We start from the raw sequence: 63,032 nt of genomic DNA, 5'->3' as shown, positions 1-63,032 counted from the left end.
GAGATATTCCAGAATCTAGCACAACGACACATCGCGTTGGTACAGTAAGATCACTCAAGCCATACTATAAAGCCTATAACCCAGTATGTCACTATTGCAGGTTACGGGGTCACACCAGACCGGAATGCTACTACTTCTACAAGGATCAAAGAATCGAGAAGTTCAAACACAAGAACATTCAACCCTTTACAAGACAAATCTGGGTGAAAAAGACAGATTATATCTCATTCGTATCTTTCCACTCTAAAAGTACAGGCCGAGAAGAAAAATGGTACTTCGATAGCGGGTGTTCACGTCACATGACGGGAAATGCTAAATTTCGGAGTAACGTTAACACAAGCAAAGGTGAAGTTACCTTTGGCGACGGTATAAAAGGACAAGTCACTGGTATAGGCACGCTAAACGTAGTTGGTCTGCCAAAACTGGAGAAAGTTCTACTAGTCAAAGGACTTCATGCAAATCTTATAAGTATAAGTCAACTATGTGACCAGAACTGGAACGTGAGCTTCAACAAAAATAGTTGCAGTGTCCTAGACAAAGCAAATCAATGTGTTATGGAAGGTACAAGGTCAACTGATAATTGCTATATTCTCACTAACAATGTTTTGTGTTGCAGGATCAATGTAGATGAAACTGAGCTTTGGCACCAAAAGCTAGGACATCTAAGTTACAGACTTCTAGACAAACTTGTGAAAATCGAAGGTGTTCGTGGATTACCCAAGCTGAAAGTCAAACCAACCATATGTGGTGCATGTCAAGCAGGAAAGCAAACCAAATCCTCTCATCCAGCGCAGCACACTATAAACACAAGTCACTGCATGGAACTGATCCACATGGATCTCATTGGTCCAACTCAAACAGAAAGTGTTGGAGGTAAGAAATACATACTAGTTTGTGTAGATGATTATTCTCGTTTTTCTTGGGTTATCTTTCTCAGGGACAAGTCTGAGACCCTTGAAGCCTTCAAAACTCTGGCATTAAAACTCCAAAAAGAAAGAAATGAGCCCATCATTCGAATCCGAAGTGATCACGGACGAGAATTCGACAACAATCTGTTCGATATCTTCTGCAACCAAACAGGAATCACACATGAATACTCAGCACCGAAAACACCTCAACAAAACGGAGTTGTAGAACGGAAGAACCGCACAATTCAAGAAATGGGACGAGTTCTGCTCAATGCCAAAGGACTACCTCAAAAATTTTGGGCAGAAGCTGTGAACACTGCATGTCACATCATCAATCGGGTCTATCTACGCCCAGGCACGAATCAGACTCCGTATACACTATGGAAAGGTAAGAAACCAAACATTAAATATTTTCATGGTTTCGGATCACACTGCTTTATCTTGAAGGATCGAAACCCTGTCGCAAAGTTTGAAACAAAAAGCGATGAAGGCATCTTCCTCGGCTATTCAACGAACAGCAGGGCATATCGTGTATACAACAAAGTTACCAAAGCCATCATGGAGTCCACAAATGTTGTAATCGATGATCAACCAAGCGATATTATCACAACGTCTCAACCTGGACCAGTGACAGAACCTGACACAAGTCGTCCTGAAACTTCTGATTCCAGAACTCCTGAACCTAATCTAGAGTCCCCTATTCCATCTCCCACATCAACTCAATCTGAGCAAGGAACTGAGTCTAAGTCTCAATCTGACACTGATCTCTGTAACATTGATATCCCTACTCGTATTCAGAAAGCTCATCCAATACAAAATGTAATTGGAGATCCAAATTCAGGCGTAAAAACCAGAGGTAAACTGAAACGTGATTACCTTCAACTAGCAGGATATTCTTGTTATACTTCGCAGATCGAACCGAAGAATATCAAAGGAGCTCTAACAGACGAACACTGGATTAAGGCCATGCAAGAAGAATTGGGGCAGTTCGAACAAAATAAGGTATGGTCTCTCATTCCTAAACCTAACAATGTTAATGTTGTAGGTACCAAATGGATCTTTCGCAAAAAAAAAAAAACCAATGCAGCTGGCAACATCGCTAAAAATAAAGCGCGGCTTGTAGCTCAAGGCTACTCCCAAATTGAAGGAATCGACTACGACGAAACGTTTGCCTCAGTTGCACAATCTACCAAACCAGGTATTACAAATAAATTCTAATTAATCTTTTTACGTTAACATGGCTGTTTGTTTAACTGTGTTGCAGAAGGAATCTTTCGATTTTTTTTAATCCATAAAGTTTTCTTTTCCCATATTTAATACCAGTTAAAACCAAACCATATAGTTCAATTTTTCCCTAAACCTCTATCTAAAAATTATCATCTCACGCCTCACGCCTTCTTGTTACCTTATACGGCTCATCTGACCTCTCATATTTAATTTATTCTCGAAATTTAATCTTAAACTTAGATACTGGTTTCAACATTTCTTTGCCTGATCAGTTTGTATCTACCATTCCCTCTTGTGATATGTGTGCCCTTTTTCTTTCCTTTACAAGGTGATCCGTATGATTCTTCTTCAAATAAATTACCTGAAAATCTTGTGCCATTATCTGATTTAGTGCATGCTGTGTCATCTCTCTTCACCATTCGAAATATTAACCAATATGTGTCTCCCATGGCGTGTGCTGCATTTTCTATTCCCATAACTATTCCAGTCTCGAAATCTGCAGAGGTTCCCATCCCTGTGCCCACCTCACATGATTCTGTTCCCATTATCTCTGTACCCGTGGGCAAATCTTCCCGAAAAGGGAAAGAAAAAATTACTGTTTCAGGTACAGCCGAGAAAAGAAAAATTGGAGCATTGGAGGATGTTGTCTACTTGTCTGATTCCAAGCAATCAAAAAGAGGGTCCACATTGCCACCCAGAATGACAAGGTCCAGATCAGTTTCAGGCCCAGTACCAAGTCCGGCCCCTGTACCAGCAGCTACTATTGTCCGCTCTGGCTCAAAGATGAAACAACCCAAGAAGAAATATCATCCTATTTTACTGTCTCCAGATTTGATGTCTGACTGGAATGTTCATGCTACTAGGGATTTTATTCTGGAGAAATCCATCAATGTGGAGGAATTGACAGAAAAATGCAACATTGTGCCTATTTTGCGAGATCAATACCTGCTTGCCTCACTTGTTCATATTGGCCCGTATTCCAGATGGCTCACTGCCGAGTTCTACACGAATTTAACATTGGATACGTTTTCGGAGGGGTCACCGCGATTTCAACAGGTTTTTATTCGGGATAAATGGTATCCCTTAAGTCCGGCAGCGATTAATTCCTATTTGGGTACTCCAAATCATCAAGCTGCTCCTGACCCGAGTCCTAATCTCCTAGCCGATGCTTTAACTCACAACAAGATCGTCACTTGGCCAAACACCGGACTTGAAAGCTTAAAGCTCACCATGGTCTACTATGTTCTGTTACGGCTAGCCTCAAAAAATTGGATGCCAGCTGTTCGTCATCATCTCGTGTCTGACCAGCTTGCTGCCCTTCTCTACAAGATCAGGAACCGGCTCCCTCTCAATCTTGGAGAGATCATCTTTGGCCATCTTGCTCAATTTGTGCGACATAGGGAACCTAAGGTACACCTACCATTTCCTAGTCTCATTTTTGGACTTCTACAGGAACATGGGTTCAAGCCCTACACAGATGAGGAAGTGATTACTAATGCCTCAGTCTATAAATATGATGATCGGTTGACAAATAAGGATCACTATGATGATAGAGCTACGCTTTTGATCACTCCCGGCGCACCAACTGCCACGCCCTCTGTGTCTGCCCCTGCCTCATCAGCTGACACTGCCTCTGCTCCAAATCCCCGACCTACGACAGCTATCAAGGAACCTCCGACGCTCATGGATCGCCGTCAAATTGTTCTCACTCTTCAAGCGTCAATTGCTCAAGTCTGCACCTCGGTTGCTTCTCAACAAATAACCATTGATGGCTTAGAACAGTTGTTGAGTGCTCAGTTGGAAGAAATAACCAGAATGGAGGCTATCTATGCTCGGATTCGATCTAACACTGGCGCTGGCACTGGTTCTATTTCTGAGAGTGATGAATCTGAGTCGGGCACCCGTCTGCAAGTTAATCCAATCCACTAAAATGATGTTCACCGGTTTGTTTGTCATTTATTTGGCATAAACAAAGGGGGAGTATTGGAGAAAAGGGGAGTATTTTGGAATGTTTGGATATTTGGTAAGTTTTTGGTTTTTGGAATATTTTGGTATGGATGTTAATCCCTGGTTCGGATGGTATATTAATAATTTGGTACTATATAAATTATTTTTGGGATGACTATGAATGAATTAAGTATGAAAATATGAATGTCTTGGTATATTTGGTATGTTGACTGCATGGTATGAATTGGGTTTATTTGGAATGCATATGAAGAAAGGAAAGCACCAAGTTAGGGGGAGTAATTCATTGGAAAGCGTGTCATATATGGTATGTTTGATACAACACTAATTCGTGCATGATTCACTATTTATTAATTGGATGAAGCATGTGAGTCAACATCAACTAAGGTCCAAAATAAAATTCCACACACAAATAAGCCTTGGTCAGGTCCTAAAAGATTTAAAATTGCATATTTAATTTTCTTTATATGTTCAGTACGTATACTATGGGATGTTAATAAAATATATTCGTTTCTTTTTCCCAAAGTATAATGGTACTATTGTTTTACCAAATAAATTGCCAAAGGGGGAGATTGTAAGTGTACAAAATAGTACACATTAGATTGGCTAATTTATTAGTTTATTTTATTAATATGTAGTGTTAATTAGCATGAATTGTAATTAGTATTTTGGACCAAGCTAAAATGTGTGGTGGAGTTTTATTTCTAATGAGTTGGACAAAGAAGCAAGTCTGAAGATATCAAATTAAAGAATGAGTGGTTGAGAAGAATTCAAGCCACATATGAAGCTACAATCAAGGCTTGGTGGAATGGAATTCACGTACAGTATGTAAGGAAGGGAAAATGAAAGAGGAAGTTGCCAATTCTGAAATTCTGATCTCACTTGCAAGCTTCCTACATTACTGCTTTAATATTGATTATATTAATTGTGATTTAAACCTGTACTACAAATCAGTACCTGTGACAGCTGAAGTGCTACACCAAAGATGGTTATGGCATGCACGGTTCAGTCCTGAGTAGGTGTTTTAGAAGAGTTGTAGTGGTAAAGGCTGTGAGCCGTGTAGTTACCTCTTGTAATACTCTGTGGTGAACATCTAGTGGATTGGGCAGACGTGGGTTGCCCCGCAGACGTAGGAGAAGGAGCTCCGAACTGCGTAACAATTCTACCGTGTCTTTACTTTATTTACGCTTTCAATTTCGTTATTTATACGTTGATTAAATTGGTTTAATTAAACAGCGAAATTGTCTCGTAACATAAAATCAAGTAGAATCCTTAGTGTTAAATTGATTTCAAGATACACGGGCTTTTTCAAAAATGTAGCTCAAAATAATTAATTCAAACACCGTTTTCATCATAAAAAGTTTGCTAGAGTGAAAATTTTCTATTTTGGAATTTCTTAAAACCGAATTTAGAAAATTAAATTTTGGGTTGTCACAAAAATATTATAAGAGTTGTTACTAAGGGGTATCCAACACACAATCTCAAGCATAACGACACAAGTTCCAGACCACCAAGCCACTCAAGATCTTGTGTACTAAAGAGCAGGAAGCTCCACTTATGCATAGGAGTGCGCTGGAAGCAAAGTAGTGGGGGGGACAAGTGTGTGACCAAGAATGAAGGTTGCCTGATGTCGTCCTTTTGTCAACCATCCGTGAGTCCTTCAACAATATAAATAGGCACCCTTCCCTCCCTTTAAAAGACATCTCTTAGCTCACCAAACCCCTTCTAGTTTATTGGTTTGAGTCTCATCTCTCCGATCGGTATACCAGGGTTCGGTTCTTAGCGATAACATTATGGTTTTTATTTCATTATTACTGTTATAGCTTGTATTATTTATTATTCGAGCTGTCATTTTTGGCCCTATTCCAGTGTTTGGTTAACGAGGCTTGACTAAAGTTATTTTTAATTCACTTTTTCATAATATTAAGTTTAGTATTAGTATACAAAATTTATATATTTAGAAACTATACTAAAAGTACTATTAAACACAAAAAATCAAATTTAAAAATAAGTAAAAAATACTAAAGAAAATAAACAAACAAGAAAGAGTTGGTTTGACCAATGAATAGTAAGTATGACAGATAAAATGGGACAGAGAGAGTATTATTTATGTATTCTTTGGACCATCGTTTTGGGCCAATATCTCGGATTTTGTATGCACTCTTTTGGGCCTAGCGCCCTAGGTAATAAAGCTATTAGAGTGAATTCCATTTTTGGTCCTACTGTTATAGGGGCGTTTCCAATTTCAGTCCACTTTAATTTTTTTTGCCACTTTACAACCACTGTTATTGAATGTGTTCCACTTTTAGTCCACCGTTAATATTTTCGTCAAGAGGCCGTATAATCAAAGGGTATTTTGGTCTTTTTATGTTTGTCTCTTCTCTTTTAATCCAGGCGCTTCGTCCTCCTCCTCCGATATTCGAAGATGGCTCTTCGAACAACGAGAATGGGAAGCTAAAGTTACATCGTTTCGTTCGTTCCAACATGGGCTGGCGAGGTTTCTTAGGTTTTAGGTTTAATGTTCTCATATCTTTAGTCAAACATAGTCTTGGATGAGAAGAAAGGTCAAAATACCCCTAGATTACACGGCCTCTTGATGAAAATACTAACGGTGGGACTAAAAGTGGAACACATTCAATAATATTGGTTATAAAGTGGCAAAAAAAATTAAGGTGGACTAAAATTTGAAACGCCCCTATAATAGTAGGACCAAAAATGAAATTCACTCAAGCTATTATTTTCCTACCCCTTTTTGTACCTATATATATATATATATATATATATATATATATATATATATACCCAGTTTATGGTGGACATGGTTCTAATAAAACCATCACGTTCCTTTAAAGCCTTCCCAACTTCATTTTTCCTTAACTTAGATGGGTACACTTTGATAATCAATTTTCATTCACTCATTATCCATTTTGAGTGTATAATTATATATCAAATTAAATCTCTCATTTAAGAAATTTCAAATTCACTTTGATCTGACCCAAATTAGAAGTGTAGTACATTCAAAACTATGCACCTAAAAATGACAATTTTACACCAAAAAATAGCTAATTTTCCAACAGCATTCACATTAATTACAATGCAGGTCAAAAGAGATGGGCAAAAGTGGATGATTGAAACTTGTTCTTGGCATAGTGTAAAAGAAGAGTTAAAAAACATCTTTTTACAGGTCATTCACCTAATGAAATTATTGAGAACCAAAGCATACATTAGCCATGTATAGGCTTTAATTTCCAAGATAAAATTGCATCCATAAAGTAGTGGATGCATGCATGATGTATGATATTAATCCCCGCTAGCTGGAGTTTGTTATGAAGAATAAAATAATGGGTTTTAGCTTAGCCTTTTAGGTATATGTTTAAGTATGCACACAACATTAAAGCATTGATGAATGCAAAGGCAATTACTAATAATAGGAGAGTCTACCATGAAAGGAAGTTGAATCTTCTTCCAAAAAGAGGCATAATGCAAGTTAACCAACCATTGTCGTGTACGTATGAATTGAAGTGCATATTGAAGGTATATTTTTTGTACTTTCCCATTATGTACTTGTAGGTATATCTATCATTCCCCTTTTAATAGAGCAGTCAAAACGGCATGGATGGATTTTAGGGCGTGCAAGATGGGCATCATCACAGGGCCTCAATTTTTAGAGGGACCAATATTTATTTTTGATCTAGCTACTTTAAAAAAAAATCTACAATTAATCCTAAAACTCGTTAGTTTTTTTCCAAATCACTTCTCACTCCTAATAATTAGGACCTAATTAATTGAGCATGACAAAACCATTCCGTAACTGAAAAGAAGAGTCATATATTTTACATTATTGATTTTAAAGATTGCACTTATACTTTTGGTAGGGCCTCATTTATTTATAAGAACGGGGCCACAAAAAAAAAAAAAAAATTGGCCCGGCAAAACGGGAAACTTGTAGGTATTTCTGAAAATCTCGCGTTTCCGTCTAACATACCGACCAAATAATGGAAGATTCAAAAAAAACCTTTGTTGGAAATTCCGTCCAACTACGATTTTTGGTCAGAAATAGCGTCCAACAAAAAAAATTAGACAGAAATTCTGGAGAGTAACCCACCATTCTTAAAACGTGGGAATTTCCATCCAACTTCATGTGTCGGTCGGAAATTCTGACCAACGTTGGACGGAAAATTCACATATCATATCTTTTGTGATTTACCTTCCAACTGTTCGACAGAAACTCAGACAAACTGTTGGACAAAAATATTGAGTACTGAATTGTTGTGAGTTTCCTTCCAACTGTTGGTAGGAAAATCCTAAATCATATGAAATGTTTTTATTATTTTTATATTACCATAATTTTATTTCTACCTGTTGTTAATAAATTATATCATCAACAAATTAATGAACCCACTAAATTTCAAATTGAAGATATATTTAAACATAAAAAAATATTTACAACAAAATATAGTCATGTTCATAGTAATTCCAACAACATACTATTACCATACACAAAAAACATGTAAGGAACACGAGCAAGCATGTACGAGTTCCTCCCATTAAAAAAAAAATAAAAAAAATCATGTGCTAGCTTGATAACCTCGGAACCAAAGAGAGGCTAGCACTGTCCAAAAAAAAAAAAAAAAAAAAAAAAACTTAAACCTACCTTTACTAACTACCGGGTTAGAGACTTAGGGTGTGCTTAAACACTAAAAACTACATAGCAGTCATACTATTACCATACACCAACAAAAAGTCATGATACCACTTAATCTTCATCACTAGGTGATTGTGTTTTATCATTTGTCGAACTAGAGTTGTTTACGTTTAAGGAGGCTAACCATTCAGAATTTGCACTGAGATGTGAAAATATAGCCACCCATCTTATCAACATGCTCTCGGAACATCTTGTTCTCGATCTTCCCTAAACATCTTGTTCTCTTCCTGCATTTGTTGAATTTCTTCTATCAAAGCTACATTGGAAGATGACGCTCCTGACTTAGAATTTATTCCCCTTGAAGCCTTCGGGAAATAATGCTGGGTATCTAATCCAAACCCATATACATAGCCTCCTCTCTGTACACCGTCAGTGGCCTCCAACCACAACTGTGCATTTGATGCATCAGGCTGAGTTTGTCGTAAGTCATTCACTGTATCCTATAGAATAAGACAATGCATGTTCATCTACTAAAATAATTCCATGTAATAATTAAAATTGAAGTAATAAGAAGAATATTTCATACAGTAACTTTCTGTGCTTTTCTACAAACATATGCTCCGATCCATTTCCATTTTTGTGCTTATAGTGTGTTCATACAAGGCTGCATGACTTAGATCTTCTCCAAACTTTTCTTTCTATTCAAGAACAATATACAAAATAAACAACATACTCAGTATAATATTATAAGATACACTATATTAATTTTTTTCAAACTTACCAATCTTCTTCGATGATGCTCAATCATTGGAATAGAACCACAGCTGTGAAGTGATGCACCTAGTTCGCCGTAGTCTCAACTTTTATTCCTCTTGTTTTTTAGAGAGCTTTTTGAACTCCTCACTCTCCCAAATGCGAACTAAGCCAGCCATCACGTCCTCTAAAATCCAGTCTGGTTTGAAATAAGAGAAGAGAGTAATGAAGAAGAAAGTTGGAAAAAAGTGAGCTGAAATACGTAGGGAAGATATGAAATACTGTCATTTTCGTCCAACGTTGTTGTTTGACGGAAATTAAAAATATTTTACTTTTCACCTACTAGTCAATTCAGGTTTACCGACCAACACCACATGTTGGATGGAATTTCGTTCCAACTTGGACGTTGGACGGAAATTCCGTCCAACTTTCCGTCAACAAAACTTTATCGGGATAAAGTTGAGATTTTTATTAAAATACCGACCAACATTATTATTGGATGAAAATGTTGGACGGAAAACGCGAAATTCCCAACAGTGTACCATTCCCAGGGTCAAAAAGGGTGACCTATAAAAAAAAAGGGTTTAGGTTGGAGGTTTCTCCAATTATACGACCCCTACCCCCAAATTTTATTTTGTGTAATTGGGATTTTTGTTAATATTTTAAAATATTGTTGATAACAAGAATTAAGCCTTTGGCCTATAGTCTTAATTGTTACCTTAGAGATTAGGGATTTGATTCTTAGGCTATACAAAAACTAAAAAATTTAACACAAATTTAAAAAAAAAAAATACTAATAAGTGGGTTGACGAGCTGGCCCGTCAGCCTATCCAACCACGAGTTGAGTTGGGATTTTCCCAACCCGTATAAAAAACAAGCCTGATTCGTTTTTGGACAAACCCGAGACGGGCGAGCTTGTATGGATCAAGCTGGCTCGTTTTGACATGCAGCTCTACCTTTTAGATATTAGTGTATGTCCCATAATTGCAAGTATAAAATAATTCGATCGAGTTTTAGTTTTAACCGTCAATGTGGTACACCAGTGATGAGAATAGTGAAAATATTTTCTCAAGTACACCTGAGGTTGGGATAGTCTGGTACAAATATTAAAAGAATAGTTACGAAGCACAAGAATAATTGAACAAAATCGGGAGCCTAGTCTCGATTTAGTCAACACATATTTTAGTGTGTTGATGGCTAGTTCAATGAAGTATTTATGTATTGGTTTCAATTCGTGCTTGATAACACTTAACAAGTGAGTTAATGTAACAGGACACCTCTTGGTTAGTTGTGATGAGTGACTTATGATGATGCCTTGCATACTTAAATGTTAGGGTAAATTATTTAATTTTCTCGAGATAAACATTGATCACAACCTAAAGAACTCGATCTAGATCAAGATTTTTCATTGGGTTGTTGGACCTAAAGTCTTGGGCCTCTTGTAGTACATTGTGTCACCTGATACGTTATATCCTACACCACGGCGCACATAGCACTGTGCGCCGCGCGCCTCCCAAAACGACGTCGTTTTGGGATAGTGTTGGGAGGCGCGGTAGGAAGTTGCTGAGATTATGTGTATTTGTTCACAACGTTATGTGTATTCGTTCACAACGTTATGTGTATTGGTTCCTACAGTTATGTGTATATTTTATACAATTATGTACATTCTTTTTATACAATTATGTACATCCGAATCAGAAAATTTGTGTGTATTATGTTAAGAGTTGATGTGTATTATGTTAAAAGTTTATGTTTATTATGTATTATGTTAGATTATGTGTATTATCTTTTAAAAAGAGTATGTATATTTTGTTATATAATTATGTACATTCATGTATAACATTATGTGTATTCTAGTATAACATTATGTACATTCTTGAACAGCGAAAAAAAACTACTGCCATTCACTGGGGCGGGAAATTTCAAAAAAAATAAATAATTAAAACGACGTCGTTTTGCATCTGGGCGCATAGTGCAACGCGCGCCGTGGTGTAGGATATAAATTGCCCCTGATAACGGCAAATTATTGTATGGACTATGGTTCACACAATTGTGTGAACCATGAATATCAGGTACATTTTTAATATATTAAAAGTATATTATTTTTATATTGAAGGTACATTATTTTTGTATTAAAAGTACATTATACAAAATAATGTACCCTTAGTATATTAAAAATGTATCTTACGTACATAAATAATGTACACTTAGTATATTAAAAATGTACTTTTTATTTATGGTTCACATAATTGTGTGGACCATGGTCCATGCAATAATGATTGCCTAATAACCCTAACAAATATTTTTCATGAAAACAAGCTAGCAAAAGGAATAGTAAATTAACACAATATTAAAATGTCACACGGTTCAAAACATATTTTAGCTTATAGAAAAATTAAACTTAAGACCATTCAAACTTGATCCAAGTCACTCTTTACACTACAATTGATTGTAGATTCAAAGACATACCCTAAAAAAGATTAAAGTACAAGAGTGAAGACAACCCTATCTGCCATTAAATTGTTATGATAAAAATTTTGGGTGTGTTTGGTGAATAGCTGTTAACTGATTGTGTTATTAGTAGGTTAGACTAGTTGATAGCATTAGCTGATTGTAGAAAAGTGTTTGGTAAATTAGTTTATAAATGATTATATGCAAAATGACTTTCTCAAAAAACTGATCGAAAGAGCTGCTTTGAGCAGCTTTTTGAATTTTAGCATTCTACAACAATAAGCTGTTACAAAAAGTTAATTAATCAAACACTCATATTGATTGTTTAATCAAGTCAAACAACTAACAGTGGTTAAATAAGTCAAAATTGACTGATAAACTAACTATGTTACGGGTTAATTTGTATGTAACATGCAATTAGTGTTGAAACTGCCCTCCACGTATACTTTTATTTTCGTCTTCCCTTTTGTGGAGTGTCCCAAAAGTAATACATTGACATCCATATATGCATTTGATGATGCTCTATCCTAACTAATCTAAATGATTATTAACGATTTGATTCATTTAGGTCAACACCTGCGGCACACATGTCTGTACTATATATACTTTCACATCATTCTTTTAAGTGTAGGTCTTACCACATATATAATTCGTCTTACCAACTCATAATAAATATATATATTTTTCATATTTCATCATGTCCTAAATAAACACTAACACATGTATATCTTACCATTAATAACAACAACAATAGTTGTCAAAACATATAATACATACTATACAATCACATCCAAGTTGATCAGATTATTGACTTGATAACTATAAGGTTACAAATTTGACTCTCAATAAAGGTCTGAGTTCACTGCTGGAAATTATGGAATTTCCGACCACCTGAAAATGATCTTAAATCAAGTTGAAAGCTTTGTTCCGACCACTTTTGGTATCCGAAAAAACCTTTGCTGCTATTTCCGACCACTTTTTGCTTTCAACTTGATATAAGATCACTTTCAGGTGGTCAGAAATTCCATAATTTTCAGCAGTGGTTGTTGGGAAAAATAAGCAATTTCAACGAAGGTTGACAATCTTTCTTAAAAAAGGAGAAGGATTGAGTGCGATAAAAGTAATTTGTGCCGTATTATAATAACATTGCCTTCAAAGCGTTATTTATCCGTGACGATGCAATCAAAAATCCCTACACGCTTTCAGTAAGCTACACAGACAGGCTAAGCTACACCAGCTATAATGCAGGTGATGAACCTGACTTTGCTCAGACAAAGGGACAAAAGAATTAAAGAGGAGGAAGAGATTCTTGGTCTCATGTTTTCCACTGATGATCACTGTTTATATAGCAAACCAGCCAACAACAAGCTTCATTTTCAGCCACATATGAGTGCCGCAGGAATAAGAATGTGAATTAGAGAATATTACATGTTCCATGATCTCATTAACATGTGGACAAGGTAAGCTGTAATGATCCTAAAAAATAGGCTAAGGAAAGAAGGCTTCTAGCTTGAATAACTTCCCAACATGAGTTTATCCCGTGCACACTCTCAATAATATACAATCAGTTATTATTTTATTATTATTGGTTAATTTGTGGGAAACTAAGAAAGAAAAAAAGGTATTGGCGAGATGGAATATCTTTTATGCAATGTACTAATAATATAATGTCCATAAGAATAACGTAAACCTTTTGCTTTTTAATGTTATGTTGTGCTTTATTAGGCAATCTGTCTTTCATTGGCTTGTTATATGATTCCAGTCTACTAAATGTTACGCCGTGCGTATTTCAATGGTCATTATTTAAAAGCATTAATTAACATTTAAATTTTTTTTTTTGAAAATAATTAACATTTAAATTAATATTAATAATTAACAATTATTGGTAAAAATTGCCCAGACAAGGAAAACTTAGTACTTAAGCATTGGTGGGAGATTCTCCCAAGTTTGCCATTATATTCGTCAACAATACTATATATTCTGACTAAAAGCAAGTGAAAATTCAAAGACAATAATCCTGTGTTTTATTGTATTTTATTTATATTGTGGGGAATCATATGTGGGAGGAATAAGATTAAATTGTTACATGTGCAAACTGTGCAGAGAATTGAAACCATATAATCAGTATATACTGTAATACTGGTCACGTATTAATAGCTAGTTTAATTTGTACTGTTAAGAATAAACAAGGTCGGTTCTAAAAAACTAAAAGGGGCATATCTAATAATTCAATTTGGAGGGTTACATATGTATACACAAAAATTTCTATGTTGCTGATCAATATCAATGCTAACTAAAATGAGCTGAAATGCAGAGACGGAGCCAGAAAATTTATGATAGAAGGACCAGAATCCTACCGATCATACATGATATCATTATATATTAGCATACATAAGTATATAATGTATTATCGATAATAATTTTAATGATACTTTATGTAATGATTGACATCAATGTTAATCGATACTTTATAATTTATCACATAACACAATATATATAATAATAATCTTGTTGTGGATAAAAATGGAAAAATTAAAAAAAAAAATATGACTAAATGTGACAATGTCACAATAGTCGAGGACTAAAAGTGAAAGTTGTTCAAAGTCAGGTATGTAATATAACAAAATTAAAAAAATTGGATTAAATGTGACAATGTCACAACAGTCGATGATTAAAAGTGGAATTTGCTCTTTACCATAATTAGTCATTCGTTTAAATTTGTCATTTTATTATTTAATAAAGATGACTAACATGTAATTTTATCATTCAAACATCTTGCCCGAATATATAATTTCTCTCCAAAAGAGGTGCCTATAATTCAACGAGGGGATTAGTCACTGTGTTCGACGATGGAAACTCTGGGTACACCCAAAAAAATTTCTCTCCCTCTTGCAAACTCCTTTAATTGAATAATTATATTACATATTAGTCATATTTATTAAATGATGGAATAATAAAATTTCAAAATAGGAATTAATTGTGACAGATAAATAAAAGTCAAAGATATAATGTGAATATGTGATCTGATAAAAAAAAATTAAAAAAAAACAGACTTAAATATGACAATATCACAACATACAATTGATGACTAAAAATAAAATTCTCTTATTAATTATATATAGGTCATGTATGGTAGATAGCATGCCCTCAACTTTTTCATTCATTCGGATGTAGGAGCTTAGGCTATAGCTTGATTGACTCTAAATTCCTAAAAGGGCAAAAGCATCAAGCATATCCAAAAAGATAAAGCAATTCTGCTTGAGATTGAGTTGGATTCTCATATTGCTTTGCTTGCTTGCTTCAAAAGCAAGCAAATCTTGCGTGGAAAATTCAAATTAAGCACACATATTTCCACAATAATAATGTTATAACTACTTATAATATTCATCATTTAATTAGGTTTCTAGTTGCTTTAATATATATATCTTGTGGTCTAGTTACATTACATCATATTATCTATATTTTATTAAAACTCATTGCTAAAAAATTATTAAATTATGATGACTTAATGGCTCAGCCGACATGGTCAAATGTCGGTGCACACAAGGTATCTACCCACTTTGGATAATTAAATACTCTCAATTAAGCAAAGTTTATGTGCATGAGTGTGTGTATTTTACAGAAAATATAGATTATTATTAACTGTTATAAATTGAATATTAATTAATGTATACTACTAGTAATATATATATATATATATATATATATATATATATATATATATATATATATATATATATATATTTGGAACTGAAAAGAGGGCATAAAACCCAGAAGGAACGACTCAACTAGGATGCTCCATTATTATGCCTCGCACCAACCCTATCCTCCCAAAGGATGTCTTCAATATACAAGTAATATATTTGAATGTTTAGAAAAAAATATTATAATAGAAATACTAATTATTAAGCGTAAAAAGGCGGCGTAGAGGAAAGAGGAAAGAAAAGTGATTTCTTGCTTTCAAATAGCTTAGAAAGGGGATTGAGACTCATTTCTTTGTTATTTCATTTTGATTCCTGATTACAATGACTTCCATTTCTATTTCTACATTATATACTCACCAACCATGTTAGATATTCATATACTACGTAAAAACTACCTTAAAACTTTCATATATACTACCTAAGGCGAGCCGGCTAGGGATGAGAACCGGACGGGACACAGAGTATATATACTCCCCGTTCCTGTGACCCCGACCCCGATTGACCCCGTTTCTGTTGGAAAATTCATGAGTTGGTCCAAAACTACGCAACATACTTTGTCCAATTATTTTTAATTTTGTGTGGTTGCTAGTTTTTCACTCAAATGAGTGAATCTCATTCGTTAAGAATGAGTAGTCCAGCACTGTTTTTGGATTTGGATGGCTGAGAAGTGAAGTCTATGTTAGTATATAAGGGGCCATTCCCTTGTTCATTAAAATACACCTTCAATCACTTCTTTTCTCCCTTCGAAGTTATAGTCTCATTAAAGTCAGGTTCACCTACGCTATAGTTGGTGTTAACTAAGCGTAGTTGGTCTGTGTAGCCTGTCGAAAGCGTGCCAGGGTTCTGACTGTACCGTCACCGGGCAAATAACGTTTTTAAGGTAGTGTTATTATTACACGGCACAGATTTCCTTTCAGTCATACACCTGTTGTGTCCGTGCTTCTTAAAAGGTTTCTAGCCCCCGCGTTGACGTTGCGACTATTTCCCAACAATTAAAAACGTTATTTATAGCAACAGTCAACTACTCGAATCATGGAACGTATTATAATAATTTTTTGGCGACATGATGGTGTAGCAACAACAGAGATTAGCAGTGGAAGGCATTAGCTTCATACAGAACAATACTGGTGAAGCACATTGCTTCGTTTTATGTGTAGCCTTTAAGCAAGGGGAGTACAACAGAAATAATTATTGAGTTCATATCGGAGCTTTGACCATACTCTGATGAGGTTTTTCTCCTCATTCTTATATGACACATGCATATTTATATGATAATAGACTATCATATGCAAATGATTATTTTGAGCATTAGTAGTCATATATTATTGGACATTGACCATATTCTCTTAAAACTATCATAATGGCATAATTTAGAAGATGGTTTGTTTATATCTTTGCATCCAATTGATTATCATTATTTGAGAGCATGTGAAACGTGAAATATATATTGTGACAAGCATTTTAGAAATCACCATTTCATATTTGTGTGGTGAGTGCTTTGAATATTATAGAGAAAATTAACAACGGTGTACACAAAGCTAAGTGAATTGTTATTATTCACATGTATGAGCTTTATGATTTTGTTGTGTTAGAAGTGTTGATTTAACACTACTGCTAAGTGATTAAATCATCAATCTGATATAAAGCTTATAAATTGTGTACTTATGCACATGTCAATTTATAACATTATGTGTTATTATTGTGGATATGTTACAAATATTGCACTACTTGATGAGATACATATATAATTTACAATCACATAATTTTAAATATTTGAATTGTGTACTGAGTTTGATTTCAAAGGCTTTACTCACATTTATGGTGGTAGCATGGAAAAGTCATAGTTCTTGAATACTCTGTCTAGGAAGATGGTTCTTAAGAAAACTTCGGTTTCACCACTCGACTTGGGAGTTTTTAAGAAGTAGGGTGTTGATCATGCAGGCTTGTTAGAGCGCCACTTGATCTTCACCTAAAATGAGGTTGGCTTTCATATGTCGTTAAACAATCAAAGACTTGCAATAGAAATTGTTGAAGTACTGCAATAGTAATGTTGATCTGCATCATATGAATGCTTTATATGAGTTTTAATTTGATCAAGTGAAAGAAAAGTTGTGTAGGTGGAATAACTTTGGGTGTTAAAGTTATACTCGTTGAATTCACCTTGTTGAAATATATTCCCTAATAAATTTCAATTTGAATATATTCTTTGCATACGAGATTAAGAATACTATGTGAAATTTGTGATTATGTTGTCCAAATTGAAGCAGCATGCAGACAACATTATCTCTGTGGCTTACTAACAATGAGCATTTATACATATTATTTAAATTCTTGGTTGAGTCATTTTGAAGACATATAATTCCTGTTTAAAGGGTAATTATGATGGGTTGAGATAACCAAGTTTGTTGAAATATATTCAACTATCGACTATGTGTTAGCTAAAGTATGGAGCTACTATAATATTTCACAAAGCAAATCTGCAAAACGAAGCCCCCAAACAGTGGTATAAGAAGTTTCATAAGACACTCATGGATCTGGGCTACACGCTAAACAGATCAGATGCGTGTCTATACTCAAAAGAGGTAGAGTCAAGTATTGTGCTTATATGCATCTATGTGGATGACATGCTAATATTTAACCACAATATAGATGCTATAAAAGAGACTAAACAGTCACTATGTGATAAGTTTGACATGAAGGATCTGGGGGCGGCCGATGTGGTACTTGGAGTAAAAGTCATAAATCCGAGAATGGCTACAAGCTACCATAAGGTCACTATACAGAGAAGCTATTAAGGAAGTTTAATAGCTTCGAAGTAACTCCTGTACAAACTCCCTATGATCCGAGCGTAAAACTGTCAAAAAACACTGAGACGAGTGTGTCATAAGAAGAATATGCCAAACTAATTGGAAGTCTGATGTTCTTGATGAACTACACCAGACCTGATATCGCTCTTGCGGTAAATAGACTTAGTCGATACACTCATAATCCGAGTGACACCCACTGGCATGCACTAAAGAGAGTGCTATGTTACTTAAAGGGTACTATCGACTGGGGACTACACTATACTAGATTCCCAGCAGCCCTAGAGGGGTACTGTGATGCGAACTGGGTAAATGACAGTAGTGATGTAAGCTACACCAGTAGATATGTGTTCACTATGGGTGGAGCGACGTTATCGTGTAAATCCACGAAACAATCGTGAATAGCAAGATCAACTATGGAAGCTGAGTTCATATCGCTTGATCTAGCTGGACAAGAGGCCGAGTGGCTAAGAAACCTACTGGCAGACGTGCCGTTGTGGGGGTATATTACACCATGTGTGTCCATACACTGCGATTCTCAAACTGCTATATGTGTAGCAAAGAATAGTACTTACAATGGGAAAATAAGGCACATAAGAGTCAGACATGAGTCTGTAAGACAATTGATCACGACTGGGGTAATCACGTTGGAGTATGTGAGGTCTGAGAGGAATATTGCAGATCCTCTCACTAAAGGATTAAATAGAAAGGTCGCCCTTACCGAAGGAAATGGGCTTAAAATCAACAAAGTAAGCCAAGCTTACGTAAAGCAACTGAACATAAGATGTTCTAAGTTAGGGTCTAGCAGAGGTAGACATCAAGCCAAAGAGTTTGACTTCCGAAGAACTTGCATAATGGGTGCTGATGTGTGCACATTAGTTCAAAACTTCCTCTCCTTGACTAGTTCAAGATTCAATTCACTACTAAGGAGAAAGTTACTCAAGTCACTACGTGTCAGTTCAAGGTCTAAATCACTGACATTAAGGTAGACCTGGCAATTATAGACACGACCCGTTAACACGACACGAAAATAACGGGTTAGTGTTTAGCCTTAACGTGTTCCGGGTCGTTAACGAGTTGACTCGTTATAGACCCGTTATAATTCGTGTCTTAACGGGTCATCCAGTCAACCCCGCTAAAAACTCATTTAACCCGTTAATATTATCGTATTAACCCGTTTACACGAACCCATTTATACGAACCTGTTTATAACTTGTTAAGAACTATTGTTATAATGTTATTCTACTTATTTAATAATTAATATAAAAGAAAATTAAAAAGTAAAACCCTAAAAACTTAATATTTGGAAATTTTTATTCTTATTTAGTTATATTTATTCTATAAACAGATCTTTCATGTGGGATTGTGAGAATTAACTAATTAAGGAATTTAGATGGTTTCAGAATTTAGACTTGCTTTCATTTTTAATTTCTTACGGCTCAAAGGCTTCAAGAATCAAGTAATCCACCATTAAATCACCGAATACTCCCTTGAAGGTTGAAGCTTAACAAATAATCTAATACTTTGATCGCCGCTCACGGCAAGTTCGTAATATATACATGTAATCTTATATGTTCAATTTTTGTGTGTGTATAATATTATAAGTTGTTGTCTGTATTTGCGAACTGTATTGTATATATTATATGTATGTGAAATGTATTGTATATATTACTATATCTACATTTGCAAATTGAAATATATTTACTACAAATAATTTGTAAAAAATATATTACAGATTTATAAATTGAGAGTTTTAGAATTTTATCTGCTGCCTACTACTGTTTACAAATTTATATTATATATTATTTAAATTGTAGGTTCTATTTCATTTTTTAAAAATATATATAACTTTACTTCAAATTTTAATTATATATAAATAGGTTTAGTGGGTTTAAACGGGTTTCATGTCGACACGACCCGCAGCCTATTAACAAAACGTGTCTATCGTGTCAACCCGTTTACAAATCGTGTTCGTGTTCGTGTTAAGAATTTCAACCCGTTAACCTTAACGTGTCGTATCCATGTTTAGTCTTATCGTGTTCGTGTCGTTATCGTGTCAACCCGTTAACGAACCCGTATACACGAATTGCCAGGTCTACATTAAGGTCAGCGCTCACATCCGCTCAGATATCTACTTCCTTCACACTTGTTTGAATGTGTGAGACTTTTCAAGAATTAAAGGTCTATAGTGAGATAGACTTTGACATGGTGGAGGTCTATATTAAGATAGACATAACAGACTTGAATACTAAGGGTATTCATAAGAAGTCAAAGAGTTTGACTTTCGTAGAACCTGCTACTTAGAATTGGTGTGTGCATTAGAGTTCAAAATTTATCTAACCGGTGAGTTCAAGATTCATGTCACTCTCGGGAAAAAATTACTCAGTGTCACTACGTGTCAATTCAAGTTCTCAAACACCGACATTAAGATCAACTCGTTTGTATTGCTCAGACCTTATCCTTACTAAGCTTTCTACTTTGAATATATGGAGATCGTCATTTCTTGTAAACAGTGTAGACAAGTTTTCTTGCCAACCCTCAAGAATTTGTGGGGGATTGTTGGAAAATTCATGAATTGGTCCAAAGCTACGCAACATACTTTGTCCAATTATTTTTAATTTTGTGTGGTTGCTAGTTTTTCACTCAAATGAGTGAATCTCATTCGTTAAGAATGAGTGGTCTAGCTAGCACTGTTTTTGGATTTGGATGGCTGAGAAGTGAAGCCTATGTTAGTATATAAGGGCCCCTTCCCTTGTTCATTAAAATACACCTTCAATCACTTCATTTCTCCCTTCGAGTTATAGTCTGAGCATAGACAGGTTCACCTACGCTATAGTTGGTGTTGACTAAGCGTAGTTAGTCTAGACTAAGCGTAGTTGGTCTGTGTAACTTGTCGAAAGCGTGCAAGGGTTCTGATTGCACCATTACCGGGCAAATAACGCTTTTAAGGTAATGTTATTATAACACGGCACAAATTTTCTTTCAGCCATACACCCGTTGTGTCCGTGTTTCTTAAAAGGTTTCTAGCCCGCGCGTTGACGTTGCGACTATTTCCCAACAGTCCCCGTATCCGATGGAAAATTGAAAATGCTACCCATCTCAGTTCCCGCAGTGAATTAGGTGAGGACAGAGATTCTCGTCCCCAGTCAACTCCTAATCAAAGTGTTAAAATTAAAGTTAAATTAAAATACTAAGTCAATTCGGGGACGGGACGAGACGGTTAGAAGGAGTATTCCCGTCCCATTCCTGACTTTGAAATTACACACATTCCCTGCTCCTGTTCCCGTCTCTCGAAATTTTTTTTCATTCTCATCCCCGTCTAGGCCCCCGATCCCTGTTGGAGATGAGAAAATTGCCCTCCCTACCTAAGGCTTTATAATATGATAGTTTTGAATGTTGTGGAGTGATAAAACTTTCATTTAATTTAACAAATCTGAAAATAACATAGAACCAAATGGCAACACCAAAGGGTTCAGGCCAATAGGCGTAAGGCTTCAATATCTGTCTAGTGAATGATCGAATTGAATATAATTGTTGACATAGATATTTCAACATCAAATGGTGAATTGCAATTTGTGACTTAGGGGTAATCCCATCCAAGTTGACTAAGAATACAAACTTATAATTACAATGTCACGAATTTGATTAATCCAGCTTCCTTGGTTTGAGCTGGTCAACTATGAAAAATTTAGATTGATTTACCTAATTATGGTCCTTTGTCAATTAGAGCTACAAGATGGTATTTACTCAATGTATACCTTCTGATAGTGGTTAATTGTAACTTACATTATCATCACCTTTTATAAGGTTGATGAATTAAATTGCATGTAGCAGGTTGATGAATTTCTGATCCTAGCCATGTTATTGTATTTCTCTTTTAAGTATTTGGACATGGTGCTTTAGTTTAAGAAATTTTAGTCAAAAGTCTTAAGTTACATCTTTAGAGCAACTTCAATAGTTGTAGATTTTTGTAGGTTTTTATAGGTCATATAGGAGAGAGAAGCAAGTGAGAAGAGGAAAAAAGGAAAAAAATAAATAATAAATTCTGACAGAAAAAAAAAAAAAAAAAAAAAAAGGTATTACGCGCCTTCTGGGCGCGTAAATTGCTACACACGCGCAGCAATCTGTACAAGTTTTCCCCTTTCCTCCAAAATTGAACCCTAACCAAAAATTATATTTGTAGGAGAAAAATCTAGTCATAAACTCCAATTTTTTCCATTAGATAAAAACCAATTCATAGTTTTTCTTCCTCAAAAATTGAATAAAAACTACTATTATAGTTGATGCTCTAAGTATGAACATTTTAAAAAAATATTAAACTGTTTTGCGCATATTCATGTATCTCATAATTTAGATTTGTATATCTCTTGTTACAATTACTTAAATAAAAATAGTATAAAATTTATAGAAATGTGTACTTTACACGCAATTTTTTTTTTTTTTTTTTTTTTTTTTTTTTTTTTTTAATCTTAGCAGTTTACCCTTGTTTCCTACTTCAAATTCCTAACAAACCAAACGTCTCTAATTCAAAATCACATTTGGGAGAAATTTGAAGCCAAACTTATTACCCAAAAAAGAGATGTAAGTTGGCAACCTCTGCTCCTAGACTTGTGGAAACTATTCCAATATTATATTATTTATAATTGAGGCAAGATATTTTTTGTAGTGAGTAATTACTGTAAAATTAATTAAAAATTAATTTTGACCATAATGATAAAATACGTTTTAATGTTACGTTGGTTCAATGTTAAAGGAAAAATAATATAAACCACCGTACAAATTGCTGAGCATAATATATAGAAGTATAAATATGTTGGCTGATTATTAATTTAGACTTCTAATATAGACGAATCACACTTTTCAATATGCAAAGAATCATGGGTTCATTATAGTTCACGTATTACTCGAAACTCATTAAAAATTAATCAGCCTATACACATGAGAGCATCTCCAATAGGAGAATTTTCATGAATTTTTACAAAGTTAATGCTTATGTGGAGGAAAGAAGGAGATAAGAGAGAAGAAAATGAGTTGCAAGAGAAATTAAACTTGTTTTTTTGCAAGAAAAGTGGGGCCTACCAGAAAAGCAAAGAAGCCGACAGGCGCATGCACTCCACGCGCCCGCTAGGAGTGTGCATTCGGACGGTTCGGACGGATCGGGTGAGAGATAGGTGCATCCGATCGGATTTCGGTTTTGTATTTTGACTACCCTATCCGTTTAAAAATGTTGACTTATCCGGTCGGTTATATCCTAGTTCGGGTTTGGTCGGGTCGGTCGGATATCCGAAATTATTTCGGATATTAACAATTGTTGAAATCAAATCAAAAATTCATAAATTAAAATCAAAAGCAAAATAATAAGTAACTGAAAGTTTGAAATACTGAATAATACTGAATAAATAAGTAAATAATTAATAGAATGATAGTGTAATAGACTAATACCAGTAATACTAAGTTACTAAGTTAGTAATTAGTATTACTAAGTAGTCTATTAACTAACATTAAGAGTCTTAACTCTTAAGTGGCTAAGAGTCTAAGAGACTAAGACTCCAAAAAAACTACAGAAGTACATACATACTAGCTTGTATACTACTTACTACATACAAATTTACATAACTGTTTAAACTTTAAACCGAAGCCCCACAAAAACAAATTCACCCAAAATCAGCAACTCAGCATTCAGCAACTCCTAGACTTTTAGAATTCAAACAATTAGAGTAGTTATTCTTCTTCCTGTGAATTGTGGCAAGTTAGTGTAGATAATTAGTACACAAGCAAGTAAACAAGTAAAGCAACTGAGCAAGCATTAGAAAATGAAAAACAGAGAAGGGATTATATAAATATTGGCTCAGTAAGCATATTTTACATATCATTTGGATTAAGGGCCTATTGCTTCAATATACCTTAAGTATAGAGCAACTGACCAACTTAATCCTTTCCTTTTCAGATTGAAGGTGGAAGCTTCATCATTGCCAAACTTGCCAACTTAAAGTGAACAGACAGAATAAAAGAGTCCATACATTACCAAATGCCCAAGGTACATGAGGCAGCAACTTAGTACAAGTTACCAGGCCTTCATACTTACAGAGTTACAGAGTCCGAGACTTACAGATGTCCAGTGGGCTCAAAAAATAGCAAGTGAGATTAGATTGCAATTTAGTTAGAATCAATAAAATCAAGTAATGTAAATAATAACATTACAGGAATTGTAGCAAGTGTAGAACCAAGAGACCTCCCACTTCCACCATCACCACTTAACTCTGCAAAATAAACAAGAAAAGTATTAACAATTTAAGCAATTTAAAATATAAGTATAAAGGATTATAATGTTCAAACTACAAAGTCATACCTTTTTCAAACCTCTCCAACTCTTCCAGATTCTCCTCAATACATAAAGGAGTATTTTGCTTTCTAAGCCAATCTTGTGTACACACCAATGCTTCCACAATTTTTGGAGTTAAAGAACTCCTAAAAGGATACAATACTCTTCCAGATGTACTGAAGGCAGATTCTGAGGCTACAGTGGAGATTGGAATGGCTAGGACATCCCTAGCAAGCTTAGACAGAACTGGAAACCTAGCAGAGTTGATCTTCCACCATCCAAGTATGTCAAAAGATTCTTCCTCTTCAACTATTCCCTCACTCAAGTACATATCCAACTCAGTTTGTTTCTTACCCCCAGACTCCAATCTTTGCTTTTTAATTTGGGACTTCAGAAAATGTTGTGGCTTCCCAACAGAAACAGAAGAGGCAGATGTAGGCTGTACAGACACAGGCACAGAAGGGACAGGCACAGAAGGGACAGAAGAAGAGGCAGATGTAGAATAATCATCAAATAACTCAGCAAGACCAGCAACTACTTTGTCATAGAATTTTTGACCCTTTTCCTCACCATACATATGATTAAACTGAGTAGGCATATACTCTAACTTGTCTCTAGGGTCTAGAATGTTTGCAAAAAATATCATTAGATTCATTTTTTTTCACATCACCCCAATACTTCTCAAATTTTGCCTTCATATTTTTCCCCATCACACCAACTGGCCCACCAACTTCCACCATGCCTTTCAATAGGCAGTACAGATCAGAAATCTCAGTAAAGAAAGTGTTTGAGGTGACATATAAAGAACCAGAAATTCTAATGGTCATGTCATAAAAACACTTCAGTAAATGAACCAGACTGCCAACAGATTCCCAGTCCATAAAATCAGGAATTGAATTACCCAAATCAGACTTAAAAGAGCAATCAGACTCCAAAGATTCAAACACTTTTTGGTAAGTTAATGCAGACTGCAACATTAAATAGGTAGAGTTCCATCTGGTTGGAACATCTAAACACAAAGAAGACCTTTGTTCAATACTCAACCAATCAGCCAAATCCCTGAACTTCTTGAGTCTAGCAGGAGAGTTTCTAACATATCTAACCACCTCCCTAACCTTCTTAACTGAACTATCACAATCCTTAAGACCATCTTGAACTACTAGGTTTAAGATATGGGCAATACATCTCATGTGAAGATACTTTGTCCTCACAGTAGATGATCCCCAAGACAGCATTTTTTTCTTCAGAAAAACCATAGCAGTGTCATTTGATGAGGCATTATCAACAGTCACAGAAAACACATCTCTAAGCCCCCACTCAAGCAAACAATTTTCTAGGGCTTTGGCTAGATATTCACCTTTGTGAGAAGTAACAGGGACAAATGCAAGGATTTTCTTATGAAGCTTCCACTCAGAATCAATGAAATGGGCGGTAACTACCATGTAGTTAATTCTTTGGATGGATGTCCAAGAATCTGTAGTGATACTAACCCTATGACTGCTTCCCCTTAAAAATTGCTTCAATTTCAGTCTCTCCTCATCATATACAACTAGGATGTCCCTACTTATAGTCCACCTGGATGGAACTATAAACCTAGGGCAAGCAATAGCTATGAACCTCCTGAAACCTATTCCATCCACAAACCTAAAAGGCAATTCATCTATGATTATCATTTCAACCAAGGCCCTCCTTATTGACTCTTGATTAAAAACCCAAGTCCCTATTTCTCCCACAGTAGGCTGACCATCTATAAGTGATGTAACAGCCTGAAATGTTAACAGGGACTGCCTAGTTTCCTTGGAGTGAGGATTTTTCAAACAGCTAACCATGTGATTTCTTAAGGAAGAAGTCCCATGTTTTTTGTCTCACAGTGGTAAATTTTGGCACAATAAATGCATTTGCCTTTTACAACCACATTATTAGTGTCCTTTATTGCCTCAAAATGATCCCACACTGGTGATCTGGAAGCAACCTGTTTCCTCTTCTTGGCTGGAACAGCAGTAGGAGGTTGCTCATTCTGTTGATTCTCAACAGTTTGGGCTTCCACCCCTGAAGGTCCATCAATTGAGGAGCTGGGAGGTTGACTACCAGGAGTACCAGGCATACTGATATTATCCATCTAAAAATGGTGAACTATCAGTACACACAACATGATTCAAAAGCATTCCAGAATCAGACACATTTTGTGTCATCATTAAACAGGAATGCATAATTAATTAAAGGGCATTATTCAATACAAAATTACAAATATACAAATACAATTAAGGGAATACATCCATAAACTTACAAAGAAATCCAGATTCAGGGATATATTTCAAATATCCAGATGAATCAGAGACTGTTATAACATAAAAACAGCTCATTTCATCAACATCATTAACTGAATTTCTAAGGGGCTTCCACCAATTAAAGCCTTTAAGAGACATTATAAGTTTATAACACTCAAATTAAACAGACTCTTATTAGTTAAAACAGTCAGTGCTTCCACCACAAGGGACAAGGGACAAGTGATATACAATCTGGAACTTCTCAACAGATTGACTTAATCACAGTCCACAATTCAAATAATCATAGAAACCATAATCAAGTATCATAACATCACAAACAAGGGACAAGGGACAAGTGATATACAATCTGGAACTTCTCAACAGATTGACTTAATCACAGTCCACAATTCAGAGAATCATAGAAACCATAGTCAGTGCTTCCACCACATTATCACAGAGACACAAAATAGATCACAAATTCGCAATAAACTCAGAGCAATATGCCAACATATCTAAGAAATAACTTTTACAAAACTAGGGTTTGCAGTAACAACTAACAAAGACACAAAGTCAGTGCTTCCACTACAATATCACAGAGACCACATAATACATCACAATAAATTTAAGAATAGGGTCAGCGAGTTACTTCTTTTCTCACAAATACCCCGGAGAACGAGGGCTTCAGCCTTCAGGCCTTCAGTTTACTGGAAGTCGACGTCTCGACTCTCGACGACACCAGTAGTCCACCACAGCACCACGTCCACGACCACCACAGCACCACTACACCAGTCAGGGCATGAGGGCTTCCACTAGTGACCAACCGGACTATAACAGAACCAACCGGACAAGGAGAGTATAGACTACAAAGAAGGTAGTCTTTGTCTAGTACAGAAAGACTAGAGAGAACTGAGGAGTGAGGACTAAAATCGCACGGTGCGACTGCGCAGAGAACCAGAGAGAACTGAGAGTCTCAGAGAATGAGAGAAGATAAGCTCTCGTCTGGAAACCCTAGCAAGAGAAAGGAATCAAGAGACTGACTGCGCAAGTGTGGAGTTAGGAGTAACAACATATATATATATATATATATATACTAAGCCTAAACGACGTCGTATTGCTATCTACATACGCAACCCTAGCTTTTATTGGGTATTCGGACGGGTCGGGTGAATTTTTAACCCACCCTATCCGAACTCCGTAAACCGACGTCGTTTTAGGCGTCGGTTCGGTTTTGCAACTCGGGTATCGGTTCGGTTCGGTTGGTCTATTTCGGTTCGCGGTTCGGCCGGTTTTTTCGGTTTCTTCGGATTATGCTCAGCCCTAGCGCCCGCTGAGCACGTTAATCTGCATATTTTGTTTGTTTTGCTTTTTAGATTTTGTTTTTTTTTTTTTTCCTTCCCTCTCATATTCTTTTCCTAGTCACACCTGCAAAAACTACACCTATTGGAGTTGCTTGAGAGGCAAAACGCATCTTTTAATTACAGAGTTAATACCCAAAATCGTCTTCAACTATAGTGGTTTTTCTCAATTTTGTCCTAAACGACTTTGGTGACTTAATGTAGTCCCAGAGTTTTGTGTTTTTACTCAATTTCGTCCTATACTTTTGTGTTTTTGCTCAAATTAGTCCCTCATTTGTTATTCCGTCCATTTGTTGTTAAATAAATAGACAATTCAGTAATTTTAATATTGGCATCTCTTTATTCATAGACATGTGAAGTGCAAAATCCCTCTTTTTTTTACGAATTACTCCTAGAATCACTTCTAAAGCTGCGAATATAAAATTTGATTCGTAGATCTGAGAGTAACTCTGGGTGTAATTCGTGTAAGAAAGAGAGATTTCTCACTTCGCAGGTTGAAAGTAAAGAGATGTCAATATTGATATTATTGAATTGTCCATTTATTTAACACCAATTTGACGGAATAATAAACAGAGGACTAAATTGAGCGAAACACAAAAGTCTGGGACTATATTAGGTCACCAAAGTCGTTTAGAACGAAATTGAGAAAAAGCACTATAGTCGGGGACAATTTTGGGTATTAACTCTTTAAAATAATTATGATTTCAATAAAATTGCCACTTAAATATGAAATTGTCTAAATTTAATTAGTGATTATTAAAATGTGTTCATTTTAGCAATTGAGAAGACTAAAAATTGTATATTTTTTACAATCATAAATCAAGTTTAATTAATTTTAAATTCAAAACTCAAAAGTAAAATATATAATAATTAAAAAATTGATTAAAGAGATGCAATAGGTCAAATATTCTCCACTAGAGTAATTTATTGGCAGCTCCTCCCCTCACATGGACAGCAATAATCAAAGTTTAAAGAGGGATGGAAGTGATACTGTGACACGTGTATGGATGGGTAATTACTAAAATATAGCCGGAGGTGCCACGTGGAGGGCCAACATTTCCGTTATTATGGATGGCAAAAGAGAACCAACCCACATGTGCATGATCAAATGTCTTTCTTGACTACTGACTAATGAATACTACATACGAAGAACCTTTTTAAATCCACGACACCATTTAGCTTACGCGACACTCTCTCCGCGTGCCGTCACCCCAACTTCCCTCCTCATTTTCACTCCCTTCTTCTACAAACAAAATTATCTTCTCCAGCCTCTCGTAGGTTAGCGTAGTTGATTCGTCACTTGACTTAAAGATCATGATTGGAGATGACAGTATAGGATTCAAATTCAACTAGAAACGTGTATGGAAAAAAAAGAAAAAAAGATTCAAGGATAACAGAAGGTGGACAAGAATATGACCGGTGGACGGATAAAAGGAGGGCTTAAGTAAAAAATAAGGTTAAATCCCAATCATTGATCTAGTCCAAATCGAAAGTCATGAATGAAGAAATTTTTAAAAAAAAAAAAAAACGCAATGGCATTATGTTAATTTTAACCTTTGAGTGTACATTTTTTGTGCCTTCAAGTGCATTATTATGCGTCAGTGTTTGTTATATCATTTATCTTCTTTTTAACAACGTATAACTAAATTTCTAATGAAACTTGTGATATTTACAAACAATTTGTAAGAGTAATTGATTCAATAATACTTAAATTGAACAACTCTCTATTTTGGTACCATAATTGCTTCGATTGCAAATCTTTAAGTCTTCGAGTGCAAAATTTTGTTCTTTCATGTGCACATTTTTTGTTGATTCGAAGTGTAGTTTTTTTAAACAGCATAAAATCTGGATGAAATTAATAGCTGAGATTTATGGCACATTTTTAACTTAGGAACTCCTTCGCATCTGGACACACACACACACAGATATATATATATATATATATATATATATATATATATATATATATATATATATATATATATATATATATAATTATAAATTGGTATTACTTTTCAAAAAAAATGTGTAAGTATGACAATTATTATATCATGCAATTATGTTAATAAATAATTAATATTTTGGATTTTTAGTACATTAATTTCGGCCAGTTAGTACATACAAGTAATTCCTTAATTATAATAATATTATACCTTAGTTAAAATGTGTGTGTGTATGTGTGTAGAATTATAAACTTTCATAATTAACAAGCCCTTATAGCTCAGTAGTAGAGCGTCAGTCTTGTAAACTGAAGGTCTGTAATTCAATCCTGCATGGGCCCATTTTATGGGCAGTTCAGTTGGTCACGGGGTAAAGTGAAGTTTACGAACAATGACCTAGGATTAAATCTCCCAAATGCCGACCTTTTGGAACAATAAATTCGTATAATTTTTCAAATGGAAAGTGTAAGTAAAATATGGAGGCATTTCATGGGCAGCTCAGTTGGTCACGGGGTGAAGTGAAATTTGCGAACAATGACCCAGGATTGAGTCTCCCAAATGCCAACCTTTTGGAACAATAAATTCGTATAATTTTTCAAATGAAAAGTGTAAGTAAAATAATTATATCAAACAATTATGTTAATAAATAACAATTATTTTGGTAAATTAATTTCGACGAGTTAGTACATCCAGTTAATTCTTTCATTATAATAATATTATACCTTAGTTAAAATGTGTGTGTGTGTGTATAGAACTATAAATTTGCATAATTAACAAGCCCTTATAGCTCAGTGGTAGAGCGTCAGTCTTGTAAACTGAAAGTCTGTAGTTTAATCCTGCATGGGGGCATTTTATGGGCAGCTCAGTTGGTCACGGGGGTAAAGTGAAGTTTGCGAACAATGACCCAGGATCAAGTCTCCCAAGTGCCGACCTTAGTAAAATATGGGGGGCATTTCATGGGCAGCTCAGTTGGTCACGGGGGTAAAGTGAAGTTTGCGAACAATGACCCAGGATCAAGTCTCCCAAGTGCCGACCTTAGTAAAATATGGGGGGCATTTCATGGGCAGCTCAGTTGGTCACGTGGATACAATTATGTTAATAAATAACTATTATTTTGGTAAATTAATTTTGGCCAGTTAGTACATCCAATTAATGCCTTAATTATAATAATATCATACCTTAGTTAAAATGTGTGTGTGTGTATAGAATTATAAATTTGCATAATTAACAAGCTTTTATAGCTCGGTGGTAGAGTATCAGTTTTGTAAATTGAAGGTCATAGTTCAATCCTGCATGGAGGCATTTTGTGGATAGCTCAGTTGGTCACGTGGGTAAAGTGAAGTTTGCGAACAATGACCAGCCTTATAGAATAAGATATCCACATTAAATTGTTAAAAAGCAGAGATGACACCACTAGATACATATTAAATTATACCCCCACAAATCCTTTCTACACTTTCATCTATTCAACTCACAAATGTCTATAGAAATTTTGTTATTGAAAAGACTAAATTCAATCGTCCAAGGTAAAAGATCAGATATAATAAACTATGCCTTGCTAGTATGTCAACATTAATGACATTTACTAATTTGTATGTTGGTCTTTAATTTCTGACCAATACAGGATCTTCAACACAAATCATAAACAAACTTTGCATGAGAAGAATGAAAATGTAAAACAAAATGTGTTTGTGAAGTTTGCACTTGTCCAAAATTGTTCACTAGAAGGCACACCAATGTATACTGTCTACGAATCAAGTTTTTTGTAACATTGCTAGGGAGGTTGTTTCATTCTATGTCTAACTGTAAGGAATGTTTGACCATTCCATCAATCTTTATTGTAAACGTTTCAGCCTATGATTAATCAATAAGCTTCTTTATTTTCACAAAAAAACAAAAAAACAAAAAAAAAAAAAAAAAAAAAAAAAAACAATGTGTATAGCAAGGCACAATAATATGCACTAGAAGGGAGAAATTGTGCTCTAGAAGAGACATAAATATACACTCGGAGAAGGAAAATGCGCATTGAAAGAAGGAAAAAAAATGCACCCAAAGACAAAAGAATATGAACTTACTTACACAAAATTACCATAATATCACCTTTAAAAAAAAAAAATTATCTTCACTTTGGACCGGATTAATAGATGAGGTTAAACCCTATTTTTTTACCTAAGCAATCCTTTGCATTTGATCTATATATATATACACACACACACACACACACACATGCGCGCGCACATACACACACAAATTTATTTATTTTGGGAATTTATTTTCACAACTGTAGTGCGTGCGGTGTGTTCACTTTTATGCTTTATCGTGTGTGCTTTGATATGCTTGGCCGAATGCACATTACACCCGTGTGTACACTTGCATTGTTAAAATCAATTAAATTTGATCTTTAATTATTTAAAATACATCTTTCTAGGCCATCAGAGAATTAAAAGTGATACATTTTTAATAGTTAAAATTAAAATTTGATTGAATTTAAAATAAAATATTAGAAAAACCGTAATATAGTCGTGGAATTGGAATTAACTATTTATTTTATATTTCGATATGTAAAATTATTAGAACTTGTGTCATATAGTGAAGAAAAGATAAATTTTGTGTTTTTTTTTTTTTTTTGGGGGGGGGGGGGGGGAGGGGTGTTAATTAACACTTTTTAGATTTTGTATTAGTGTTCTAAATTGTAAGGCATACACATGTGATGGTTTAGAACAAATGAGAGAAGAACAATATGTTTAGAGCATCCACGTCTGTGGATTATTTACAGTTTTTAAGAAAGTGAGAGCCAACATGGAGAAGGGAGAGAGAAGAGAGAGGGGATTGAACGGCTTCTTGCAAGGGTGTGATTTTTTGCAAAAATGTGGGACCCACAACAATTATTCACGCCCAGTGGGTGCGTTATCACAATTGGTCAATGCACTGATATTTACTTCTTTTTAAAAAAAAAAAATCAATTTTGTTTTTTTTTCTCTTTCGTGTTGGAGATAATGAACCAAAATCGATTTAATATCGTAAAATAATATTTATATATACACACACAAGTATATAAAATATTATTTGATATTTATCCGAAATATATATATACACAAATATATATATATATATATATATATATATATATATATATATATATATATATATATATATATATATATATATATATATATATATATATATATATATATATATATATATATATATAACGGATCCAACGGTTATGTATATATATGTATATCTACGAAAAAGATATACCAATATATATCAACCAAAAGGAATTTATAATACACAGATTATAATTCCAACCAAACTATAACATAAAAGGAGGATTTTTGCTTAGAAGCATAATCCAAAACCGAAAGAAGGAAAGATTGGCTCGTGTTTGGGTAAGGGTTTTTAGCGTGAGTCAAGAGACCACTCTTTCCTTAAAACCTTATTTGCCACCTCCCAAAAGTGCTAGGAGCGCTGTGACCTAGGTTTTCCAGGATAAAACGCGCTACGGTTCGACGTTTGAGCACCCAAACGAACGGACCCGGCGAACTGGAGCAAAGCTATGAACACAGTTTTAGGCAAAGAAATGAGTAGAAGCAGAGTTTTGAGGCGAGAAAACCACTTTCTGTGTTGTGTGTTCTTGTCACTATGTGCTTGTGTAAAATCTGCTCCCTCTACCCCTTCTTATATAGGGATCAAAGAATGAATAGCATTCATCATGGCATTTAAATTGGTTTTAAAACCAATTTTGTAACTCTTGAAACAACATGGCCATTATCCAAGATTTAAATTCAGATATTAAAAATTGGAATTAATAGAGAATTTAATTCCGTAACGGTTGAATTTAATCTCACAACGGTCTAAAAGCAGAAGGCAAAAAACCTGTTACTGGTTTCGGCCATAGCCGAAACAACAAGTTTCGGCTGTCCACAGCGCCCGGGCTTGATTCAAGCATATCCGATCTCGTTTCTAGTTGGAAATTGATTTGCACACCCCCACCCCGCGCGCGCGCGCGCGAGAGAGCCTCTATGCTATACAATTCTACAAGCTCTAAAAAAGCTCTTGTATAAAACGGGGGTCAAATCCTCTTTCCAAACCAATGTGGGACAAAAGCTCACTTTTTCCCTTCATTTTTCCAACTCAATGGGTCTACTTTGAGAATCAATATCTCATTCACCCATTATCCGTTTTGAGCGTACAATATATCAATCTCTTCGTCTCACTACGAAGAACCCGAATCCACTTTGACCCGACCCAAATCGGAAGTGGGCCCCACCGATAATTGTACCACAAAATAGCCACTTAAAATGTCATTTTAATGCTATTTTTCCAACATATATATTGTAAATTAGGTGTACCATTTCATCAATGCCCAATGCATGATTCTAATTAATGGACCAAAGTTCATCTTAAATTTTATATTGTATTCTAATTAATGGACCAAAGTTCATCTTAAAAATCAAAGGGATATCTGCATCCCACACCTCTCGACCAGTATATGAGTAAGAAGCTCTGGCTAGAGAGTGAGCAATCACATTGGCTATTATGTTTCTTTTTTTTTTTTTTTTTTTTTTTTTTTTTTAAATACACTAACATATTCATAGTATATGTTTAACAATTATGTCAAATTTGATTGGGATGAGGTTCGAACCTAAGACATTTCTCCAATCATGAGTAAGTTAAGACTAATAAATAGTTAACAGAATATTTCGTTACTAAAGTTTACATTGACAGGATGCATGTGTATTTAGCAAAATAAATGATATAATAGAGAGTAAAGTAGGAAAAATAATTAAAAAAAATACTAAAATTAAAATAATATGAACCATTCATTTTAATAAACAATTACACCAACATTTTTTTAGTTCCGGTTAGGAGCCTAACTTTATTGGTTCTTATTAGGTTTGTAGATGTTGATTAGCTAAATGTTTTAAATCTATTAGCTTTCATTTTATTAAATGATCTGTGAACATGGCAGCTCATTTTCTTACTAGACATGTCATTTTTAGGCCAGGGCGTACTGATTGGAATTGTGTTCCTTTTCCTGTTCTTTTTTTTTTTTTTTTAAATTTAATGTATTGTTGGCTGATACACAAATATAGTGCCTAATATATATGATATTCTCTTTTTCTAAAAAAAAAATAATAAAGAAAGAAACAAATGTTTTTATCATCCCTGAATTGTGTTTAATTAATTGTTTATTTGTTTTAGGGCAAAAACTTGTGTAACACCATTTGTTAATCCTGTTGCTAGATGGTCCCACCAATGTGGGTAGGGTGGTGACCAAAAGCTTAACAATTAAGCTTGGAAGATGAAGTGAAAGGTTTTTTGATTAATGGCTTCATTCATGTCCACTTAATGGGAGATTAAAGTGGGCAAATGAAAAGACAAAAGAGTTGGCTTTGTAAAGCCTATATAAAGGCCATGGATTTGGCTACCTTGTATATGAGAGAGTTCAAGAAGTAGAAAAAGAGATGAGAGAAAATTTGTTGAGATATACAAGTGTGAGAAAATTAGCCGAGAAGAAGTTGGTGGATTTCGTAGGAATTCTTGTGCCTCGGGGTATGTTATTTTCTCTTGTATTTTGTGTTGCCTCTAATCGTTGAATTAGAGAAGCCTCCTCTGTTGTACCCATTATCTATATAGTGGAAGGTTTACTGGCTTGTGCCCGTGGTTTTTTACTCCTTGCCTTGAGGAGGTTTTTCCACGTTAAAATTCTTGGTGTTCTTCTTGGTGCCGTTTATTTATTTTCATTGTGCTAATTATATATTCTTGCGAGTTTTCTTCCCAACAACTGGTATCAGAGCCTTGTTCAAGTGCGAAGCTATGGAAGGAAAGTTCAATAGAATTGCAAGTTTGAATGGCACAAATTATCACATATGGAGAAATAAGATAAAAGATCTACTATATGTGATGAAGTTGCATTTACTCGTGTTTGCTACCCAGAAACCTGAAAATAAATTAGATGAAGAGTGGGCCTTTGAGCATGAACAGGTATGTGGTTTTATTCGGCAATTTGTTGAAGATAATGTGTATAATCATATTTGTAGTGAAACCCACGCAAGGACACTGTGGAGTAAACTTGAAGATTTATATGCTTCAAAGACTGGCAACAACAAACTGTTTTATCTCACAAAATTGGTGCAGTTGAGATATAACGAGGGTAGTTCTGTTGCGGATCACTTGAATGATTTTCAAGGGATTGTTGATCAATTGTCAGGTATGGGAGTTAATTTTGATGATGAGGTCCTTGCTCTTATGGTACTAGCATCATTGCCGGATTCTTGGGAAACTTTAAAAATTTCTTTGATTAATTCTGCTCCTAACGGTGTTGTAACGATGGAACTTGTTAAAAGTGGTGTCCTGAATGAAGAGATGAGACGAAGGTCACAAGGTACTTCCTCTCAACATTCAGAGGTCTTGGCTACAACAAATAGGGGGAGAAGTCAAAGCAAGGGTCCAAGGAGTAAAGATAAAAACAGAGATAACAGTAGAGGTAAATCTAATAAATTTGCTAATGTTGAATGTTATCATTGTCACAAAAAGGGGCATATTAAGAAATTTTGCCGACTACGGAAGAAAGAAAATCAGAAAAATAAAGACTCTGAAAAGAATAATGGTAGTGATGATGATAGTGTAGCTGCTACAGTTGAACATGATTTTCTTATCTTCTATGATGGTGACACAGATGCCATTAATTTGGCAAGTCATGATACAAACTGGGTAATTGATAGTGGTGCATCCATTCATGCTACAGCTCGAAAGGATTTTTTTGTTAGTTATGCAACAGGTGATTTTGGAGTTGCGAAAATGGGCAATGATGGTAATGCAAAGATTGTTGGTGTTGGCGATGTTCAGTTAGAAACCAACAATGGCACCAAGTTGCTTCTGAAAAATGTGAAGCATGTTCCAGATATCAGGTATAATTTAATTTCTGCTGGAAAATTAGATGATGAAGGGTATTGTAATACTTTCCAAAATGGCCAATGGAAACTCACAAGAGGTTCTCTAGTTGTGGCTCGAGGCACAAAGTGTTCTACACTTTTTGTTTTACAGGCCAAGATCTCAAGAAATATTGTCAATACGGTTGAGAACGATGATACGAATGATATATGGCATAAGAGGCTTGCACATATATCTGAGGAGAGGATGTCCATGCTGGTTAGAAAAAAGAGCTTAGCTGGGTTGAACAATGTTCATTTGAAGAGGTGTGCTCATTGTCTAGCAGGGAAGCAGAACCGAGTATCCTTTAAAAGTTCTGCTGAGACTAAGAAGAAACCAGAGGTATTGGAACTGATACACTCTGATGTGTGTGGACCTTTCAAAACTAGGTCACTTGGTGGTGCTCACTATTTTGTTACCTTCATTGATGACTGCTCAAGGAAATTATGGGTTTATTCTTTGAGGCATAAAAGTCAAGTTGTGGACATATTCAAGCAATTTCATGCCCTAGTTGAGAGACAGACTGGGAAGAAGCTAAAATGCATAAAGTCAGATAATGGAGGAGAGTATATTGGGCCACTCAATAGGTATTGCGTAGAGCAGGGTATTCTCCATAAGAAAACACCACCAAAGACTCCTCAGTTAAATGGTGTTGCTGAGAGGATGAACAGGACTTTGATTGAGAGAGTTAGATGTTTGTTGTCACATGCAAAGTTACCAAAGACATTCTGGGCTGAGGCACTAAGTACTGTTGCGCATGTGTTGAATCTCTCACCATGTGCTCCTTTAAGGTTTGACATACCAAATCGGGTATGGACAGGAAATGATGTTTCCTATGATTATCTACGTGTCTTCGGGTGCAAAGCATTTGTGCACATTCCGAAAGATGAAAGATCGAAACTTGATGTTAAGACACGACAGTGTGTCTTTATTGGCTATGGTCTAGATGACTTTGGTTACAGATTTTATGATCCGGTTGAAAAGAAGCTTGTGAGAAGCCGAGATGCTGTGTTCGTGGAGAATCAAACCATAGAGGATATTGACCGGGTTAAAGAATTGGGATCTCATAACGGTGATTCAGTTGATACTGGGATAGTACCTCCAACAGTGGTTCCTGAAGAGGTTGGAGAGGATGACCAAATTGAGCAGCAAGATGTTACTGATGCTTCCATTAATGATGATGAACTCCCAGTTCCAGAAGCTTCAACTCCACCTCAGCTTCGAAGAAGTTCAAGAGTTAGACAGCCTTCCACAAGGTACTCTTCTGATATTTATGAAATTAATTTTGTTGATAATGGTGAACCAGAATGTTATGCAGAAGCTGTGGAGGATGAACACAAGGAAAAGTGGATTGAAGCCATGAAAGATGAGATGAAATCCTTGTATGAGAATAATACCTTTGAGTTAGTAAAGCTACCTAAAGGTAAGAGAGCTTTGACAAACAAGTGGGTGTACAGAGTGAAGCAGGAAGAACACTCCTCACGACCAAGGTACAAAGCTAGACTGGTTGTCAAGGGATTCAACCAGAGAAAAGGTATTGACTTTGATGAGATATTTTCTCCAGTTGTTAAAATGTCTTCCATCCGTGTTGTTCTTGGACTAGCAGCCAGCCTAGATTTAGAAATTGAGCAAATGGATGTAAAGACTGCTTTTCTTCATGGTGATTTGGATGAAGAAATATACATGGAGCAACCAGAAGGTTTTGAAGTCAAGGGAAAAGAGGACTATGTCTGTAAGCTAAAGAAGAGTCTATATGGCTTAAAACAGGCACCAAGGCAGTGGTACAAGAAGTTTGAGTCAGTTATGGCGCAACAAGGTTACATGAAGACTACTTCTGACCATTGTGTGTTCTTTCAGAAATTCTTTGATGATGATTTTATTATGCTTCTGTTGTACGTCGATGATATGTTGATCTTCGGCAAGAGTGCTTCTAGAATTAATCAACTAAAGAAACAGTTGAGCAAGTCTTTTGCTATGAAAGACTTGGGGCCAGCAAAACAGATTCTTGGGATAAGAATTACACACTACTACAAAATGGAGCAAAGAAATTATACTTTAAGCTACCCTTCTTTAAACAAGGGTAGTGTATTATTTAAAAAAAAGGGGCGGTGGCATAATTGTAATTAAATGAATAAGAAACCGCTACCCTTTCTAAAAGAAGGGTAGCGGTTTTAAAAAAAAAAAGAAGACGGAAAGAGTTTCCGCTGCCCTTTCGCGTAGCAAAGGGCAGCAGAAACGATATTTGAAAAAAAAAAAAAAAAAAAAAAAAAAAAAAAAAAAAACAAAAACAAAAACAGATCGAAATTAAATTATAAAAAACCAAACCCTCACCTGGCCGCGTTCTCCATCCTCATCGCTCACATCTCACAATCGTACCCTCACCTCACGGCCGGCATCTCCGTAGGACACGGTGATCACCTCACCGCATCTCCGGCCTCGACTCCCGGCGAGAACACGGCAACGCCTCACCTCACCATCGACTCCCTCAGCCGTCGCTACAGTACGCGCGTTCTCCTCACCGCCACCGTCTCATCATCGATTCACCGCCCCACGCCCTCATCCGCCGTCTCCACCGCCACAGTGTCGCCGCCGCTGCTTCGATCCACCGCTCCAGCCGCTGTTTCGTCCATCAGGTAAGGTTTTTTTTTTGGTTAATTTGTTTTTTGTTGTTATTTTTTATATAATTACATTAGAGAGATTTGGGTGTTTCTATGGCGGTTTCCCCTCTCTATGCTTCAGTGATTCCTTTAGGTTTTGTCCGCATGCAAAAACTGGGTAAATAATTTACTGTTCTTTCTGCCAAATATTTCATTCCAACAACAAACAACATACATATATATAATGCTTCTTTCTGTTTCTTAAAACTGGGTAAATAATTTACTGCATTTTAGCTAGTTAAAAAGGATAGAAATTATTTGAAGAACATCATTTATTCATGTTTGTTCAATTGTATCCTTGACACTTGGTTTTGTTTGTTTGTAGACAAGCTTTAAGTAAACCATTCATTGAAGTGAGAAAACCATCTATTCTTGGATCCAATACTAGCCGTTCAGCATTCAATAAAATGACCTGCTTAATGGGTATAGCCCCTTCAGTTTACAAGGTTATCATATATAAAATGCATTCAAAGGAGAAGTTTTATCATAGAAAAATGCAATTATCATAGGCATCTTCTTAATTAAGATGCTTCAGTCTACAAGATTATCATAGAGCAATGCAGTTGCATAGGCATCTTCTTCTTAATTAACTTTAATAACCAAATGCTATAGCATGCTTTTACTTCCTTAACTTGCTTTCATGTGCTAGCTAACACTAGAGTAGCATTGTATCAATTGACGGATATGGATCGAAGTTGGATGCATGAGAAACGTACTACATTCAAATATATGCAAGGAGTTCAAGAGTTTATTATGTATTTATGATTTCTCTAGAGCTTAGTGTCAACAATTGAATTTTTTGTAATAATATGGTATATGAACACTATATTAATAGCTTCGCTGGTGGCCCGTATACCATGAACCAGAGCATGACCTTGTTGGTTTATAAACTATTCTACCAGTGCAGGTGCGTTATGTCTTTGATGTAGGCTTTTGTAATTTTCTGTATGATCTTGTGAGTAGTCTTGCCTAAATGTTTCTTTAATTTTTCGTATAATGTGGGACTGTGGTTGCAGAGACTAATGCATATGACTGTGTTTTGTAGGCAGCAATGGAAGTCCAACAGTTTCAACAGAGGAATTTGTTTGTTTTCATGGTTGTAGGATTCTGTCTGTTCCAAAAGCTTGCAGTATTTTAGTAAATGGTGCTGTTAAGAAGGGAGAGCATTTGGTGCCGCCATCAGCACTTGATTTGATCTTAAGAGTGCCTTTAATTTTTGTTTATGTTTTGTTTTTAGGGCTCTTGATGCTATAGTATTGTAGTTGTTTCAAAGAAACAGGAAATTGAGAGCAATGGCTCTGAAAAGACAGCTTTCGAGTTCCTCCGCTGCTGCGAAACCAAGTGAAGTTCTGAGCGTTGGATCATCTCGGCCTGGGAAAGCCAATGCTAAGGTTAGAAGCTTTTCCTGATAAGCTTGAAGCTTCTGTGTGATTTTGTCAAGTCTTGTTCCGTTCTTACGCAATGCTTCTTTTAAATGTAGGAGAGATGTGAAAGTGGTTTTGAAGATGATGTGGATGATATTGAAAGTGTAAAGAAAATGACTGTTCAACAACTCAGATTAAATCTTAGGTAAATGCTATTATATGAATACACTATGATTTCGACTGGAAGTTCCTATGTCTGTATATTCATTTATTTACTTATATTAATTTTTTTGTTTCATATTTTAGAAATGTTACCTTTGACATCATTGGGGGGAAATCGAATACGTTTTGGCCTTTTGGGGCTGCCTAACCATTTATAGCAATATGCAATCGTATTTGAGACTATCATCTAACTTTGGAATGTGTAGGAGTGCCGAAAATTCCTGCTAGAGTTCCAAGCATGAGCTTGTCTTGGCCTTCAAGAGTTTCTTGAATGACATGAAAAATGGTATCCTTCAATCATGGAAGATCAGGTATATCCTGAAAAGAAGCTTTCAGATATTTTATTAATAGAATAGTTAAATTATATTTTATTAATTAACATATTTATTAATTTGATTAATTAAATTATTTTGTAGGTATTTGAAGGAAATTCGTACTCTACCAATGGAATAGATAGAATTCGAGACTTATGAGCAAAATATTTTTTGGAAGAGTATGTGTAACTTTTGTTTTAGATTAAATGTTATATTGTGTTGATAACTTATTATTGTGTTATAAGTATTGGATTGATATAAAGTATTGTATTGATAGTATATGGTTGAGTGTTGATAATATTGTGTCTTGATAGTTTGTTGATAATATTATTTTTGATAGTTTGTTGATAATAGTGTTGATGGTTAGTATTATCTTTGATTATGTAGTGTATGAATAGAATTTTTATAAAAATTGGGACATTTAAAAATAAAAAATAATAATGAAATTTTCTTTAAAAAAAAAAAAAAAAAAAACCAATCCGCTACCCTTCTTTTGTAAAAAGGGCAACGGATGCTTAAATAAAATAATAATAAAATAAGAAAATTCGCTACCCTTCTATATTTAGAAGGGTAGCGGATATTTAACTTTTTGCTACCCTTGTGAAAGGGTAGCGGAAAGCTCAAGGCTTTCAGCGTCCCTCAAATCCGCTACCCTTGTACAAGGGTAGCGGATAACCCTTTACAAGGGTAGCGGATGTGCATATCTGTACTAGTGACACGAGACATGAACGCCAAAAAGTTGTGGTTGTCTCATGAGAAGTACATTGAGAAAATACTTTGTAGGTTTAACATGGACAATGCTAAAGCGGTTAGTTCTCCTCTTGCTAATCACTTTAAATTAAGTAGTAAGCAAAGTCCTTCTACAGAGGAAGAAAAGGCAAGTATGCAACAAGTCCCTTATAATTCTGCAATTGGCAGTTTGATGTATGCTATGGTATGTACAAGGCTAGATATTGCTCATGCAGTTGGAGTTGTGAGTAGGTTCCTTTCTAATCCTGGCAAGGAACATTGGATAGCTGTTAAATGGATTTTCAGATATCTTAGAGGTACTTCTAAATTATGCCTATGTTTTGGTTCTAATAAGTCTATGTTGGTTGGATACACAGATGCAGACATGGCAGGTGACATTGACTCTAGAAAGTCGACTTCGGGATATCTAATAACATTTGCAGAGGGAGCAGTATCATGGCAGTCTAAGTTACAAAAGTGTGTTGCACTTTCTACCACAGAGGCTGAGTTTATTGCAGCAACTGAAGCTTGTAAAGAGTTGCTATGGATGAAGAAATTTCTTCAAGAACTCGGGATCAAACAAGACAAATATGAGTTATTTTGTGATAGTCAGAGTGCTATACACCTTGGTAAGAATTCCTCTTTCCATTCAAGATCGAAACATATCGATGTAAGATATCACTGGATACGAGATGTTTTGGAGATGAACCAGTTACAACTTGTAAAGATCCATACAGATGAAAATGGGTCTGACATGTTAACAAAGTCATTACCAAGGGAAAAGCTTGAGATATGTCGTTCAGCTGCAGGGATGCAAGTCCCTCCCATATTGGCGTGAGGGGGAGTTTGTTGCTAGATGGTCCCACCAATGTGGGTAGGGTGGTGACCAAAAGCTTAACAATTAAGCTTGGAAGATGAAGTGAAAGGTTTTTTGATTAATGGCTTCATTCATGTCCACTTAATGGGAGATTAAAGTGGGCAAATGAAAAGACAAAAGAGTTGGCTTTGTAAAGCCTATATAAAGGCCATGGATTTGGCTACCTTGTATATGAGAGAGTTCAAGAAGTAGAAAAATAGAGGAGAGAAAATTTGTTGAGATATACAAGTGTGAGAAAATTAGCCGAGAAGAAGTTAGTGGATTTCGTAGAAATTCTTGTGCCTCGGGGTATGTTATTTTCTCTTGTATTTTGTGTTGCCTCTAATCGTTGAATTAGAGAAGCCTCCTCTGTTGTACCCATTATCTATATAGTGGAAGGTTTACTGGCTTGTGCCCGTGGTTTTTTACTCCTTGCCTTGAGGAGGTTTTTCCACGTTAAAATTCTTGGTGTTCTTCTTGGTGCCGGTTATTTATTTTCATTGTGCTAATTATATATTCTCGCGAGTTTTCTTCCCAACAAATCCTTGTATATGAGATGTGTTGGGTTAATATGAAAATGTAATGTAATACTTATACTGAAATATATATAATACTAATGAGGGATAGTGTGTAATACTTTTGAAGAAAAATGTAATACTTTACATTTTGATTTAAAAGTATTATATTTTCCTGAAAAGTATTACATTTTTTCCTTATAAGTAATAAATACTTTATTCTTCTTAAAAAAACAAATACTTTATTCATAATTAGTATTACATCTTTTAATAAAAGTATTACATTCCAATATTGACCCGACCAGTCTCACGTACGGATTTTTTGGATAGTCACTCACTTTGACTGGTCTTTTTTTTTTTTTTTTTTAGTTAAAGAAAGTTCATTTTTAATCTCATGATATTGTCAAATTTAGTTCTTAATTTTTTTTTATTTAACAGCATTTAATCATATAACTTTATTGATATTGTCACGTTTGATTATTTGTTACAATTTTATTTAATTAACTTTAATTTCTAGGATACCAGGACTATGTGGTTTAATGGTACCCGGGTTGGACTTCTATTTGGAAGATTATGAGTTTGAGCCTTAGTGGAGATGTTATTGGTTCTTTGTGTTTTAGTAGGTTGAGAAAGTATATGAACAGATACTACAATGTAATAGAGCGAGTAACTTAAAAAAAAAAAAAAAAAAAACTTTAATTTCTAGGATAATTTGATGATTTGATAATTTTAATTTTATATTTCTATAAAAAAAAAAATACTCATAAATGTCATTGTTAGTGTTAATGTCAAATTAACACTACATCCCTAATATTAAGTCATAGGTGGAAGTAGAACCAACATGCAATATGTGTGGTTTGGCTCATGAGAATATTATGCATGCATTAATTCTTTGCAATTATTCTAGACTTGTATGGGATGTTACGTGTTTACCTGTTATGAATGTTGTTACGGATTCTTTCTCCTCATGGATTATGGATGTGTTGACAGTTTTAACAGAGGAGCAGTTTTGTTTGGTGTTGGCCGTGCTATATCATCCGTGGAAGGCCCGAAATACGGCGGTCTGGGAACATTCGCTCTTGCACCCAACAGCCGTGCGCCGGCAAGCCGAGGCAGCGTTCCACGCCTAGGTCAAAGCCACCCGACAGCCCACGGACCACACACTACGACTGCACCGCCCATGCCGCCACACACACGCCCACGGTGCTTCTTCGATGCCGGTTTCAAGCCAGCTACTGGCGAAGCCACATACGGAGCGGTCTTATTAGCAGCGGACGGGACTTTCATTGCAGCAACAAATGGTATCTTGCCAATTTGTTTCTCACCACTTATGGCAGAGGCCGCAGCCTGTAAGGAAGCTTTGTCTTGGTTGAGGGAGAAGAATGTTATGATGGTTGATCTTCTTACAGATTGTTCCGAGTTGCGCAACATTTTACATCACGCCTCAACTGCCATATTATCCTACGCTGGAGTCATGATAGACCATTGTAGACTATCTATGGCTTTATTTACTTATTGTTCTATCAGTTTTATTTCTAGACAGCTTAATTTACCTGCGCATACTTTAGCATCATTAGCTTTTACTCAAGATAACTCTATGTACTGGGATGCATGCTATCCCTCCTGACTCTATTGCTTCGTTGATTATATAATACAATCGATCCGGTTGGTTTTCAAAAAAAAAAAAAAAAAAAAAAAAAAGAAGTCATAGGTCGAATTTAAGTTGGTTTGAATATATTAAATGCAAAAAAAAAAAAAAAAAAAAAAAAAGTATGAAGACAAATGAGGCTTTGAGCAGCTTTGAACTCTCTAAGCTAAGAATAAATATATATTTGAATTGCTCTCCCCATTGTCAGGCTACAATTTTGATATTTATACTGACTATTTTAGAATTATAATATTAAAATGATTACAAATTAGATGGATACACATTTCCTTGCCCTACAAATAACATGATAAATAAAATTTATTCTTTAACCAATAAATAAGATTAATACTATATATTCCCCTTCAATTCAAACATCTCCCCTCACAAAATAATCTCTTTATATACTCAATGTGGGGTGTCCAATGGGTAATTAGGGAAATCTGCAGCACTACTTAAAGGTTTGGACAGAATAAATCTCATGTTTGGTATAATAACTCATAAACTACATAAGAGATATAAATCACATTAAAAAATTCAATAGGAAGAACTCGTCAGAAAATCTGTTAATTTTATGTGTACAATAAACTAGTATTTTAAGAGAGTAGTACGCATAGCGTTTCTGATATGTTATAAATAAAATAAAATAAAATAAAAGAGAACAGCGGTGCCAGCAGTTTCAGAAATGGTAGTGAAAGAAAGCACAAATTCAAACAATATTTGAACTTGATTTTTTTATTCTGTACAATTGGGTAATAACAGCAAACAGCCAATAAACTTACACAAACATCGGCCAACAGATATCAACCAGGTTGGAGTGCATATATATATATATATATATATATATATATATATATATATATAGACAAGGGATTAGGTGCAAAATTTCTCCCAGGTGAAACATGTGGATTAATCATATCTAATTAGTTATTGATTTTGCTAAAATCAACAGTCCAGAATGAAGATAAATTTAAAAAAAAAAAAAAAAAAAAAAACGGGATGGTATTATGGTAATTTTTCGTATTGTTGAAAGCTTAAGGTGCGTAATTGTAAAGTTTAAGGTGTGTATTTTCAAAATTTAAGGTGTGTAAGTTCAAAGTTTAAGGTGCGTAAGTTTATATCATTAGGTGCCTAAGTTTAAATTTTATGGTGCTTAATTAAGTTTAAAGCATAAGGAGTGTAAATTTATAGCTTAAGATGTGTAAGTTTGTAGCTTAAGGTGCATATGTTTAAAGCTTAAGATGCTTCAGTTTGAACCTTAAGGTGCATCAGTTTGAACCTTAAGGTGTGTCAATTCTACACTTAAGGTGCGTCCGTTTGATACTTAAGGTGTGTCAGTTCTACACTTAAGGTACATAAATGCTACACTTAAGTTGCGTCATTTTAACACTTGTGCTTCATTTTAACACTTAATTAGGTGCGTCATTTTAACACTTAAGGTTCGCCAATTCAACACTTAAGGTGCGTCAGTTTGACACTTTAATGTGCATCAGTTTGACACTTAAGGTGCGTCAATACGACATTTAAGGTGCGTCAATTTGAAACTTAAGATGCATAATTTTGAACCTTAAGGTGCATCAGTTCAACAGTGGTAGGAGGAGAATGCATCCAGTTCTCAGGATGCACATTTTTTTGTTGTTAAAATTTTCCTTGATTTGAGCTGTTTATTTAGATTAGATCAACGGCTCAGATCTCATCCCATCTTTCAACTGGGAGACTCTTCGCCCATGAACCATCCCATATATATATATATATATATATATATATATATATATATATATATATATATATATATATATATATATATATATATATATATATATATATATATATATATATAATGAAGGCATTTAGGAGGATTGTAGAGTAAAACCAATAAGCTCATGGTGTAAATGATCATGATGTGTATCAAGTCAATTCATATATGCATTAATTGTTAGTATAAGAGATACACATTTATAATTTTTTACAATTGTGGACTATAAACATACAACTGATGTTCTTCTTTATTACAACTTGTCTGATCAAGAAAATGATGAGTTTCCATTATCTTGATTGTGTCACAAAATTCTTTTTTATTTTCACCACCAACTCTTGTTGTAATGAAGTACCATTGAGAAGTTGTTGAAAATAATATAAATGATTAAGAATTAAAGCACTGTACAAAATATTTTTCTTCTCTATAGCTCCCAAAAACCATATTTATTATCATCTACACATACAAGTGAGACCTTAGTATTCTTTGATTTATGGCGATCTATAGTGGAGGCAGTGGGGCCTTTGCTTCACTGTAAGTTTTTATAGTTAGTGTTGTATTTAGTATATTTGCTTTTGTTTTTAACTTAAAATTAAAACCCAGATATCTGTCATTACTTTTGTCACTTTAGTTGTGTCCATACATTTCAAAGATTCATAGCTTTACTCGTAATAATATTTCATTGTTCCTTCGTTCTTTCCTCTTTACTTTTCTTGACAAATAATGTCTACTTTCTAATTCTCGTTTATGTCTTTCATGTTGTTAATTTTTTTTTTTATCGAAATAATTACTGATGAATGGTGGGCTAGAAGAATTATTTGAGATTGATCGTTCATTCTTTTCTCTTTACTTTTCTTGACAAATAATGTTTACTTTCTAATTCTCCTTTTTATGTCTTTCATGTTGTTATTTTTTTTTAATTGAAATAATTATTGATGAATGGTGGACTACAAGGATTATTTGAGATAATGAGAATAGGACTATAGGTGTGATAATTCATAAGTGATAAATGAGATGCAATTTCTATGTCAAAATCATAAAATACAGTCACAAACTCCATACCCTTTATTAAATTTGTAAGATTTATTCATAATTGATTACTTTTTTAATTGTAATTATGAATCGTGAATCACTTTGTAATGTTTAATCAATTGATTAATCAATTGATTCACGATTCATAATTGATTGACTATTGAATTGTGAAATGTGAATCATACACTTGCTAAAATTATACTCTGTAATATGTTTTAGTTTGCAATTGATATGACATTTTGGGATTTATAATGATAGTTAATTTGTAATTGAAATCAAAATTTCACTACAAGAAAAATGCACATAGACAACGGTTATTAACCGTTGTCGTAGGGGTATACTTTCTGTTGTTGAAGCCGGTGTTGTTGTAGGTCATGCGCATAGACAACGGTTTTTTAACCGTTGTCTTTTCTACCAACGACAACGGTTTTTTAACCGTTGTCTATTAAGTGTTGTTGAAGCCGGTGTTGTTGTAGGTCATGCGCATAGACAACGGTTATTAACCGTTGTCTTTTCTACCAACGACAACGGTTTTTTAACCGTTGTCTATTAAGTGTTGTTGAAGCCGGTGTTGTTGTAGGTCCTGCGCATAGACAACGGTTAATAACCGTTGTCTTTTCTACCAACGACAACGGTTTTTTAACCGTTGTCTATTTAGTGTTGTTGAAACCGGTGTTGTTAAAAGTCACGCAATAGACAACGGTTATTAACCGTTGTCTTTTCTACCAACGACAACGGTTTTTTAACCGTTGTCTATTTAGTGTTGTTGAAACCGGTGTTGTTAAAAGTCACGCAATAGACAACGGTTATTAACCGTTGTCTTTTCTACCAACGACAACGGTTTTTTAACCGTTGTCTATTAAGTGTTGTTGAAACCGGTGTTGTTAAAAGTCACGCAATAGACAACGGTTTTTAACCGTTGTCTTTTCTACCAACGACAACGGTTTTTTAACCGTTGTCTATTAAGCGTTGTTGAAACCAGTGTTGTTAAAAATCACGTACATAGACAACGGTTTTTAACTGTTGTCTTTTCTTTAAAAGACAACAGTTATAAAACGTTGTCTATTGGGTGTTGTTGAAACACCCATAAACTGTTGTCTTTTGTAGAAAAGTCAACGGTTTCTAACTGTTGTCTATTGTAAAATAGACAACGGTTTTTAACTGTTTTTCACCTGCTTAAATTATAATCATATAAAAAAACAATTTATCCATTCACCATATGTTGCAAAGCGTAGTTACATAATTGTTCACAAGCTAATAAGGTTCAAAATAACAAGTCAAAAGACTTCCATGACCAATTCTAATTATCATCCAAGTCATAATACTACTACACAAAAAACAATTCCACGAACCAATTCAAGTCCAAATGATCACAACGTTCTAATGACCAAATCATACCTACTCTATATGACTTGATAGAATATCGGCCCATTCAGAACGCACCAGATCAATAACCGCTTTGTCATAATCAACTTGTTGAAACTACATGTAAACAATAAGAAAATAAATTAGTATAGATATAAATAATTTGCAATGAAATGCAAAATAAGTTAGGAGTAATTCGGAAAGCTCTCCAATCTGGAAGGTTATAGTACAGAAAAGCTAGACAAGAAACACTAAAATGGCAACTTGCTAGACAGGAAACGCTAAAATGGCATACTAGAGTCTATTCAAGTAGAGTAAAATCAATGCATTGACAATACTTTCCTAATATGAATACAAATGCTCCCAATTGGCAACTACCATGTGGGATGGATGGCATTTATCAATCTACCAGTCATGTTTTGCCTACTTTCTAGTTTTCTCTTCCTCAAGGCCCAAACAAAACAAAACACATCCTCTATATAATGCCACTGCAACCAAGAACTTGACAATCTGGATTGATGAGAATCCTAATTAGCTCTTTAACTGTATGCAAATACTATCAAGTCAAATATGCTCTATACCAAAGTTGGTTGACTTGTTTCTATATTCTGCCATATTTCCATGAAAAAGATCAAATCTTTGTAATTGAGTATTTATAAGCCGGCAGGATTTTGGCACTTAACACCAAACCACAAAGATTAAGCACACTTTAATTAATCATCAAGATTTCCTTTATCTACCCCGGCCCATGAAAATCAATCAATTTCAGTGATGGAGCTGAACACCAGAGAAGAATTACAATTTAGAGAAGTACGTGCAGAGGATTGAACCAAAGAAAAGGAAATCAAATTTTTGTGCAGCTTTAAAAAATAGAGTATGAATCAAATTTTCAGCAATCTAACATTAATCTATCATAATATATACAATCTAATTCTATCTAAAACACATAATAAACATTTAAATTTTTTTTTAAAATAATTATCTTTTTCATTAGTTTCAACAGAAGATTCTATTTACCCAAAAAACATTTATATAATTGAAAACATGATTCACATACATAAGTTTAGACATGCAAAGCACATGGTAAGAAACTCCATAGTAAAAGATTGAGTTTGAAGGATAAATACTGTAAGCATTTTAGAACCATGTAACTTTAAAAATAATTGCAGAAGAATCATATGACTACATGAGCTTCCTAACCTCCCGGCACAAAAGTAAATTAAGCGAGGCACAGTAAGCTTTTCCTAGTGAGCCAAGCAAGCCTACTGAACTTTCCAACTCATTATTTCTTAATGCGAATATATTCATTAAACATTCAACAAAAATTGTAACTGTAATCATAATAATGATGCATTTCATAAGGAACTCTATTCAGCAGAGCCCAAGCTTGAACATATCAGTATACAAAATAAAAAAATATCAACAGGGAAGAAAGAGAGGTTGAACAAGCTAAGATAAACCAAAGCAAGTGTACAAGTGTACAAGTGTATAAGGATTGTAATACTCCATATCATCTATCCAAAAAGTGACTCCGGAATGTATATGAATAGAATAAATAACCAAATGGGAGGAAATACCTGCTCAATGAGATCTAAACATGCTTGGTTGTCTTGAAATTCAACTTTTCTCCAGTCAATTCTATCCAACTCATATTCCTGTAATCAAACCAACAAGTAATGATACCATTATAATGTGTTCATTTTAAAAAAGATCCAGTAAACTTATGGTAAAAAAGCTCCAGTTTGTGAATGAAGAAAACTATACTAATATCATATCAAAAAATAATAATAAACCCAGACTTAAAATTGGAATAAATTCCTAGATCATACTTCTAGGTGAATCCAACAATCACACTACAACTTAGCGTGTAAAAGTTAATGTTTATTGCATATGTCCAGCTTCACCTAACAGCTTTTGTTCTGTTTACAGACATTAATAGAGGCATCAAAAGATGAAAAAGAACTAGCAATGCAAAACCATAAATGTCTAGAATATTTATGGATCTACCAGTATGTTGCTTTCCCATTGCAAGCGATGTATTTATCCTATCTACAACCCAGTCAAACAAACTTGCATATACAAATTTCGCCAATGCATCTCTTGTATCAATTGCCTAAATGAAGTTAACACACATTATGTTATGGTGAATAAGATCATAATAAATTAGTTCCACTCATATCATCGTAGATATAGATGCACTTCTCAACATTCATGTTATTTGATGGTGCAACTGTCTAAGAAATGTAATTTAGTAAAATTAATCAGACAACAACTTAACATACCTGCTTGTAACCAGCTACCTCGCACAGCCTCAACATAACCACAATGTGTTGTAGAAACCTGCTTTATTCTCAATAATTTCAAATGATCCATATAGATTAACCATTCTATATCGAGATGAGTTCAATCCTTGCCTCTAAATGCCAGGACCTAAGAAGCATGAACCCTAAAACTAAAGCAGATAGAATAGCTTGAATACATTTCCCTATATGCAAAAACAGATGGAATTTGAACTTACCAACTTACCACAATATACGAAATACACAGTAGGTTCCATTCCAGTATAGACTCACTTAGCAGCCTAGCTCCTCTCTCATAAACTAACCTATAATCCACAACTAACCTAGGGTTTAAAAACATTTATAGCTTTCAAATTTGGAAATTCAACGATACAATTCAGAAATTAGGGATTTGGGTAAAAAAAATTGAGGACAAACCCGTCGGAGCTTAACGGCGGGAGAGGAGGCCGGGAAGAGGCATGCCGGCGGTAGAGGAGGCCGGGAAGTGGCGACAGCAGCAGAGGAGGGAAGAGGTGACGCCGGAGGAGATTGGAGCGACGGCGGTGGCTGGCCGGGGAGGGAGAAACGACGTCGGCTGGCCAGGAGGGAAGATGCGATGTTGCTTGGTTGGTTCGTCGGCGTGCGAGGCAGAGGTTTACGCAGAGGCCAGGGAGGGAGAAATGCTGAAGTTTTTTAAATTTTCACTAAGTGTGAGCTGTGTACTGGGAGGGAACAAAAATTTTTGTTTGAGAGGGAAATAAAAAAAAAATTCGCTAAGTGTACTGTGAGGTTTTTTTTATTTATTTAGTTTTTTTTTTTGGAGGAAACATATACTATATACTATGTACTAATATAATTAGGAAAATAACGAAATTTTATTTTAATTTTATAATAAACTTTCGTTTTTTTTTTCAAATTAAATAAGTATATTCATGGTTTTATAGGGACCGGGTCCACCTAAACGGGGTATATAAGTATAGAACGGGGTAAGAAAATATTAACTTTATAATTTTATTATCCGGGGCGCTAGACCCAAAATAGTACCGGGTATATAGGTACAGAACGCGAGGTAAGAAAATAGTAACTTTATTACTCGGGGTGTACCGCGTATATTGGTGCAGAACGGGAAGTAAGAAAATAATAGTTTTATTACCTTAGATGTTGCACTTAAATACATAAGTGTTGGTGTCACTTGGTGGGTTTAGCTTAGTTTGTTATGTTAGATTGTGTTAGAAGTATTGGGTTCTATTCTTCTTAGAGGCATCCTTAACTTATTTTATAAAATCGTTGTCTTGGTTTTCACAGACAACATAGAAGCAACCCAGTTATATATCAGTTGTTGCACTTTGACACATAAGAGTTTGTGTTGCTTAGTTGGTTAAACTTTAATCATTATGTTTGAGGTTAAAGGTTTGACTCTTGTTGTTAACATCCTTGTTTTTATTTTATAAAATAATCAAAGACAACGGTTTTTTATAACCGTTGTCTTTGTAGTGTTGTGTATTCTTTTTTTTTTTTGACGATTAGTGTTGTGTATTCAAATACGCTTAAAGACAACATACCAAAGACAACGGTTAAATAAAGCCGTTGTCTTAAACAAATAAAGAACGCGCAACGACAACGGTTATATAAAACCGTTGTCGTTGTAGTGTTGTGTATTCAAGTGCTATTAAAGACAACACATAAATGACAACGGTTAAATAAAACTGTTGTCTTTTATAAAATAATAATGCGCAAAGACAACGGTTTTAAGCAACCGTTGTCTTTGTAGTGTTGTGTATTCTAGTGCGCTTAAAGACAACACACCAACGACAACGGTTAAATAAAACCGTTGTCTTTTTTTTTTTTAAAAGAGTGCACAAAGACAACGGTTTTAAACAACCGTTGTCTTTCTAGTGTTGTGTATTCTAGTGCGCTTAAAGACAACACGCCAACGACAACGGTTAAAAAAACCGTTGTCTTTAAAAAAAAAAAAACGCACATAGACAACGGTTTTAAAAAACTGTTGTCGTTGTGGTGTTGTCTTTTTACAAAATGCACAAAGACAACACACTTATAACAACGGTTAAGTAAAAACCGTTGTCTTTGACAAAAGTGTTGCATCAAAGACAACGGTTTTGGACCAAACTGTTGTCTTTTATACAAAAGACAACACTTTTCTTAAAAACTGTTGTCTTTCTAGTGTTGTCTATGTGCATTTTTCTTGTAGTGTTTGAGATTCTTATTTGTAATTGATATCAAAATTTGAGATTTTTACTCCCAATTTTTTTTTTTTTTTTTTTTTGAGATTTTTAGTTAGTTGAGAACTTAAAGAAATACTATCTCATAATTTGTCATGGACATTATATTTTGATGTTTTGTATAGAGCTGTCGGAACGGGCCAGCTGGGTGGGGCTAAAGTGCCCGCCAAAATACGGGCCTAAAACAGGCTGTCCCGCCCGTCGTCTTGGCGGGTGCGGCGGGTGCCCGCTAAATTTAAAAAGTTTAAATTTGAATAAAAATTAATATGAAAAAGTTAATAAGTGTATACTAAAACAATTTGAATAGTTTAAACATATATTAATGCATTTGTAATTTGTTGAACACAATAATAACTAATATAGTAATAAGTTCTTATAAATAATCAAATACATAATATGTGAATCTATAACGTAATAACAAATAATTTATACAATGTACTACTTACTAATACATTTTTTCAATATAAATAAATAAATTAACATATATTTATATATGTAATTATATAAAATGATGTATATATATACACTAATATTAATAATATATACATACTAGGCGGGTTAAAAAAAAATGTCAAACACCTTGTGCTCAGATGACATGTAGTGACATCTCTAATGTGGGAGGTCATGAGATCGAGTCTCAGTGGATGCGTTGTTGATTCTGTGTGCTTCATTAGGTTGAGAAGGAAGGATAATTGTAGAATTCGTCCCTGAGTGTTCGTTGGTCATGCTCACTTTTCGTCCCTAAGGTATCATTGACGTTGTACTTTTCATCCCTAAGTTATACTAAAATTACAAATTTCGTCCCTAATCACTACGTCACTTAATAGACGGCGGGTTTTTAAATAACCACCGTCTAATATATTTTGTTATACTACGTCACTTAATAGACGGCGGTTGTTTAAATAACAGCCGTATATAGTTAACATACACGGCGTTTTCCAAAACCGCCGTAGAAAGTGTATATTTATAACGGCAATCACTTACATGCATGACACTTCAAAAATCGTCGTGTATGTGCAAAAACAACCGCCGGTGGTTATTTAAAGTGTATGACGTAAAAAAAATTAATTAAGGTATATACGACGGTTATTTAAAAAATCATCGTCTATTAAGTGACGTAGTATAACAAAATATATTAGACGGTGGTTATTTAAAAAAACTCCGTCTATTAAGTGACGTAGTATACCATTTATGTAGTAGTGATTAGGGACGAAATTTACAATTTTAGTATAACTCATGGATGAAAAGTGCAACACCAACTTAGGGACGAAAAGTGAGCATGACCAACACTCAGGGACGAATCCTACAATTATTCTATAACTCAGGGACGAAAAGTGCAATACCAATGATAACTTAAGGACGAAAAGTGAGCATGACCAACACTCGGAAACGAATTCTAGAATCATCCTATAATTTAGGGACTAAAAGTGCAATTTTCTCTAAAATTATTTTGTTAATTAATGGTGTTTCATATTTTTTATAAATATTTTTTACTGTGTTTTGAATTGTTTTAATTTCACTCCACTCAGAGAAATATTAGATCTGCCATGTTTACGAGAAGGCTCGTCCATTACTTGAATGGGGTGAAAACTGTCCAAGTTCGACTCCTATGGGGTGTGTTAAAAACACGAGTTGTGTTGGAGAAATTATTTTTTTAGTTTAATATCAAGATATTAATGTCAGAATAATGTGCATAATAAGATTTTACAATATTTTTTAGTTTAATTTGGTTTGCATTAGGATTTAGTGCATGATTTAGAAATATAATTCATGGGAAGAGAATTGAACTATTAACCTATCCATTAATTTAGTCTTAATGAAATCAATTATGCTAAGGGCACTTGTTAATTCCTTTTTTTTTTTACAATTATATATTTATTTAATTCATTCACAAACACTATATATTTATACAATTATATAAAACATAAATAATTTTATAATTTTATAATTATATTTATGTGGAAGGGTTAAGGTAAGAATATTCTTTCAGGTAAAAAAGTTATGACATATTTAATCCATTAATTTAGATACACCATCAGTTAAGGGTCATTGAAAAAGAAGGGGATAACAAAGGAGTTAGTTTTATGAATATTGCAAGCTTGAAAGTTTGCAATAATTCTTCGTGTTTAAAAAAAAAAATCCCAACCATTGATGAACCTTGGTAGACTGCTTATATTAGTCATCTCTTTTTACGCGAAGACTATATATATATATGATGATATGATGACTTATCTCATACTTCCTATTAGGGTTCATCAATGGTTGAGTGTTCATAAATGGTTGATGGTTTTAATAAAGAATCAATACAGAGTTAATTTTATATATAATTATTACAAACTTTCAAGTTTTCATTAATATTTATAAAAAGAATCCCACCATTTTTTCCTTATTTTCTAGCAACGCTCAATTGTTATTTTATCCAAATCGATAGATCATATATGTCTATTCACCCCCCTCTAGACTTTTACCGTATTCTTTCGAGACCAACAGAAAGTAATTTATATATTAGTATAAGAAAATAATTGTGAAGAGAAAATAACATTTATTGAGAAAAATAATAATTTTTTAATGTAGTGTGAAATTGTAACCCACTTTTGAAATTAAGGGGGGTGTATTCAATCCTGACTTTTGTAGAGTTTTAAAGACTTTTATGAACTTTAAAAGTTTAGAGGTATTCAATTTAAACTTTTAGAGAGTCTTTAAAAGTTAAGCGGTATTCAATCAAGATTTTTAAAGAGTCTTTAAAAGTCATGTGGTATTCGATTAAGACTTTTAAAGGGTCTTTAAAAGTCATGTGGTATTCAAAAAGTTATGAACTTTTGTAGACTTTTTAATTTTAGGACTTTTGTAGACTTTTCCTTCTCAAATATACATAGTTGAAATCCAACCATCAACCCCAAGATTTCAAAATTTTCTTTCTAACAACTCTGAATGTTTTCTCTCTCTATTTAAACTCTATTTTTTCTCCCTATTTAAACTTTATAAACCTATCTAAATTTAATAAAAAAAAAAATTTCATTATCCCATATTTTCCTCATACCTAAACTCTACCATTTTTACTCTCTCCTGAACTTTACAATCTTTCTCTAAAAATTCGAAATAATATTATTTTTACTTCATTATTGCTAGTTTATATTGATTTTTATTACCAGGACTATGTGGTCTAATGATACTCGGGTTGGACTTCTATTTGGAAGGTTGTAAGTTTGAGCCTTAGTGGAGGCGTTATTGGTTCTTTGTGTTTTAGTAGGTTGAGAAAGTATATGAATAGATAATACATTGTAATAAAGCCAGTAGCATTCAAAAAAAATATTGATTTTTATTTTTTCTATGAATTTTTCATTCCTAACTTTCTCTAATTCTCTCTAAATACATGAACAAAGTAAAATTTTCAACGTCAAATTTTAGTATATATTTCATAATATTCATATAAATACTATATATTTTGATTTTGATTTTTTTATGTTTATATTCGTAATATATATATATATATATATATATATATATATATATATATATATATATATATATATATATATATATATATATATATATATATATATAGCCAGTAGCATTCAAAAAAAATATTAATTTTTATTTTTTCTATGAATTTTTCATCCCTAACTTTCTCTAATTCTCTCTAAATACATGAACAAAGTAAAATTTTCAACGTCAAATTTTAGTATATGTTTCATAATATTCATAAATAAATACTATATATTTTGATTTTGATTTTTTTATGTTTATATTCGTAATATATATATATATATATATATATATATATATATATATATATATATATATATATATATATATATATATATATATATATATATATATATATATTAACAACATGTTACTACAAATAGCGAATTATTGTTCGCAACAACAATTTGGGGTTGCAAACAGTAGCACCTTGTTGTTGTTCGCAATCTCAAATTGCTATTGCAAATAATAGTTCTTTGCGTGATGCCTAGCAATATATGAAGTATAATTTATATATATATTATTGATATTAGATTTTAATTTTTTTATTTTATGGAACTTGTAATTATATTTTTAAATATTTTATTTGATCAATTCTTTTATTATAAATTTTATTGTTTAATATTGTTATGAATTTCTAATGAAATAATTTTTTTTTTGTTGATGTTTATTAATAATATATATAAGTAATTAGCATATAAGTCTCAGCATAATATGGATAAAATTAATAATGTTGAGAATGTTGTTGTGAGTGAAGAACTATATAATAAGAAGAATTTTATGATATATTATAAATGTTTTGTAAGAAAATTATAAATGATAAGAATCAAAATTATTGAAAGTTTGTAAGGATGTATTCAATTTAGAATTATTTCAATGACTTTTGTAGACTTTTTAAAATAAAAAGTTGATAAAAGTCTATTAATGTTTTTTATATAGACTTTTATAGAGTCTTTTAAAGTTTTAAAAAGTTTTGAACGACTCTATGAAAGTCAATCTAAGTTTATTAAAATCTATCATTTTAAAAGTCTTTAAAACTCTACAAAGGTCATGATTGAATACACCCCCCTAAGTTGATGTAAATTGCAAGAATGTAGAGAAAATAGTGAGAGAATTGTAAATTTAATGATATAAAAATAAGATGACTTATTTTTAAAAGTGAGAAAGTATTATATAGATAAATATAGTCTTGATGAGTTATGAAATCATGACACCTCATTAAAAATAAATGCTCCGTATAAATTTAAAAAGTCTTTTTTTTTTTTTTTCAAATTCGTCATAACCATTAATTTGTATAATAAATTTATTTAATATATAAATAAATATATTAACTTGTTGAATAAGCTTTTGAAAGGGTTTCCGATGACGCAATGTGGATTCTTTTATGGTAGTTGTGGGGGATGTGATGCAAGATTTATGCCATGCCCAAGTTGCAATGGTAGTCAAAAAGTGTTCAAAATTGTGGAAAGAATTATAGTTGAGGAGGTGTGATGCACTGATTGCAATGAAAAACTTTCGATTCCTCGTAAGCTTTTGTTGACTAATAACTTGATTTTTAAAAAAAAATTAATTTTTAAACATTTTCATGATATATTTTCTTTTTTTTTCAAATAAGAGAAAGAGAAAATGATTACATAAATTTAGCCTAAGTAATTCCAACTAAATCAACAACAACAAAATGATAAGTGTTGGGGGTATAAGGATATGGCACATTCCTCTTGTAGGATTAGTCATTAGAGAATCTAGACATCTCTTGTAAAATTATAATTTCCTTTCTTTTTCAACAGACAAATTTTCAAACAACTATATAAAAATAAAGATTTGAAGTAGTTGAGAGAAGAACGCAAGATACGAAGTACATAATTGTGATATGATACATACAAGTGAAAATCAAAGAGCATACAAAGATGTTCATCTTGAAAAGAGACTTAGTTACACATTGCTAATAGATTCATTCAAAAGTCTCTAAGTTGGAAGAAAGAAAAATCTTATTTTTCAACAAGTGGCATCTCTACCAAGTGTAGATAGAGGATAGTAGCACAGAGTTGTGAAATCTTGAGAGCGTAGTGCTGGCTTTGTGATCAAGGCACTCAATCTGTGGAGTTGTGATTAGTGTTGGCTTTGTGATTAAGACACTAGATCACTAATTCATTGTATCTTGTACCGGAGTGGTGGCATTATTTTAGTTCCCTTCTTTAATATTTTACATTACAGCCCGTTTGGTGGGAGTGAATTAGAATTTCATTCCTACTAATTACGAAGGCAAGCAAATTCCTTTGTTTGGTTGGAGAGATCGAGAATTATTGTAATTTTCTCATTTTCACAGAATTAGAATCCGATCCGATGTCTCCTCCTGGTATTTCGATTCCAAGATTTTTTATAATAATAATAATAATAATAATAATAATAATAATAATAATAATAATAATAATAATAATAATAATAATAATAATAATAATAAAAATAAAAGAAGATATCATTGAGACAAAATTGCTCTTCTCTTTTCTAACCTACACTTGATGTTTCATTTGTTTGTCATAATAAGTATTGACATTTTAGTATGTATACTACTTGTTCACTATCAATTCACATGAATACCAGACTTTGAAATTAAAATTCTCAATAATTCTATTCGTGCAAATCAAACACTAGAGTTTAAATTTCTATTTTATTCCTCTCTCAGGGAATTGCAATTTCTTTTCCCCTTAATTCCACCTTACAACCAAATGCCCTGTTAGTGTACGGTTAACACAAGAATTTTGAGAACATTGTTAATGTTGTGTGTGTGTTACAAGAAATTAGTAATATGTATATATACTTTAAAATAATTAGTACGGAGTAGTATACATAGTTTTGGCAGGTTCTCCATAACCATCAATAGACAACTCTTACATGGAGTCGAATTTTGTTAACTATTTGAGTGTTTGAACAATTTAACTAAGGTTATCCTCATAATTTATATGATTTGATGACTAGTAAGATAACGGTGATTAATAGTGGACAAAGTATACAACATGGTTATAATTTACAAACAAAAAAAAATGTACTTTTCAACAAATTAAATTTGCCCCTATATACAAATTAAATATGTTTAATCAAGAAGTTTTGGTTCAAGCATCTCATAAAAAAACATATATAAACGAATATTTAAATATAACTATTTTAAGATTTGAGACAGGTATAATGTAACATGGCACAAAATTTGACAATGAAAGTAAAAAACTAGTCTTATAATGTAAAAATTTACTTACTAATGTTCAATTTGACATTATCTATCAGACAAATAACTTTTTTTCCTGTTGGTTAAGGGACCGTGCTGACCAAATTAACTTTTTTCATATAAGAGAGAGTTTAAATTCTTGACTTCTCTTAAAAAATCAGAGTACACGACCACTCACGCCAACCAAGCTAGTTAGACTTAAATAAATTTTAGTTATCTACTAAAATTGATTGATCTCACCTTGAATTAATAGGAATTTATGTAATAATAAATATATTACAAATTTTAATAGAAAAATAACATATCACATAAAATATTACATAGTGATTTTTGTCAAGAAATATAACACTTTGAGATATTGCTACTATGATCCATCTCTTTAAGACAAATCATGAAAGCTATTTATGGAAGGAAATTAATAGCTAACTAGCTATTATTAAGTTTCCATTATCCGGTATTTATCCAAACTCCAAAGAGTAATGCTACACCCCTCCAGACTTTACATCTTTTTTTTGTGGCAATATTGATTGTTAGTTTGTTACATTTTATATTTGATTAATAAATATATTATGTTTTTAATGTTGTGGCTATTTTTAACATTAGGTAGGATCGATCGATTTATAATAGTTAATGAATAAAAAAAGTATTATTGTCACTTTAGGATATGCATATAAGAATATTAAGAGGGAGAAATAGCATTATTCTAATCCAAATAATGATGTTTATTATTGGGGAAGCCTTAATTTGATTTGAGAGTCAATCATGTTCATTAACCTTTTATTTTTTATTTTTTAACTTCCAAGTTCATCATTTCACTTTCATTCATCTCTACTATCTCTGCTATTAATAATAACAAAATCCTACTTTTGCAACTCCCCGTCCAAACTACCTCCCAAACTATTACTATATAAAATCTAATAATTACACGAATATTAGTATAATTGACTATTTTTTGTAAATTATGGCCTATAATGGATAGAAAAAATGACGATCAATTTTTTTTAATCAAATGAATGGCTCAAATTTATCAATTTTTATTTTTTCCTTTAGATTTTCTAATTTTACTCAATTTTTTTTCCCACACAGAGTCAACAACGCCTCAAATGAGGCTTGATCTCATGACCTCCCACATGAGAGAGGTCACTACATACCATCTGAGCACAGAGTGCTTAGCAATTAGTACTCTATTTTACTCTTATTACTCTTATTAAATTAAATAATAATTTAGTAGCTACAATAAAAAATAATACATATGCATTTCTTTAATTTAGAATTATATGTCTACAATGCCTTTATTCAAAAAAAATTATTCATTATCACTAAATTAAATAAGAGAAATAATTTCATTAGTTATATTGTCTTTATTTTTCTCCAATATAAAAATTCTTTACATTCAAATGCATCAATTGATTATATTCGTTATATTGTTCCTACAATGTCTTTATTCAAAAAAAATTTATTCATTATCAATAAATTAATTAAGAGAAATAATTTTATTAGTTATATTGTCTTTATTTTTCTTCAATGTAAACATTCTTTACATTCAAATTCATCAATTGATTATATTCACTACATTGTCTATTATCTTTTTTGTGCACTATTTTTTAATTAAATATCAAAGTTATAATATAAAATAATGCTATATATTTACCAAGTATTTCATTAATACCATGAAAAAAAAAATAATTAATAAAGCCAATCATATTAATTACTTGAGGGATTTCTTGACAAAGAGAGTATTCAAAACCCACAACAAATTGAAGTGGGAAACTACCACGCAATGTCCTTGTTTGACAATCAGCAGTTAGCGGTTAGCGTTAGCGGATTTGACCAGCGAATTATATTAACGGTTGTGTTAGGAATAAATTGTAATAGATTTTGATATGCCATATTGTAAATCGTAGAAGCTCAATTTTATTTTGGTTAGACTAGTCGAGTCATAGACCAAGAAAGGGAAAATTAAATTCATTAGTTGAGAAAATGGATGAAGAAGATATAAAGCCTAAAATCAAGAATTTGCCTAGTGAATATGGCAAACAGAAGAGGAAGATGTATGCGTATGAAGAAGTATA

The 63,032-nt window shown here is 33.7% G+C and overlaps 1 protein-coding gene, 1 long non-coding RNA gene and 1 other non-coding gene across 3 annotated transcripts; 1 reads left to right on the top strand and 2 right to left on the bottom strand.

Annotated features, from left to right (window-relative positions):
* Positions 1-8,975: 8,975 nt before the first annotated feature.
* On the bottom strand, positions 8,976-26,898 carry LOC109178947 (zinc finger BED domain-containing protein RICESLEEPER 2-like). Its single transcript, XM_019328496.1, has 5 exons — positions 26,682-26,898; positions 25,450-26,526; positions 24,807-25,400; positions 24,659-24,717; positions 8,976-9,245 (listed from the first exon to the last, which is right to left on the bottom strand). The coding sequence occupies exons 1-5, from the start codon at positions 26,896-26,898 to the stop codon at positions 8,976-8,978; spliced, it is 2,217 nt and encodes a 738-aa protein (XP_019184041.1).
* Positions 26,899-31,118: 4,220 nt separating this feature from the next.
* TRNAT-UGU lies at positions 31,119-31,190 on the top strand. Its single transcript has one exon. It is a non-coding gene; the product is annotated as a tRNA-Thr (tRNA).
* A 19,260-nt stretch (positions 31,191-50,450) lies between these two features.
* On the bottom strand, positions 50,451-51,795 carry LOC109178970. The gene is made up of 4 exons (XR_002053797.1): positions 51,743-51,795; positions 51,593-51,654; positions 51,313-51,390; positions 50,451-50,512 (listed from the first exon to the last, which is right to left on the bottom strand). It is a non-coding gene; the product is annotated as an uncharacterized LOC109178970 (long non-coding RNA).
* Positions 51,796-63,032: the final 11,237 nt, after the last annotated feature.

The sequence above is a fragment of the Ipomoea nil genome, unplaced genomic scaffold, assembly GCF_001879475.1.
Source record: "Ipomoea nil cultivar Tokyo-kokei standard unplaced genomic scaffold, Asagao_1.1 scaffold0875, whole genome shotgun sequence".
Classification (NCBI taxonomy): Eukaryota; Viridiplantae; Streptophyta; class Magnoliopsida; order Solanales; family Convolvulaceae; genus Ipomoea; species Ipomoea nil.
Note: the sequence above shows the minus strand (reverse complement) of the source record. Positions and strands in the feature narration are given on the sequence as shown.

Excerpts from the sequence above, each read along its gene's own strand:
- LOC109178947 (XM_019328496.1), bottom strand. The coding sequence starts at position 26,898 with ATGGATAATATCAGTATGCCTGGTACTCCTGGTAGTCAACCTCCCAGC. Across the intron at positions 24,718-24,806 it reads GTTGGAGAGGTTTGAAAAAG|AGTTAAGTGGTGATGGTGGA; the intron begins GTATGACTTTGT and ends TTTATTTTGCAG. Across the intron at positions 9,246-24,658 it reads CTACACTTGCTACAATTCCT|GATACAGTGAATGACTTACG; the intron begins GTAATGTTATTA and ends CTTATTCTATAG.